Below are 72089 nucleotides of genomic sequence, written 5' to 3'. Positions count from 1 at the left end.
GGGGGGGGGGGGGGGAGGGTGTTCCCTTTGTCCTTCCCTTCAATTCTTAAACTTGATAAATATTATATGGTTCTTCCTACTAACTTAACTTTTTAACAGGGGTCCAAGGTCATTTGCATTTTTTTTACTTTCTTTACTCTTGATTTGTATAGCTCAATAAATAACTCCGCAAATTGCGGCGAAGAGGACTGGACACTCTCCATTACCCCCCCCCCCCCCCCCCCCCCCCGAGATCCACGCATGTGGACGTGGAGTAAATAAGAAATGGAGTTTTCGAGCACGATAAAGTTTTTAAAAAGCCTACTTGGTTTTACGATGAGTTAAAAAAAATATTTTTTTTTGAATATAGATATTAACCAAACCTAAAGAAGATAACTGTGCTTCCTTTTTAAAAAAAATGTTAGGGAAAATAGTTTTTTTTCAAAATAAACATTTTAATAGGTTTCTTTTCAGTGAATGACACAAAATGTATAAACAATACCTCGTACTCAAAATACAACAATCAAATGTGTATAAATGCAGGATTATCAAAACTTAAGACATGGTGTAAAAATGAATCCCTAATAAGACAATCTTTTATGAAGAAATTTTTTAAAGTTATGTAAATACTGCATGTCAACTACTTCCCTAAATGGGTGTAACCCCCCCCCCCCAATTTCCGCTCCCCCAAATATTCATAGTTTGTGAAGTTAAATAATGCATCGTTTGTATTAAAAAGACTTAAATTCTTAGAATTTACTGTAATTCTTCTTAAGGAATGGCTAAATTGTTTTCAGATCAGTAAAGTCGCTTTATTTTATGTACACGCCCGAACTTCCACCTACCCATGAGTAGACGTAAAAATTTGGCCTAACTTTAGTCCGGTGTTAGGATACGCTGTTTAATGAAATGCAAATCTTTGTGCTAGTCCCGACTTTACGCCGGCGTGGCGCTACGACTTGGCGTCGACCTTGATGAAACGGGCCCCGGAGACATAAATAACTGATTGAAGAAGTTTGAATGATTACTCCAGAAAGATGTTCAGGTAGTTTTGCAAAATGGTGAAAACTGAAACGAAATAATCTCCTGTTTACAAGTCATAACATGCTAGTCAATAAACATTACTCTCTAGCTATGTTTACTTCCGTGAATAATTTATCTAATCGACTTATTTAATCTATCTAATTGGTAGTCTTGTTGTAGTCTTGCCAGAGTGACATATACTGATGATTCCTCGTGTATTATAATTTACTGAACACCGAAATATAGAAGATTCCAAGCACGTTTGCAGGGATGAAATATGGAGCTCATTGAAGATATTGTACATGTTGTAACCAGGGGCGTAGCTTCCATTGTGGCAATGAGGCAACTGCCTCACTAGATTTTTCAGCACCACCCCCTTTCTATAATTTAATTTTGATTTGTTTTTTCTTTAGGCTCCTCTGTTAAATCCTTTTGAATTTATAGTATTATATGCACGATGAAGTCTTCAATAACGAAACCGATAAAATTTAATATGAACTGAATTTCTGTCCAGGACAGGTATGAATTTTGCATTCTAAAACCCCAAAATTCATTTTCCATCAGGGGGCTTCACCCCCTGAACCCCCACCCCACCCCACCCCACCAGGGTTCCGCCCTGAACTTGCTGGGAGCCTAAGGCAACATCCAGACCCCAAGCCACAATAGTTTTGCCTCACTAGAATTTTAAGTCAAGCTACGCCCCTGGTAACAAAACGATTTGTGCCTCCACTTGGGATTGGACCCAGAATTAATCTCTAACATGCCAGTCCAATACTCTATCAATCGAGCCAAGGAATTAAGCCACTAACCCAAGGAATCAGTGTATCACACAATATAAAACTGTACCCCTCCAGAGATAGATGTGACCTCATTTCTTAAGGAGTGTTAAAACATGTAGGGTAGTTCAGGAGCCGGGGGTTGGGTGGGGTGGGGTGGGGGGTTAATCACATTTACCCGATAAAGAATACCCAATCACAACATTGGACATCAAATGTAACAGAAATCCGTTTGTGCTTGGGATTGAACCTGGGATGTCTTGTCTGTCCAGGCCTCTACTAATCGAGCTAATGCGTTAACCGTACAAACCCTTATAACCGTCTCTGTCGCAATATTGCATAAATATTGCATGTAGTTGAGGGCAACAGGCACGTAGCATGCATCGGGGGGGGGGGGGGGGTGCCCTATTTTTAACTGCTAATATAGTATATAGTAAAAGTTCATCGACTTAGCGGCCCACTCCCCACATTTTGTTGCAAATCCTCCGATGCGAATGTTATTTAAAAGAAAATTCTTGGAAACTTTCCCCTAACCCCCCCCCCCCCCCCCCACACCACCACCACACCACCATCAGCATGAAAGATGATATCGAGTTTGGACAAGTTTCCTTTTTTTGGTCAAAGATTTTCAGGTAAGTTGTCACTTTTTCTCCGCCTGTCCCTCAGTTTCAGAGACGATGCTACGTGCATAACTAATGGTGACTGTTGCTGTTCTACACCATGCTGGGGGCGTGGTTTCATGATTCAGATGGTAATAAAGTTTATCAACAAATGTAACCCGACAAATCAAATTCAACTAATTAACCTAATTTACATGAAAATATGATACATAAGAATTATTTCAAGATATCAATTTAAATATTGCGAAAATAATTTCATTTTTGCAATCGAAAATCAAATTTAATTAACTTTTGCTCTCATTAACTTATTTGATGCTTACATCAGTTGAACAGTTCAATGGTTGATCTCAACAATGTACATGTTGGAATTATTGTTCAAAAAAAAAAAAAAAAAAAAAAATCACAAAAATAAAATCAGAATTTGTAATTAATATTATTTTTAATTCAGACAATTCTGCCCCAGAAAAAAACCCATTCCAAACTCAAACCAGTTACCAACTTGCGTAATCTCCGTCGAGGCCTTATATCCATAAAGAGCTCTATCAGAACATGTATACCTACCTTTTTTGGACACTCACATTTAGTGTTTTCATTAGACGTTATTCCTCATTTGATTAGAAATATATTAGGGTTATTAGAAACGTTTGCAGACAGGTTCTATTGTGAGCTCGCTATTTGCATGAAACCAGTAAAACTCTGCAGATAAAAACTATTTCGTATATTCCAATAAATATGCAAAAATTATATGTTTTCGGATGATCCTTAAAAATATACAGCTATAATATTTAGATAAAACATACTTCTTGGAGAATGTCACTTTTTCGCCATCTTCGCTAGCCAAGGGTTTCCGATCCAAAATCTACTCGGGTGGAGCGAATCGTAAACCCTTGGCTAGCGAAGATGGTTTTTCACACGTTTACAGTACATAGTCATTTTTTTAAATTAAAAATTGCACTGTTGTACATTTGTAGCGCATAAAGATTTATATTTCACCTGTCGATACATGAAACGTCATTTGGCGAAATTTTAAATTAAATTGGAGGAGTTATGACTGTTTTATAGGTAATTATAATTATTATGAGAAAATGATCCCTTTTGCCCTCTTCTTGTGTGTATGCTATTCTATGCATGGGCAAATGATTTCACTCTTTGTTAGATTTTTGCAAATTGTTGAGATTTTATATCAAGTATACTTTTATGTCAGATGAAATATCAAAGAAAATTTTGTTATAATTGAGGTTTAATTTTTCACCTTCATATTTGTTGCACTAAAGGAATATCGCTCGCCCTATTAGCACATCTTCTTTAAAACTTACAATTAATGGTTGATTAGTAATTCCGTCACATCCTTTCATAAGAGAGATAAATACGCATTTAGGCATTAATTGTATCAGGCGCATTTCAAAGTTTGCAACTTTGATAAAACTATTAAACAGGTAGTTTTACACCTCCGCTTGAAAGGCAGAGTTTATAATGATTGGGGTGTATTATTTTATGTCAGCATCACTTGAAGACTCCCATATCTTTTCTGCAACTCCTCATATACCACTGAATAAAATTTATGAGACTTTCACAGAATCTTTTTTATTACACTGTACCATTGTGCACCTCCTATTTTATATTCTGATTGACAGATATCTGGAGTTTCCCTCAGCTAAAAAAGGACTTTACTATTATATGTGTGAGACTTGGTCGCGAGGGAGGGGGGGGGGTTATAATTTTGTGAGCTCAGTGCCCACAATACCTCTAGGATACCTCTGGGATAGAAGATTTTGGACATAACTCACATGGTCCATTGACAAAATAGGCGAGCTTCAAATATTACTAGTAGGTGACTTGAATGTACATGTAGATCTTCTTAATGCTCCACAAACAAACATAATTCATGAAATTGTTTCAACACACAAACTTGTTAATAATATCATTGAATTCGAACCGACTAGAACATCTAAAACAAAGGTTGTTTTTTAACACGAAATCTATTTCTGTCCTGCCTTAATTATTCTTTAAAGGAGGTAGGTTGGAGTGCGTTACAGTCCATAGACACTTGGGTTTAATATTGTCACAGAATCTTAGCTAGTCTGCATATATTGATGGTATTGTAAACAATGCTTATAAAAAAACTTGGGCTTTTGAAAAAAACAAAAGTTTAAATTGAGTAGAAATAACTTTTTAAAATTGTACACTACATTTGTTAGACCAATGCTTGAATACGCTTCTGTTGTTTGGGATGGTTGCTCTAAACATGATTCTGAAAAAGCTTGAAAAAGTCCAACTAGCTGCGGCTAGAATTTTCACAGGACTTCCTATTTTTGCGTCTACAGGAACAGTTTATTTAGAAACTGGTTGGGAAACTTTAAAATTTAGGCGCTATACTGCAAAAATGACTACTATGTTCAAAATTCACAAAGGAACTGTTCCTGAATATTTAAAGTGACAGTACGGCGCATCTCATCAAAAAACTGACTTGATAAAATTTTCCGACAAAATTTGGATTTTTTTTTGCAACTCATAAATGTATAACTTTTCAGAAAATTACAACTTTTACAATGAAATAATTTTGATTATTTCATTAAAATTAATAATTATTTATGGGACGTTAATATATACACATCAAAATGTCAAGGTCAAACATGGAGTAGACCTTTTTTCAGCTCTAGTGTAATATTATGGTTATTGGTTAATTGAGTAATTTTGAGGAGGGGATTTGTGATCCTACAACTGTATAAATGATCTGTGGACACTAATTTACCAGTATAGAGTGATATACAAAGTGAGTTAAAAAGTTTTCTTTGTGTGATTCATTCATAATCTTTGTACCTCCATATTGACATCTACTCAGTTTATCTAAAGTATTGAAGTTATACTGGAGATACCTGACCCTCCATAGCAAAACAGGTCTGCAAGAGTAAATCAACTTTTATTGATTACAAAACTTTGAAATACTCTTTAAATCCAATATTCAGGATATATGTCAAAATGTCTCTAAATACTGGTAAGCCTAAGAATAACAAGAACTTTGCTACAAGCAAAACCATGGGTCAGGGCTCAGGAGCCAGAAAAGGTAGTGGTCTAAATTCTGCTGTATCCTCTAGTGGACAATCAAGACAGCCTAGTAATAAGAGATTCAGAGAAGGGAGTGAGTCAGGGACATCCTCAGGAAATATTACCTCAATAGATGACACTAATCAGGATCTATCCCAACTTAATTCTCTGCTAGATCAACTCACCAAAGATGAGGAAAGCACCAAGAAAGTGATAAACATTATTCTTGGAAAACCTACAATAAAGTCGTGTATTAGTGAGCACTTCATGTCAGAAATATCTGACATACACAATGAAATGAAGGAACTGAAGAACAGGGTGGATAGTATGGAGCAGTATTCACGGCGCACATGCCTAAAATTTTCTGGAATACCTGAGGAACAAGGGGAACAAACTGACAACATTATTCTAAAGATTACAAATCAGCTCATTCTTCCCTCAGACAAACCCATGGAAATACATCAAATCAGCAGATCTCATAGAGTAGGCCCACCCAGGGATGATAATGTTCCAAGAGATATTATAGTGCAATTCGTAAGTTACCGTGACAAAGCCAGAGTGTTTGGAAACAAGCGGAATCTGAAGAACTTTAATCAAAATCCATCCAACAGATACAAAATATTTATCAATGAGGCACTCACGAAGAAAAGAGCCAAACTCCTATTTGAAGTCAGGAAACTTGTAAAGAACAATCAGCTGGATAGTGCATGGACCTACGATGGGAAAATAATTGTCAAGACATTAAAGAAGAAAAAAATCACCATAGAGACCGATGAAGGCTTCCAAAAACTACAAACTTTTCTTGAGTCACCAAGTGATCCCTTGTCTCCTGAACTGCATCAAGATTTTGTGCCACTTACCTCAACTCCTGCTAATGCTGCCTATAGGGACTAGACGTCTTACGTATTGACTTTTGCCGATACGAATCAACCATTCGACGGCCGTAAACGTTGAAATTCCTTGCAGCATATTTGGTGCAAATCTGTCACTATTCCACGTGTGAAAACACTCCGGGTTACTGGAGCGCTTGTACACGGTTACTTGTATGTTTCACGCAGAGCAGACTAATTAACGAAATACATAACCAGGCCATGTATTTAACACACTGAATAGCTATTGTTATTCGCCATATACTACATCGATATGGTTTTCAACTTTACTGTATATACATGTATTTATATTTTATACTTTTTATTTGTTATGTTCTACCTTTTTTCACCAATTTTTTTCAACTCGGTTCTAACTACTTCCCAAGGCTCAGTAGACTGCACTTTCTGTGTTTACATTTGTTCTATTGCACGCAAAGTGAAAGTTGTTAATTTTATAATGGTTGTGGCATTTCTTGACCATACCTATTTCATTTTTGACACAAATGACTGAGATTTACCTATATTATTTCCCACAACCATGCGGAAAACTATGTGTAAGGGATGGCATTTTTAAAGGTATGTCCCTATATTATAATTTTGTAATATATTATTTACTTATTATAGGAGGCATTGAAACCAATCCAGGTCCTAAATTGAACTCCAATATAAGAATTATACATAACAATGTTTGTAGCCTTCTCCCTAAAATTGACATTATATATAATGAGTTATGTGATTATGATATTGTTGCCATTACTGAAAGCCATTTAGATCATTCTATTACTGATAACGATATTGAACTTGATGGATTTCAGGAACCTGTTAGACTTGACCGTAACAGGCACGGTGGTGGTGTCATGCTTTATGTAAAAAATAACCTTAGTTTTAAGAAACGTGATGATATATTTACCTCCAATATTGAAATTATATGGGTTGAGATTGAAAATGGCAATCATAAATTTTTAGTTGGTGTTATATATAGACCACCAAGTGCAAAAGCAGATTTTGTGAATCAGCTTGCACTATCCATAGAAAGTGCTTTGAATATTGAAATACCAATATTTTTATTAGGTGATTTTAACTTTGATATGTTAGCTGATGGTAACAATGCATTTAAACACATGTTAAAAAATTTTTCTCTGTCAAATGTCGTTACAAAACCAACAAATTTCTCAACATCAAAAGGTACATGTATTGATCTTATTATCACCAATGCTGTTGAAAGAATAGAAACTGTAAATGTCTTAACACCTTTTTGTAGCACACATAGTCCAGTTGGTGTTGATCTGCATTTTAAAACTTTCAAGCAACATTCATATAAAAGATACATAAGAAATTATGCAAATGCTAACTATACACAACTATGCACAGATTTGTCAAATGTTGATTGGAACAGGGAGGTATTTAATACTCATAATATTAATGACATATATGACAACTTTATGAAAGTATATAACTATTATGTTGACAAAAATATACCCAAAAAAGTAGTGACCATTCGACCTTCAGATAAACCATTTATGACAAGTGCTATCAGATGTAAGATGCGACAAAGAAATAGAGTACATTACAAGGCAAAACAAAATAATAACGAATACCAGTGGAGTAAATACCGTCATTTAAGAAATGAAGTAATAAGTATGGTACGTAAATCAAAACAGGTCTATAAAGAAAAAATTACTTCACAAATATTAGATAGAACAATTCCACCTGGGAAATGGTGGCGAATTGTAAAGTCTATTACTAAATTCTCTAAAAAACATATTAAACCCCCTCCAATAAAATCCAGTGGTAGAATTTTTATACACCCTATTGATAAAGCTAATATACTCAATAAACACTTTGCAGAAATATCACATATTGATGTTAGCACAGAACCCCAATTACCTCCACAAGGGCCAGGTCCACCATATTCAATAAACACAATTCATATCACACCCCAAGATGTGGAGGATCAATTAAAAAATATCAACCCATCTAAACCCCCTGGACCTGATGAAATTTCTCCACATATACTAAAAAATATAATTCCTTCAATTACTGCACCCTTAGCAAAATTGTTTAATGCATCATTAAGCAATAAACAGCTTCCTCATATATGGAAACTCTCAAATATTACACCAGTCTATAAAAATAAAGGGAGTCCTGAAGAGCCAGGAAACTACAGGCCAATTGCTTTAACAAGCATTCTTTGCAAGATTATGGAAAAAATTATATTTAAATATCTTTACAACTATATGCTAGAGCATAATCTTCTATCTAAAAATCAGTCTGGATTCCAACCTGGAGACTCCACTGTAAATCAACTTCTAGAGATATACAATACTATTATAAGCAGTTTAGACCAGGGTAAAGATGTAAGATTTGTATTCTGTGATATATCAAAGGCATTTGACAGGGTCTGGCATAAGGGATTATTATATAAGCTTAAGCAAAATGGTATTGCAGGAAATTTATTGGACTGGATTGAAAATTATCTTACTGATCGTGAACAAAAAGTTTTATTAGAAGGGTACTCCTCAGTTAGAGAAAGTATAAATGCAGGTGTTCCACAAGGCTCTGTATTAGGACCATTTCTCTTCTTAGTATATATCAATGACATAACTGTAAATTTAGAAAATCAAATTAGGTTATTTGCAGATGATACTTCTTTGTTTGTTATTGTAGACTCTGATACATTAGCCCCTACCATCTCTTTAATAGATGACTTGGAAAAAATTAAACAATGGTCCAGACAATGGATGGTGGATTTTAACCCTAATAAAACTGTAAATGTTAATTTTACACGGTCAAATAAATCACATCCACAAATTTCATTTGGTCACACACATAACTACATAGAACAGAAACAAAGTCATTGTCACCTTGGACTTATAATGCAATCCAATGGCGGTTGGTCCGAACATATCTCCAAAATATATGACAAAGCATGCCAACGTTTAAATGTTCTTCGCACACTCAAATATAAACTAAACAGGGATTCCCTTATTAAAATTTATATTGCATTCATTAGACCTATTTTAGAATATGGTAATGTAGTGTGGGATAATTGTACACAGGAGCAGAGTAATCTATTAGAAAGTGTACAAGTAGAGGCTGGGCGTATCATTACTGGACTAAGGCGCAATTCTTCGAAACAAAATTTATATACAGAATTAGGATGGGAAACACTGAGTGAAAGAAGAACTAAACACAAGCTTACACTTATGTACAAAATACTTAATAATTATACACCTGAATATTTGCATGATATGGTTAAACAGTGTCTACCTGTTTCACACAATTATGCTTTACGCAATAGTAATTTGTATCACATACCAATCACTAGAACAGTTGCATATTATAATAGTTTTTTACCATCTACAATTAAGTTATGGAATGATTTGCCAGATAGCACGAAATCTGCAACAAGTGTAGCTAAATTCAAACAAAGTATTCAAAATAAAAATCTTGATGATAAAATAAAATCAAAATTATACAGTTACGGACAAAGGAAATTAAATATATTCCACTGTCAGTTGAGAAACTTGTCAAGTAATCTTAATGCAGATTTGTTTAATCATAACTTAGTTGGTTCACCTAAATGCTTAAAATGTGGTTATTCTTTTGAAGATTCTGTTCATTTTTTCTTTCAATGCCCATGTTATGATCTTGCCAGGAACTCTTTGATCACATATATGATTGATCATGACATACCAAGAGATATCAATATTGTATTGTCTGGTTATGATTGTCTATCTCTTAAAGAAAATTTGTTATTATTTGATCAAGTTCATAATTTTATAAAAAATACTAAAAGATTTTAGAATGTGAAAATGTAATAAGCATTAATGTGCAGCATGTACACTGAAAGTACATACACATATATGGCTCTGAGCCTCTTCCCCTTTTCCGTTATCCCCACCCTCTTTTTTTTTCTCTCTCTCTCTCTCTTTCCTTTCATTATTCCACCTTATTGTTCAATTTCCCTCTTTTTTCAATTTTGTACATTGTATCCTCCTTAAAAATTAGTCTAAAATACATGTCTTTGCAAAAGTTATGATATATATTATTGTAACATTTCATGATTTGTACCTTGATCTTTAATGGAGAGAACTTATATAGGCCATTTTGCCTGCTGTTCAATCCATATTCATTGTATATACATTTATGTATATCATGAATAAAATACTTCTTAAACTAATATATACACATCGCAACGTGTTCGGGGTTCCACATTCCATGCTATGCACGCATGCGTAGTTTTCATAAACAAAACAGCATGGTAAGAGAAGGAAGCCCTAAGAGCCTGCTACATTGATAAAGTCGACCAAAAAGAAAAAGAAACTGAAAATAAAGCTTGAAAAAGCAACTTTCCTGACTAAAATTCAGTTTGGAGATTAATATAATTGTTGGATGAGGAAGAAACGGAAACTCGGTGTCACTCACGCAGGGCTCGCGAAGGTTCTACTCAACAGGTTTGTTGATAGTTGTTATCATTTTTCATTTTTCCATCGCTTTCAAAGAAAAAAAATTCGTGTAAACTCAACATAAAAATACACTTATGACTTATAAACATTGTTACCATTTGAAGTGCTATTTTTTTTAATGTGCAGAAAAATATTTTGATTGACATTTGCCGCGATAACGTTTGATTTGGTGGTTTTTCCTTTCTCGGACCCCAATACACAAACGTCAACATCTGTTAAATTCGTCTGAAAGCAGACTAAAATCTTAACGATTATTATTTTGGATTACTTTTTTATCAGAAAGTTATGATAATTTGCTTTTTAAAATGACTTTTACCTCATATTCATTATAATTTGTAAACGCTACAGTGTAGGCACGTGCCGTTTTAGAATTCACGTGGTACAAATAAACATATCTAAGATTGCTCCAGTTTGTACGACCCTTGATTTTCCGGCAGATTCTAATTACGTTAATTTTGTATGAGGAGAGAATATTTCTGTTTCTCAAACTGCTTACATCAACTTTATACCTTATTTCTTAATGATATATTGGGTAAATTTGAATGAAAAAGCACACGTTTTGCAGCCGCACTGCCGCTTTAAGTAATATTATACCAAACAAGCATGAAAATGTATCAAAATACAATACCCGCAATAAAGAGCAGTTTATTATTCCAAGATGTAGATTAGAACTATTCAAAAGGCCATTTGTACCAGAAGCTGTGAAACAATTGAACTTATTAAAATGAGAAACAAGAGAAGCCATTCCAATTAATTGATTCCGTAAAAACTTGAGAGCTTGTACAAAAATCAGCAATCCGCCAACGTATTTTTCTTTTGGCAAACGCTACACAAACATAATTCATACTAAACTAAGACACAACTGTTTACTTAATTATGATCTATATAAACGCAATATCATCAACAATCCCCTTTGTTCATGCGGAAAGTATTGAAATGCTTATTATTTTTTTGCTTGTAGAAATTATGCAAATACTAGGAACAATCTTTTCAACCACCTGTTTTTGCTTGATGAATTGGTTACAATTGAAAAAAACCTGTTATTATGGGGTGATAAAGATTTGCCTGTGCTTACAAATACACTAACAATATTTTTGCTGCTGTCCATTAATCTATTGATGAAACATGTAGATTTTAAATTGACGTCTTATTCACTTATATCACTTGAAAATATATTTTAATGTATTATTTGCATGACATATTGTTATATTTAAGGAGAGGAACCAGTAAGTTGCAAGAACCTGTTTCCAATCCTTTTGATTAATTCAATAAAATATGTTTAAAACAACCGACAAGAACTTCACACACGTCGAGCACGCTTCTTGACCCAATTCTTACATCTGTTGACATTCAAGTATGCGAATCGGACACTCCAACAATAGGCGCTTCTATCAGTGATTATAGAGCAACTTATATTTCGCTTTCTTTCAGTATAAATTATAATCGTTCGTACAAGCATAAAGTGTGGGCTTATAACAATTGAGATTTCAAAAAGTAAATTCTCTTATTAATCGGAAATTGTGATTGGACAAAAAGTAGCAAAGAAAATGAAACAATAAACCTTGCAGCTGAACATTTTACATCGGAATACCTTTCCTGTGTTCATGAATGTATACATGAACAAACTGTAACCATTCGTCCTCGTGAAAAACCATGGTTAAATTCAGTGCTACGTGAAACAATAAGGAATAAGAATTGGAAACCGTCTTCGTAACAAAGCACTATAAACTAAAAAAAAGATTCCTATTGGTTCGCATATAGAAAGGTCCGAAATTTAGTCAACAATATGAAAAAGAATACGATATCAAATTGTTACGACAAAATAGAAACCTACTTGGAAGATTCAAGTAATATAACAATAAGTTATATTGGAAGTTTCACTTATATCAATTGTTTTATTTTTCTTAAGGAGTTGTCCACTTAAGTATAGTAGCATGGTCCCTTTTTTCACCCTTAGTTTACCGGTTAAATATTAGCACATGGTATTTTATAAGTTTTCATTGTGTATAACTGAGTGTTTCTAATTAAAATATCGTGTATATATGATGAATAATTTAACATATCCCAAAAATAAGCCAATTTTTAACACCTATCACACTTAAAAATTCCGAAACATTTTCCCCCGAACAGACTACGGTTTCTCAATTACGGTACATGAAAATGGGCGGAGACATTTAAATTAGATACTATAGAAAGAAGATAATTGAAACTGTGAAAGTACACATTGCAGACAAAAATTAAGTAATTTTACAAATAATTGTAAAAAAAAAAATTACAAACAAATAATAGAACATTGTTTATAACTTTGGTTTATAACAAAGGTTTTCACATCTTTCATATCTTTATTTTTTCTTTTACATCATATATGATTTATTTACGTTCTTTATTAGGATGGGGGTGTTGCGGTGTTATTTATAAGTATTTTCGTACAAATTATACGTTTTATTGTGTTTTGGCAAGGTGCATTAAGAGTTAGGAAATAAACAATATTCACGAGAACGAAAAATGCAAGGTTCAATGAATTACATGATAAAAACAAACAACGGACCTTTCGAGTGAAAAAAAAAAATGGTTCAAAGAGGAGACAGAAAGAAACATTGTTGAAATTTTTCTTGCAAAAAATTAAATGTTCAAGCTTTACAATCAACTACAAATATTTTTTTTTCTATTTACGAATTGTTTGCAATAAACGCTATACAATAAGATGAACGAAACAACTCAAAGCTGACCGATATAAAACTGAGCACGTTTCAACTGCGAATGAGCACATTTACTGGAGGCATTTACCCGTGACGATACAAATCCACGTGGCTTGTTATGATTCTCAGCAGGTCACAATGAGGCTAATCGCAAGTAAATGAAGATATTCAAAATCACAATACTTTTAATTAGAAAACAAAGAGCACAAGGTTGTTCAACAAAGATATTTTCACTGGACCTTTATACATACATGTATAATATACACATTATATTTCGAACTCGACTCTGAACAAACCTGTGCTCGGTGTTCACGAAAGCTTTGAAGTGTGCACCTGTAACTGATTTCTTTTGTTATTCATGAAAATCAAGGGACCCAACCTTCAAAACGCAGCTTCTTATGTTGTCTATACCTATTGTTTGACATTTTCAAATGTTGACTCAAATAATAAAAACATCACTTAATAATATAATTTAGTTCTTAAGGTGATAACAAAAAATTAAAAATCCACCATCCTACTTTTCTTTCGGTAAAGCGAGATATCAATATCATTCATACTAAGCTACGACATTACTGTATACTAAACTATGATCTATATAAAGGAAATTATTAATAGTCCTTTATGTTCAAAAACATGAAGATGTGTAACATTTCTTTTTAGCATGCAAAAATTATTCTAATGCAAAAAGTAATCTTTTCAATCGCTTGTTCATGCTTGAACTGGTCACTATTGATATAAATCTACTATTAATGATGTTAATTTGCCTTTACAGATAAATAGCAGTATATTTGCTGCTGTTAACGTTCATATATTTATTGATGAAACATGTAGATTCTCTAGTTGATATGTTATTTAATAGCATTTTCACTTGTATCAATTGTATTATTTTTCTTTAATTTGCATGAAATATTGTAATATATAAGGAAAATAACTAGTTAGTTTTAAGAACTTGTTTCCTATCCTTTTGTGTACTCAATAAAATATATTTAAAACAATGCTTTGTGAACAGTTAACGCAAGCGGTTGGTGAACGCTGAACGCAAAACTGTGAAATGAGCGCATTATGAGCTCATGGTGAACAGACGTTGAACGCACGATGAATGAAAGTTGTGCAAACGGAAAAATTGGAAAGTAGAACGTCTCCTAATATATCTATATAGTTACTTAAAATATTTCAAAATATGTTTATTTACATTTCTTGGCTGTGCTAAAATTCAGAATAAAATAAATTAATGGACTTTTTCAAAGTAAATTAAAAAAAAATTCATTTCTATTGATATCATTGTGCTTCAACTGACAAAATTAAACGTTTTCCAATGTAAGTGTTCTCACCATGAAAAACCAAAACACATGAGTGGGTACTTTTTGTACGATTCGGTTGATCGGTGATCATGAATTCCGGGATGTGCTAAATTTTGTCTATAAAGAATATGTATACCTGACTATGTTTACGGGGCAGATCGACGTAATATTTCTATCTTGTTAATTTTTTCTTTATCTGGAGATGGTTTGTTTGTTTGTTTGTATGTTGTTTAACGTCTCTCCCGAGATTTGTTCACTTATATGGAAACGTCACCACTTGTCGGTGGAGAGCTGCAAATTCTGTCCTGTACTCGACACTTACGGTAATTTAGCAGTGAGGAATCTTTTCGTGCCAGCATCTACTGCGACACGGGACCTCGGTTTATACGGTCTCATCCGAAGGACCGCTCTCTAGGTCCCACAGTGGGATTCTAACCCGCGACGTAAGGATCAACTCCTTACTTCGCGACTCTAGAGAAGACGCTCTAACCTGCACTGCGCCACACGGGTGACTCTGGAGATGGTATTGCTAATCGTATACTTAAGATGATTTTAATTAGTTGACTGCGTGTATCAGATATGGTTATTTGATTGTGTGTGTCACATGTGGTTAGTTGACTGTGTGTTGGAGGTGCACAGGTAACCATGCATGTCTTTAAGAAGTGATTATAGTTGGCTGTGTGTGTTGAACATGCTTAGTTGACTGTGTGCATTATATGTGTTTAGATGACAGTGTGTGTCAGACGTGCTCAGTTGATCGTGTGTATCAGTGGTGTTAAGTTGACTGTGTGTTGCTAAATGTGCTTAGTTGGCTGTGTGTATTATACGTGTTTAGATGACAGTGTGTGTCAGACGTGCTCAGTTGACTGTGTGCTTTAGAAGTGTTCAGTTGATAGTGTGTAAATGAAAGTGTTCAATTGGTTGTGTATCAGTTAAGTGTTCATTTGGTATGTGAAAAATCAAGGAATGAAATAAACCTTTTTCGATACATATTAAGTCTGATTCTATGTTTAGTTGTTATTTTTAGTCAAACAGATAACATTTCTTCCCTCTAACTCCCTTTTACAAGAAGTGTCCATTTGCATGTGGGAAGTTAAGGTGTTCAGTCGGCACGTCATACACGTACACACACACACACACACACACACACACACAAAACCCCACACAACCCCCCCTCCCCCCACAAAAAACAGAGAGAAAAACAAAGAAAAAAAAACAAACAAACAAACAAACAAAAAAGACACACAAAACAACCCCCCCCCCCAAAAAAAACCCCAAAACAAAACAAAACAAAAAAAAAACCTCACCTAATTTACTTTCCAAATCCTGGAATTTGCAAGTCCTCGACCTTACAACAATAACAAGTTGGGGGGGGGGATCAGCATCTGAAGGAAAATTTACTTTAGCAAAATACTATATTCAGAAAAAAAGTGGAACAACCCCCCCCCCCCTGCGTTCTACTGGCCTGTATCTGCGGTTTAGATATAAAGAGGGCGGTGGCCGGCCGGGGACACCACCTTAATCTAGCTGATGTAATTTTATAAAAATGTTTGTTAGGTAAGACCTTTTTAACTTGTCTGAACATAAAAACCAGGCATACATCGAATGTCCACATATATAAGATTAAATGAGTTATACATCTCTACATCACATGTGTTTGTGAACAGGACATCCCACCCAACCCCCACCCCGAATATACATACCGGGTCCAAGGATATTTTTATCTATCCTCTTTCATAAATTAATTTTCTGACTTACATTTATAATGTATTTCATATGGGAAATCCAAAAAAACAACGTAGAATAAACGTTTTATTCAAAAATCGTATATTTTTTTTCAAACAGCTGTGTTTAAAACTAGTTCTTTTATCCCACTCTGCGTTTATTGGTATTTCCTTCCTTTCACCACTAAAGGCAGAGGGAAATGTCAGATTTAATTTTGTTGAAATTGTATTCATCAGGGAGCAACAAACCCCAGCAACACTGTTAGTGCATGTTAACCCAATACTTCAATGTAGGTCTAGACCTAATACTAGTATGTTACTTCAATTTACTACGAACAGTAATAAGTATATTTAAGCTTTGTTGTAAGAATATATACATAAAAATAATGTTTACCATGTATGTATTTCATAATACAAACAGAGCAATATTCTAACCTGTTGGTGTCGGAACCACATACTGTAGGGTCATTCCAGTTTCACAATCAAGATAATACCTATAATAAAGCTGGAGGAAGGTCTACAGTATCCAGTGTAAGTGAAATCACTACTAAAATCGATTTAGTTCACAAATAAATACATGTTATAAACGTTCCCATAAAATAGAGATCGTTTTTGAAATATGCCATATGTTGCACCAATGAGACCGAAATCAATAAAAGACGCGACCTTTACATTTATACGTATACATGTATACGTAAAGCAACATGCTTCAAAAGTCGTCTTCACTGAATTTAATTTAACTGTGTGTAACATCGCCTATCCCTTCATGGTTGATTTTGTTTCTATAAAGAAATGAATTTAACCGTGGGTATCCGTTGAAGTGTGTCAGAATTTAACTTTCGATTTCATGATGATATTAGACTAAGAAACTCTAAATATGCTGACAAGGAGATAAATAACTATCAGTTTCTTTTATTTCCTTACGCCAACTGGCTCACCAGAATGGCAAATACAAAATATTATTAATGAAAACAGACACATACTCTCACAATCACACCCACCCACACTCTCACCCCCCCCCTCCCACACACACACACACACACAGAGAGAGAGAGAGAGAGAGAGAGAGAGAGAGAGAGAGCATAAAAATACATGCATGAAAATATCTTAAGAAATATAATTAGTTCTGAACAATGTGACAGCATTCAAAAATTTCCCCGTTTAAAAGAGTTTTAACATTGTTAGTACTTAATAACTGGACTAATTTGATTTGAAGATACTCATTTTGGTTTGATAAGACTTTTTTTTCAAAATTTCTTTTTTAGAGCATTAAACAAAGGATATATTAATATGAACTGGAAGTCATCTTCAAGTTCAAGTGACGAACTTGAAAAAAACCCCTGGATAATTAGATATCCAAAATTTAGGTAATAAGCGTCTGTATTTTTGTCCAAAGGTGCTATACTGTAACCCTTTGATGAATCTGAAATATTTTCTAACATATTATATATCATATTATAAATATGACGCCTATCGAAAATGGTACCTTAACCAAAGCTACGAGAGTTCTTAGGGTCTCCCGAGAGGGAGGATGAAGACCCAACCGAGGTGACCAACCGGAAAAGACAAGGCTAGTACAAAGAACGTTGAGAGAGACAATGGATACAACTACTGTGTACAAACCATCTGCAAATGCAAGAATGTCAGTGGACTCAGTTAAGATAATCCAAGTGTGGATCTCGTGAGAGACAGGTAGAACACAAAGCAACAGCTGGTGACCGCAGCCAGGACCAACACAATAGAACAGAGAACCCCCAACCAATTGTTTAATGGAGACAGGAGGGAATCAAATGATGGACCAGGAGCCACCCAAAAGAATCTTCAAGACGATGTGAAGAGAGAATTAACGGCAGTGAATGGAACAAGTTTTTGATGAAGAGATGGACGGGCTTTTAGAAAGGACGCTTACAGGACCAGAAGAGAAGTGTGAGAGCATGACAAGAATGATATAAATCTTAGTCAAGGAACGGCTCGGAGTGGAAAGGAAACAACAAGACAGAAGAGTCTAAATAGAAAAATAGGTAAATAATGAACATCTGCAGGGAGCTAGGCGAAGCAGTGACTGACGAAAAAAGAGATGGGCTTGGTCAATTTAGAAATGACCTCCGGAAGAGACTAAAAGAACTCAGGAGTGCAAAGAGATTCAAGAACAACAAGCGAAAGAAGAACAGAAAGAGAACAGCTTTCACCAGAAATCCATTAAGTTGGCTTCAAGTGTGTCAGAGAGGAAGAGATCCGGAAAGCTACATGTATCTAAACTTAGAGATGAGGTTGAAGCATACTAGTATTTGAAGGAAACACACTAAGATGAGGCTAAAGATGAACTGCTGGGATAGAATAATAAAATAGAGGATGTTTTACCACCCAGAAACTATAGCCACCGAAGAACTAACAATGAAAGAAATAAGAGAAGTAGCAAGGAAAGCATGGGCGGGATCAATCGGCATGACATACAGGGTCAACAAGAAGTGTCTCAAACTTCTCAATAGGCTGTGGAGACTAATGAGAGTCATTTGTAGGAAAAGTCACTTACCACTCTGATGGTAAGTAGCAGATGGTTGTTTTGTGCCAAGGGATTACTAGTATAGCTCGGCAGAGATTAAGCATTTCAGAATCCTATCACCCCTCAGCTTGAAAGGCAAGATATTCTTCACAGTGCCTGCAAGAAAGATCGATCCTCCATAGTGGAGAAAAGATACGTGGATACAATAGTACAGAAAGGAGTACATACCAGGGTTCCCAGGATGCGTGGGCATCTCGCAACTGATTACAGGCAAAAGAAACAAAATAGAACAACAAAGTGTCTGGTTGGATCTGGCAAACGCCTATTGTACAGTTCCACATTAAGCTCATCGAAACAGCACTTGAGCACTGACATAGAGAAATCACCACAATCTTAAAGCACTATCTAGAAAGGATCCATCTAAGATTTAGAGCGGGAGACTGCATAATGTCATAACGACATAATGCAAAGAGATACCATCAATCATTGACATTCTCATCAAATGCCGAGGCAAACGATGATACCCTGAAGCATGCCAACAATATCAGGAGACAAAAATTGGGCTGGTTAACATCGACAAGACAGGCTTGCCTGGAAAATTTTAAAACGTGGATTTTCCAAGATGCACTTCTAAACACATTAATTTGACCACTCATGCTTTAAACATCGCCATTACAACTGTAGAGGGCATTGAGAGGAAAGTCAACCGGTATCTCCGACGATGGAAGGGATTACCACAGCGCGCATTTCATCAATCGGATTTTACCTCAAAACAACCAAGCTGCGTTTACTCACAGGTGCTTGCGGACAGGACCCCCCGATTATTTACATTCCACTCATAGGGATTTTGGTTTGTTTCGACTTAAATCATTCTTCCTTCACATATTAACAATATGCTTAATACGAAAAATCCCCCTAAATAACGTCAAATAAACGTTTTTAAAAAATAAAGCTTGCGGTATTATGATGGTACAAGCACCTATGCGTTTACTAGTATCTCTCGCATCAGTGGTAGAGAAATTCAAAACTGGAAAGGCTGGTCTCATACTGACCCTCAACGACTCCAGAAACCCAAAAGTAAGAGAAGCTGGAGCCTATATAAATACAGTCAGGACACAAGTGAAAAGCATTGATACAATGTCAGAAGCAGAATTATGACTTCGCCGTAGACCATCTGTAAAGGAAGACTGGCAATGAGTCTTCAATAAGATGAGTGAGGACATCAGCAAGAGATAGACGTAAACTATCCAGCAGGAGATACGACAACAGGAAGAAGATGCGAGATACACAAGGTATTGTAGATAGGAAGCCAGGGAAATTTGTACTAGATGGGCGGAGGGTGTTTGCATGGAGAGATATCTTCGCAAACTACATTTACTATTAAGGTTCATTGATACTCTGATAAAAGAGATAACTCTTAATGGAATGTCTATAATTCTCCTTTATAAATTTGTCAAGTTAAAATGTCTTTTTTGACCAATTTTGTCCCGCTCCCGCAAGCTACTAAAATTGTGTGCATTTAATTAACGTATATACATGTAAAATACATTTCTTTTTGAATATCATAAGCATTAAAGCAACATTTTATATGAGAGAACAGAGGATTATCAACCTTAAGAGCTGTGTATGACGCATCGCCAACACCAACAAACCTGAAGTCCCGATGTGCCCACTACGCCAGAAACGAGCCAAACTTATGCAGGTCTTAAGCATGCAAAGTATAATGATCTGTTGACAGGAAAGCAGGAGGGCAGTCGTGGAATTTTTCAGTAGCAATGGGGGTACGCGGTTCCCAGCAGCATTATGCTGGAGGATGGTGGCAGCGCAAGGAATGAATGGAATGACAAAGATGAGAGCAGTTAGCGCCATGGTCATGGCAGACAAGAGGGCATGAAGGTGCTCGTGGCTAAGAAGAGAGGACAGTAGCTGGAAGTCACGCCGTCCGAGATAGAGACTGATCACCTTCTGTTGTTCCACCATCCCGAAGACGTTCCGGGCTAGGGGATGAAACGCATGGAGACGGATGGACCTAACTGATGTCTCACAGTCCAGCAGCAGAAACGACAAAGCTGTCTGAGGTAAACTGGTTAGTTTTATCTAAAATCTTTATTTTATGTAAGTTCTATCATCTATATGGCTTCTTTCAAAATCTGATTTAGTCACAGAGAAGAGGACCCAAATTTAATTTTGCAAAATCTGTCATTTCGGAGCACTATATTTTCCTAGCAAGACATTAGAATTCCGTGGATTTTAATGTGTTCCAGTATTTAGATTTTCAAAGTTCCATTGTAACAGCTAAAGGGAATCCCCAAGAACAGAATAAATTAAATTGTTTGAAGTTTTCTTGCCAACGCCAAGAATATTTAATGCACTTTTTCTACATCAGAAAATTTGTGGAAACCCCATAACTCAGATCTGTAGAGTAATTAATACTCTACATACATAAGTATCAAAAAGGGAAACAAAGTTCTACGTGACATTCACATTTCTTTTAGTCTATTAGCACTTGAAATAGCAAAGTAAACAGTGTTTTTCTACCTTGTTCTACAGCATGTTTCTGCAATTTTGAAAAATTGCAATAATTAAACAAAAGATTTACATATTTGAATTTATTAACAATTTCTAATTCTACTTTATTGTAAAGCCAGAATTCGTTGCTACATAATTTATTACGTTTTTGTTACATTAATTAACTGAAAGGCCCCATTCTGCAGTATAATCACTTAATGATCTTACCAGCAAATATTTGATCAACAGAGGAATTGCATGCACTAATGACAAAATTTGATCCCTACCTTTATTTGAGTAACAACCTATAAATGTCAAAAATTATTTAAGAGATGTACAGGTTTTATGAATTCATCAATGACTTGACAGTGAAATAGTAAGTTCAGGATGGTACAGTGCATGTCAGTTTAGGGTCATTCATCACACATCAGCGAATTGTGTCATTTATTGTATTTAAAAACATAACTGACACAGAATTAAATTACAAATTAAAATTAAAATTAGCTTTAATTCCATCGAAAACGGAACCGACTTCACGTTTTATTTGCTTATGTGTCGGGGTTTTTAGACATTGCTCTGGACGCTCTATGTTACTTGTCAAAGAAATTTATGAGTATTAAATGGTTGGGTTAAAATTTTTCCATGTTACCCTCAGCTACATGTAATATTTATATATTAAATCTAAAGAAATAAAAAAGTCTTTCTATTACTACTGTAATGTTAGATGTTTTATTTCTGAAACGTCATTTTACATCAATGCATACATGTTGATGATCTTGACATATTGTAATAAAATTATATAATCATAATTGTTGTTTTAAATTTTACAAAAGCATTGTTTTTACACAGGAAAATAAATAAGCTGCGATGTGCGTGTGTGTGTGTGATCCTTAGTTAAGAAAGAAATACGTTGATTTTAGCCAGGAAGAGTTTAATTATATATTTGGTACATATAACTCCATTGAAATATAGCCTCTGTAGGCAAATGGGATAGTTTAGGAGATATTGTTAGATAACTCTGGCGGCGAGAGATAGATTTTGAGGTTTGTCCCCATATTAATTTGTAGATGTTAAATTTATTTTTACTTATGTATGCAGATAATATGGTAATTTTTGCTAAATTCCCAAATGTTCTTTGTCGTTGGTAGTAGCCACACTTCCCTGTTATATTGTGATAGCTAAATTACCACAGCCATCAACATCTTATGTTGCCTCCAGGTAATAATTTACTTTCATCTCAAAACAAAGAAGATACCAAGTTCATGGACGAAAAAAAATATGCACGAAATAATAATAAACACAATGATATCATGCATAAATTATCATACTTCCACAAAGTAAATGAATGAAATATAATTTATGGATAAGTCATATCATTGGCTTGTAAATAACTTTGACAGTGTTTAAGTGCAGGGGTGACAGATTTCACTCCAAAGTTTTCTACAGACAATATTGTGGTTCGCAAAGACTTTTCAATTTTTGCATCTACAGTTAGCCAAGTGAATTAAAAAATCATAACATCATATCGGCATTACCAGCTAAGGATGAAAGAAGGAGCTGCATGAAAAAGGTTATGATAACAAACAGTAATCTATCTAAAAAAAAAACTTACAAACAATACAAATCTGGGAACAGGGCATGAAACATGGACCCCCGAAAATTCCAAAGGTGGGATCAGGTCCTAAGAGGAGTAAGCATCCCTTGTCGACCGCTCACACCCGCCTTGAACCCGTGTATTGATCAGGTAGAAGGAATATTCCGTATTAAAATTCAGTCTAAAAACAAAGTCCTAACAATTGATATGAAATATGTCAGTCAAAATACGACCCAGTGATAGGTTATATTTGTTAATAAGGTCATTATAACGACCATAGACTTTACGAAATGCTGCCTTTAAAAGTTGTTGAAATCCCTGTAACATCAATTTATATGCCAGTAGCATGCCTCGGTTTAAGAATTGATCGTACTCAGAGCATACTCTTGAGTATCGAATAAGTTGGGAGACATAAACACCATAGGCATTACTACATTTGTTTTAAAAATAAGGAAAGTTGCCGATGGAAAAGCTGAAATCATGTCGTTTGTCATACAATTTATTTGTGAGTTGGCCTATAGTCAGTAAACATGCACCTGACTTTATGATACGGTTTTAAAACTATGATGTTCTTTCTGTCCTTTTAACAGAGTTAATTTTAATGAACCCAATACAAAGTAATAATTTTTAGGTAAGCTCAAAGAAAAATCATTTTTTGAATTGTCATTTTCAATGAAAAATGAAGAAAATCAGTTAAAAATATGGGAGTTTTTTTTCCATCTCAGAGAAAGGAAATGTATCGAGATATCCTACAGTCTCTTGGAAATCGGTATTTCATATCTTCTTGACCTCTTCTTTAAAATAATACAAGTATTCAATTTAATATAGGTATCGGGTATACTTTTGGCACGATTTCAAATTGAAAGAATGGTTACAGAAAGGTAGAATTTTGAATATCAGAGAAAGTTTACAATCTCTTAACATTTTAGAAATTTATTATTTGCATCATTTACAACCAAAATAGGTCCAAAAATGTATACCAATCCAGGCATCCATTTTTTGGTTGTATCATCTGTCCATAATTCTATAAGAAAAAGAAACATCACAAACTGTAGTAATTGCTGTTTTAAATTTACGCCGACAGTAATGGTAATATAATTTAACTACATGTAAATGTATGCATTTGAATAACGTTCTTTTTTTGTTTTTTAATTTCACACGTAAAATATGCTGAAGTGGTTTGATTTTTAAATTCAAAATAAAAAAACCATATTATTTTGATAATAATATGTCGTTAAACAATGTTCTTCGAAGTATACTGCATCAATCTAATGAGTTGTCTCTATTACCCATTTCTCTATACAGCTTCGCACACTTTTTAAACTCACATGGTTTTTCGCCCAAATTAAAGTCAAAATATATTTTTTAAAAGTGATTGTTTATCATATTTTACTTTAATTTCACTAACTTAAAACATAATTCACAGATAATTTTAGGTAGGACTTGGATTGACTCTTAACTTATATAGTATAACAATACCCAAATGGTTTTTGTGGTTTCTTGCCTGTAGCTGCTGTCTTTGTCCTTTTGAAAGCAGTAACTTTTTGCAGAAACGTGGTTCTTTATTTTACTCTTTCTTATAACTTCTGTGAAATAGCTGTTTCACTTGACGATGTCATGTTTCATTTTACAGTGCTTTTTTCCTCAACTCTAGCGATGAATTGCCTTTCCTGAAATGCTAAACTCTTGAAGATTCTATCTTGACTATGGGTGACTTTTTTTCCTCTCACCTAGACACATACAAGGTACTGCTCCTAAAACTTGTATTTTCTGTACATTAACATGATTCATTAGAGCAAGATGATAACAGTATTTCTCATCTATTCGACTGCTTTCCATGTTAAAAAATTGGCATTTTTCACATTTACTTTCTGAAATCTTGCATCATGAGAGATCCTTCCCACTACAAAATTACAAAGTTTCAAACTGTAAATGTAAAAATTTTCCTTTCAATAGTAACAATTTATCATTTTGAAAGATAAGCAATGCTTCATTATCCTACCTTCTGGCATGGTTTCTATCCGCAGCGTTGTCCCTTTTCGGTGCTACCTATCGACAAGACCAAGAACGATATGGTAAATGAACAAAGTACTTAGAACCTTTAAGAAGTCAATTTAAAAATTATAACTAAATAGTATTAAAGAAGCTCGATTAATCCAATTTGTAAATACCTATAAATGTTGAATCATATAGTTGTTACATCGTACCATTTATTGATAAACTCCTCTTTAAAACATCGACTTTGAAAACATGACATAATAATTGTAAAAGGCACGTACACTTAAAATGAGATATAAAATAAATCTCAGGGTTATTTTGTCATACTTAAGTTTGATAATGTTGATTTTTTTTATTATAAGAAGAATGTGACCTTAATTTGTGCGAAAAACCATGTGAGCTTAAAAAAGTACTCGGAGCTGTACATGTTGACGTAAATTGCAAATGTGTATGCTTGAATAGCTAATTTAGACTATCAGACTGATGGAATTTCCAGATTTTGACAAGAACAAAACAGCATCTACATTAATATATAAAAACACAACACAGAAATAATAAACGTGTACATAGTTCCAGTTTGCTATCATGAAATCTATTTTAATTTTGTGTCATTAATGTTTTAAACGACTATAAATGACATAATTCACATTTAATTACCTGTAACATACCTTAATTGACATGCACAGTACCAGTGTGCACTTACTGTCCATTAACAAGCTGTGAATGATTTTATAAAACCTTCTCTACTTTTATATGTATTTTGTCATTGTAGGTTGTTACTCAGTTGAAGGTTAGCACAGTTTTCACCTGAACTTATACAGTCCCATAATCTACGAATGACTTTATATTCTGATATATCCTTAATTAACAAAAGACCCATGTGAAAATAAAATAATTCTTTTTTTGTTGTTGTAATTTTCATATTCTGCTCATATTTTTGATGAAGCTCATAATTCTAAAAATATGTTATTCATTATGTAAAGAGTTTGATTGAAAATAAACATAAATGTCTAAGCAATTGTTGTTTCTACAACAAAATACATGTTACAATATGCATTTATAAATATAATTTAATTTAACCACATGACATATAACTGAAATACCGTTTAACATATATAGATAGAAGTGATAATACTATTTAATAAAGGGAACATATTTAATTGGTTCTTTCTAGTTATGGTATATTAATTGACTAAAATGCAATTAGGCAACTCAGAGGATATCAGCAAGCACGGACAGCAATGTGTGAACATGAAGACAAAACCGTTAAGGAATTATTTAATTTCGCATAAAAAACAGTGTTTTAGTGGCAAAACTACTTGCAATTATACATTTGTTAAGCACACACTAACCCCTTGTTGAAAGATCTCATTCTAATGATGTGCATTGTGGCATTAGTCTTGGCAAAAATGTAATGACAACTGATCAGTGAATGTTGATTTCTCTTCAATGTTTGGTAAAGATCAGATTAGTGCATGCAATTTCAACCACTGATGATTTTTTTATCATAGGTACTCATAAAATTGTATTATTGCTTGAGTTCTCCAAAATAGTCTCTATAATATTTTGATAGGCAACTTTTAGGAGCCTCCGGATAATGATTACCTCTTACATTTGCAAAGTCGTGGGCAAAACATATTCATATTGAACAGTTATAAACAAGCAGTGATGTCATTGACTATTCTACATTAATATATAAAAAATAGTCAATGAATTTAAAAGAGTGTGCAATGTTTAAATTGAACATGAATGACTAGTTCCTTACTGATGTTAGAATAATGAAGCAAGTTTATATATGTTTATTTTTTGATTCGTAAAAGCTTAATTCATTAGCCCTAAATTACATTGTATTTGAGAAAACAAGTAGTGTTCATTTTCTAAGCAATGGACAGCGGAAACATTACCCTGGTTGTACAGGATTCATTACCCTTAAACATCATCCAATACGTTAGCCAATTTTTCAAACAAAGAATTCTTATTCACTCTAAAGAACTTCGCAACTAGAAAAATATGTATGCTGAATACAAAATACATGTACATATGTGTATCAAAACATTTTTTCATAACAATATTATCAAAAGCAGATTTCTGGGACAAGAGAATAAGTTCACGTTCACCATTACTTCAAGGGAATTAGTTACCTTATCTTAATTGGATCAAAATATTTTTTGTTTTAAATTCTTATCAAAATTCTTTTGATGGATATATTTGCACGTTTGCGTAATCGTATGTCATTGCTGCGTAATAAATCTCACACACACCCTATTTCGCAACTTTTGAATAAATGTCGCCAATCAACGTCTAAGTTTAAGACAACACAAAATGGGCTTTAAATTTTAATGGACAATTTTTTTTACAATGAAACGCTTAGAAGACACTTTTGACAATTTACCTTTTATCATATATATATAAATAGAAGTAGGTAAGCTGAATTAGGATCAGTGACTAATACGAACATGTTGGATAATGATGTGTCGCAGCGTTTACCTGTCGAACTGAGAGGGGCCGGAGAGATCACCTGTCTTTGAACCTCTGTCCATGATAAAGGTGTCATTTATTACAGGACAAAGACCATAAAAACTACTTTGCAGTTGTCGCTGATGCTTGAACTTTTTTCTATTGTTCATAAAGTGCAGGACCATGGCTTTTCCTAAAGAAGCGATATGACAACAGCTGTTTAAAATTCACACAACGCTGTGTCCGAAATGGATTTCCAGAAGCAGAGTAGTTTGTTATTCTTTTGCTTTTTATGGAACATAAATATCGCTTCTGGATTTCATATTTCTCCACAGACTAATTTGAGGCAGGGTAAGAATGACTTTGGCAGTTTTACTTATGCAATGCTTGGTCCTTTCACTTTTGTTTAGTAATATATGAAAAATGTTTTCGTATATATATATATATATATATATATATATATATATATATATATATATATATATATATATATATATATATGCTTGCTTATTAATAAATCATTTAAAAAAATTGCTTGTTAAATTGTTAGAAAAAATTAAAAAGTACTTTTGAAATCATTAGTATACCTTTTCCTCCAAACACATCAAAATCATGTTACTTAATTGTCTCTTTTGTGTCTTAAATTAACACAAACATCAAAAATTAATTTTTAAACGACGCTTTTGAACTTTGTTAACAAAATATTTATCTTTCAGCAAATCGCCGCCTAATTTCACCCAGGTCTTCGCAACTAAGAATAATACCAAACCAGTCGTCTTCACGGAGGACATATGACAGTTCTAAGTCAGTTCTTCAGCCATCTTCCAGACAATGGAATTCCCGGAAAACTCCTGTCACAGGACCATCTGCGAACACAAGAGCACGATACGGTAAGGCATTACTGTCCAAAATACTTCCAATGAGAAGGGCGGTGCAAAAACCGGTGATCAGAAGAAAAATTGGAAAACTAGTTGACAGAATTGACACTTCAAAAAAGACACAAGGTGTCAAAAGCACAGACCAAGGCATAAAAAAGCCCCCAGTGAAGGACAGGGACTACACATTTCATGCCGTGTTTCTTGCAGACCTTTTCTGTCGACTTTGTGACAATTTGCAGGGAGAGTGGCGAACTAACTGCAGGGAGCAAAGGTGTGCCCGTGCGGACAACAGCTGATTTTTAAAAAAAAATGATATAGGGCAACAACTAGATAAGGTGTTACCTTCCAAGCAAACAGCCCCCTTTTGTTCTGGGGGGAATGTCAGAGGGTCTACGTAAAATGTATCAAGCTATGTTCCAGAGCTGTGGAAGGTCATACATACCAAAAGAAGTGAGTTACACTGCCTGTTTCTTTTTCACTCCATTATCAGAATTCTGTCAGTCTTTTTGTTTGCAAAGTCAGCGAGAAAGCAATTAAGTTAATTGTCATTTGTTCTGAAAGAAAGATAATGCCACTTTTTTGTATATAATAATTTTAATTTATGTTGTTATTATTTATTATATTGTTGATTATGCCAGCTTATGAATATATATTCTGTAATACATATTTGAATAAATTATAATATATGGTTTGACTTTTTTAAAATGTGTACAAATATAATAATTTTGCTAGTAACATATGAATGATAAATTATTTTAATTCACAACTTCATAATCCGTCTAAAGGAATTGCATTATAAATGATGCATTATTTCATCATTACCTTGAATTCGACAATTTTTTGGGGGGATTTATTAAAACACTTTTTACATAAACATCTGAAACAAATTACAAGGAAAATCATTAAGGAATATTAGTAATAAAAACAACGTTTATCGTCACCAAATGCGTCATATTATTTTTTACGACAAAACAATGAATTTTTTTGCAGATTATCGACTGTACAAATATTTCTTCCCATGTAAGGCACACGGTTTCAGTACATGTTTACAGGTGCAATACTTCAGCCCTGACTGTAAAAGTAGGAAGAAAATGAATCAAACATGGTATGAAGCTTTGGTAATTATGCCTATATGTGAACTGAAAGGAAATGGAATAGTTTTTCCTTCCCTTTCGTGAATATAAACGAATGAAGGTCAATATTAAACAGAGAACATTAAGTAAATACACCAACTTTTTAAAATGTTTCCCGTTTTGACGCAATTTTTATTAGTTGGTTAAGTCTAATTGATCTGTATTATTATGCATTTAAATATTCTGTACATGATGTAGATTTCAAGGAGCATTACAAGTGTTATTAAAAAAATCCGTGCTTATACATCTATTTTTTTTAATTTATGACTGCATGTATGAACGTTAATTTGAGAATCGTGTTTTATCTAAAATAAATTTCTATAATTAAGTAAGCCTCAGTATAGAAATATTTTCCTGGACTCTCAAAAATCTCTCTGTTGTCATGATCAGTCGGTTCAGAGTTCGATATGTTATTAATTTTCGTTAAGTGTTTAACTTAATCATTTTTCTAAAAGATAAGCTTGAGAAGAGTAACTAAACATATCAGAAACACATGATGGTGAAATTTAGATTGTGTTTAATTTTGTTAGCTTCTACATGAATCTAAACGTTTTTTTTTTTGTCGTCAAAGGTCTAAATTACATCTAAATAAGCTACTATTACTCCAGAAATATTAAACTCTACAGAATCTTATGTGTTACTGAGAGTAAGACTCTCTGACACATTTCAATGTTTGACTGTCTTAAAGTTTACATATACTTTTAAGTCAGCAAGGTATTTTTTCTTACTGCTCTACAAAGAATATAAGCTTTCTTTGGTTCTGTTTTATCATTGGGGTAAAAAAAATGATTACAAGTAGGCCCCATCTAATGTGAAAAAAACAACAACTTTGTTTTCCACTGATAATTTTGTTGTTGTTGACTTTTTCGAATAAAACTGAAATGCGCGAGTGCATGTAGTTATACATTTTAAAGTAGTTAATGATTAATTAAAAAGTAACAGAAAGTTGAAAATTCGAACTGTTTAATCCACTAAAAGCAATTGTTTTGTCTAAGAAATCCAGGCCCCGATAACATGAAACATCTTAAACTTACCTCAAAATATGTACATACTGCTGATATGATGTAGAAGTTAAATAGTACAAAATAAATCACTAATGAATATTGCATTATCAAGATGTTATTATCTACACATTTATAATTCAAGTTGACAATAAGTATCTTAAAATTAATTTAAAATTTGACTTAAATCTAAATCTGCTTCTTAATCATGGGACCAGAATTCTCTAAAGAAAATATTCATTTAGTTGGGACCTTAGATACTAATTCTGAGGTGTTATGGCATTTTTCTTTCGAATTTCTTGTCGCATGAAAAAGTGCAAGCCTTATTTCGGTGAAATAAAAAATATTTCCAATAACTTAAAGTAACAAAGTACAACAGTAACAGATATTTAGATAAACTATACATGTATATATCTATTAACAAAGGTTGTAAGTAAGCCATAAGCGATATTTTTGGGGTTTTTATGTAGTGCAAAGCGTATGATTTTGCTAAAATTGCTAAAAAGTAAATTATTCTTCAATAAATGAAATCATCCAACCCATAATGTGAAAAAAAATATTTTAACTCCCTGCTGACCTTTAGTCTTTTTTTATATTTTGCCTTAAGCGATTTATTATTTTTTCTTTACATAAGTCAAAACGGATTCATTATTTTATTCTTAATGTAGAAAGTACTTTTTAATTGGAGAATTTTATCTATATGCTTTTTTACGGTAATGGTCATAACACAGATGTACAACTTAAACAAACTTAAATGTGTGATCTGTCTGAGGTACTGACATATAACCATTACAAACTTTAGATGTAATTATAATCATTAAAAACTAGAGATGTAATCAAATGAAAAACTGGAATAGAGCAGGGCTGATTCGCTGATATTGTTTTTAAAAATTTCTTTGTAAAGTCTATTTAAAAAAATCGGTCTGAAGAATAGCTTAAATAAACTAGAATGATCGAAATTAATTTTTTTTCCCAGAAGTATAATGATTTTACAGTGATTGTGAGGTCAAAACCTCATTACCTCAATTATAAGGGCGTTAAAACCGCTTGTCAAAATAATTAGATTACAGATGACGAGTGGATCACCTGTACACTTTACACTATGTAGTATACATGATAACGGAGTTGGGACGACTTAATACTGGTAAAATACACAGCGTTAACGTATATATGTGCCTAAAGTACAATGCTTAATATTTGTTTTATCTTATACATAGAACTTTGACTAGTCATTAGTGTCAGCAATTCTTAATATAGATTGATTTTTTAAAAACATTAACACCCCCATTACTAGATACTTGAAAATCTAGGTATAAAAATTGAATAAAAATGTTTTATGATATATAACCCCCCCCCCCCCCCATTTGATAATAGAATGCATATTTTACTTGCAGAAACAATTTGAAAACAGCGCTCGATATTTTATTTAAAAATTTCATAAAAATTGCGTAGGTTTAAGGTCAGACGATACGTTCCTCAAATATCTGTTTTGTATATCTTCGTATTGTATGGAAAATATTGAAAATTTTAAATGCTTTCTGATTTCTAAACTGGTTTCTAATTGTCTTTAAAAAATTGAAACACTAATAAATGTGATATTGGCAAATCAAGTTTTTTTCTAAAAGGATTTTCTAGGAAACAACATCCTCCGGTATCTTGCACAAATGCCTGGTGAGGTACCTCAATTTTTTGCGAGTAAACATATTAAAGTAGAAATACTTCAATGGCAAAATCTTAGAAAAAATAATATATTATTGAGGAACGTATCGTCTGTCCTTAACAGGAATGAATCACTTTGGGGAAATAAAGGAAAAGTTCACATCGTTTGTGAATGTCTCTTGCACTCGTGACGAGATAAAACATAACGTGCCTTACGCAACAGCATGACTCTTAATTATATATAAGGTGCAATAATTTAACAAGGGCTAATTGTAATAGTCACAAATCAGTCAGAGAAGTCTGTTAACCAAATGCCTTCAGGATGTTTTTTGAACATGAATGCGGACATATAGATTTGCAGTATTCCCGGTCAAATGTTATGACCATTTTGACCCCAGAGCAAGTCTCACGTGGTGTCGACTTTCTGTTATTATATATCATACACAGAATCTATGGCTAAGGTTGACATAATTGATATGGAATGGATTACGCTTTTGCGAAACCTTTTTTTGATTTTCTGTTTCTGGTTTAAAGAAACTGTGATTTGCTGAAAGAAGAATTTTCAAGATTAATACTTTAGCCTCTGTTATACCTCTTTTTGCATTGTTTGGTACATTTCCTAGTGAGAGGCAGATGGATATGATATTGACATCATTATCATTTATGTTCAATAGGAATATTTGCAAATTAAATCCAAAATCCCATTTCAGCAATACAAGTACATGAAAAATAAATGAATGGAAAAGGTGATGAAAACGAACAGTGATCGATCTCATAATCCTTTAAACAATACAAATTTTGACCCGGACAAAAAAACCCGGACCCCTCGAAATAACAGAGGTGGGATCAGATGCTTAGGAGTAGAAAGCATCCCATGTCGGCCGATCATACCATTCGTGAGCCCTCTGAATTGATTAGGAAAAACGGAGTTATCCGTAGCTAAAATCAGTGTAAAACAGTGGCCTAACAATTGGTATATATGAAATGTGTTATTCAAAATACAACCCAACGATGGGTTGTATTTGTAAACGAACTCATAATAATGCATAGATTTGCGTAATGCTGACTTAAACGAGATTGTTGAAAATCCTGTAACATCCACTTATTTTTCAGTAGCAAATCTCTTTTTAAAAATTGTTGGTACTCAGAGCATGCTCCTGCTTATCGAATCAACTGGGAGACGTAAACACCAAATGGAGGCGATAGTAGTATGTAACTTTATAAATAAGGGAATTTGTTGATGGAAAAGCTGAAGTCCTCCCGTTTGTTATATAGTGTAGTTTTTAGTTGGCCATCAATATTTATAGTCAGTAAAACATAAACTATATAAGAATAAACTTACTGATCATACTTATGGAGAAAAACCATAGGTTTTCTTTTAATCCTTTTCCAATTCTGGGTTTAGAAATCTTAAATGATATTTATTGCAAAGAAGTAGGATAAAAACTTTAAATATCTTAACCATTGGTTTATCAAATGCAAGTAAAATAAGAAACTGTAAAACATTAATCTGCAAGAGAAAATGTCAGAAGAAAATATACTTAATATGTATGTTAAAGCGTACAATGTCCGTAATATTCTTTTTTAATTCACGCAACATTTTGTATAGTATTGAAAATATTACTCAAGTTTTACTGTTGTTACAAAATGGCCTAGGACTTTCATTCCATAATTTACATATCTATATAACAATGATGGAATATATGGAGATAACGAACAGTATTCAAGCTCAAAAGTCCATTAAACAATACAATTATGGAGCAGAGCAAACACGGACCTCTAAAACATCAGAGGTGGGATCAGGTGCCATGATCTGAAGACATAAAAATCATATTAACTTATTCTATTGGAAAAAAAAAGAAATGAAATGTAGACAATATTAGCGCTGATTCATATATAACATTGTTCACTAATCAGTTCTGTGTTCCCTGGAGGCACAATGGCCATCCGAAAAATAACAAGTTTAACTGTGAAAGGAAGAGAAAAATACGAACAAATCTTTTTGAGGATAACTTAAAAGATAGGACTGTATCAAATCTTTGCCAAAATTTATTGTTAAAAGTTTTGGTCTAGGAGATTCTTGCATTACTCAAGAAGACAATTTTTTTCTACAGTATGCAAATATCGTCATACAGCGTGAAATATAAGTTTTGTACAAACCATTGTACTAATTCTTGAATGGGTAAACAATTTAGGCCCATGAATTCCTCATGCCAAAAATTGTAAATTAGAAAGACAAAAAGTATATAGGATGTCTGTAATATATTGGGAAATATAATTCGAAAGTAAATACGCAAAATGGATGTCGTAAACCTATCGTAAAGTGAGTTTTTCCAATAACATAATTGAGTGTTTAAATTATCTCCTTTGGGTTTGGGTATTATCTTGCATTTTTGTTCCTTTTGTAAGGAATATTAGCATTCCCAGTGGAATGTATTTTATAAATAAATTTTCATGTTCCGATGTTATTTCAATATTTCTAATGTCATTCATTTTCAGGAAAATGTAATTAAAAAGTAAGATCATTTCCTGCTTTAAACTTCCCGTTTTCCAACATTAGCGCGCTTTTGTTTATAGGATCAACTTGGCTCTTAATATTTATCTCCCGGAAGAAGATAACTCGTTTTGAAAATGGAAATAAGAATATTCATATCTTTCATTAGAGGTACGTATACGAAATACATCTCTTATTTAATATCGCTAAATTAAAAAAAAAAAGAGAGAGAAATGATATATCGAACTTTTTAAAAAGTTTTTAAATTATTCAATATTGTACATTACGCGAATATCATAAGGTATTTTCTAACCATGAAGTCGTTATTAAAATACTTTATGAAGAACTCTCTTAATTTTTTTTATTCAAACAAAATGATTAAAATGTCTTATGGAGATAAAATATCGCGAACCTTTTCTTCAATCACATTTGGTAATGGAAATAGAAATTGATATCAGTATCTAATAAAATTCATTTTCTTTTTTTTTTTCCCAGAGAAGTTTGGAGAATAATCATTTGTCTTGTGAGGGAAGATTGTGCTATATTTTAAGCAACATAGACCATATACACTTGATAGTAAATCTCGATAGCAAAGTTGTACTCTTGAAGGCGAATGTTCACGAGGAAATTATTATTATGAAGAATTAATATGGGAGATGGTATGTATGGTGTATATGACCAGTCATTCATTATCAGTGGAAGGATAAAAAGCTACACAATAATGTTATTTCTACTGTTACTGAAGTAAAAGTCATTCTTTCACAAAGTTCATATTTTAAATATTCAAAATTCGATACAACGTGGCAAAGACACTAAATTCATAAATTTATCGAGATTAAAAAAGTAGAGAAGTTGCGTGATGTTAATGAAAGGGTTGTACAGGACCCTGAAGGAAATATATACTAGTAAGAGATAACAGGAATAATTACGATACCTTCACTTTACAATAAATAATTCTTTTCTATTACAGCTGATATTTATGAAAATGTTCAACAAGACAAAAGGTAGAGTTGTATGTTTGTGTGTATGTATGTTTGTATGGATGGAAGTATATATGCCTCGATGCAAGTTTGTGTCTATATCCGTGTCCATTTTCTATACAAATGTGTGACAAAATACACAAAGCTGATCTTTATTTTCAGTGACTCAGATGTCACCGAGAGAGGATATATTCTAATGACTGACAAGAAATGTATTAAATGTCAATTAAAAGGTAAACTTTTTCGAATAACACGTATAATAATCTTTGCAAGGACTGTTTAAAAACTACATACCTTTCTTTAATCAAGATAAACAAGATACCAAAAATTATCAAATTACCTTTTAATGCCTTTTAAATGAGCATTTAGCGACATTTTCCAAAAATATCTTTGATTTACTTACAGGTAATCCAAATATCAAATGCAAATGTCAAGTTCAGCAAGCCAAACAGGGAAACAACACAGAGTGAGTGGCAAGACAAAATCTATCAATACTTTAATTCTTTTGTGTTCTTTAGTCTTTGGTTATGGAAAAGTAAATTTACTTGTTTTTTATGATCTTGGACTTCCTGCTTTCCTCTTTTTAGTGATTTACTTTCAAATGATTTTTCAGTATCGGTGTTAGTAAGTTACCCCAAAGTGAAGACTATGAGAATATGAAAGTCACAAGAATTAAAAATATGGGTATACTTCCTATTTATAATAAGAATGAGTAACAGATCTTATCTTCGTTAAGCGTTTTAAAAATGTAACAGTCTTCCGAAATCCCTTAAATTGTAAGCGGGGTAAATGAATGAAGAAATAAATTGAATACATGTAGGTATTTTATATTTGCTTAAACTTAATTTACGAAGTGCCGTTTGTTAATCGCCAGAGCATTGATATACAGACAACATGCTAAAATAAAACATTATTGATACACGAATATTGAAGAAGTTTAGCATCAAAACAATTTTATTTTTTTCCAGAAAAGATAGAAACATTGAGGAAACAGACTTTACAGTATGTATAATTTAAAACTTCAATGCTTGACGAAAGAGAAATGATTGACATAAAGCTTTCAACACAATCAACACAAAGTCGTCCAGTTCTCTCTTTCAAATCAAGAATGTTCATTAAAAATCACTTTACTAGGAGTTAAGTAATAAGTACATTTTTTAATACATGTAATAACCTATTCAATAAATTACGTGGGGTGATCAAAAAGTTCGCGAACTTATTGATTTACTTCCTTAAAAGAAATAAAGTGAGGTTTCAGTGTATATTATTTTTTAAAGTGATCCTCTCCGATTTTAATGTATATCTGCCATTGTTGTGCCCATGCGCGAATCACGTGATCAAGGCGGTCACGTGACATGCTCCGTAGCGGTCTGTTCACAGAAGCTAAAAGATTTTTCCGAGTCTTATATTTCTTACCATGCAAGTTATTTTTTTTTATAATAAGTACAGTCCATCTTGTCAGAAATGGCCAAATCTCGGCAATAAGATAGGTGGATAAGGATATCCCTTCCCAGAATTAACATGGTGACCATCACAACCCCAGTCCTTTGTCTCGGGAGCGTCGTTTATCCAATGTGGATAGAGTATGGGCGCCTTGTTTTTATCATATCTCATATGTTTAAAGTCTAAAGTAAACGATATTTTAGGGATTTAATAATTATGATATGTTTTACGGCGTGACCGTTGGGGCGAGCTCAGTTGCACCATTAAAAAAAAAAACAAAACAAAAACCAAAAAAAAAAAAAAAAACCTTTACACAGCTTACACTTGTAAACTTTGATCTCTTCAAACTTCCAAACTGCACGAGACACAGTCTAGACTGTGACGTCACATCACGTCGGAATTTACGGAGACAACCGATCGTCTGGTTGAACGAGACTACAGGCCTAGTGCAATTTTTAACGAAATACGTGTAGAGTAAATGCAATTATTTTTTGTTATAATTTTAAGTTCTCAGCAAACTGCAGGCCTTTTATATTTTATAATCGCCATTATCGCATGGAATCCTGATAGTGAGGGAATTCTGGGAAGGTTTCACACCAAAATTTGCCTGACGTATTTGTCATTCCAAATTTCCTCTGTTCTTACACGTTAGTCTATTGAGCTCGCTTCGCTCGCTATTATAGTTTTCTTATCGTAACTTGGCGAGGTTTCATAACAAATCGCTCAACTGCTTTCGCTGGGCAATAGAACAAACATTATTTTTAACCTTCTCCCTGCCTTCACTAAAACAATCAATCCAATTAATGATTGAACTTCTGGTAAGTCTTTTGTCTTCATAAACCTTGTACAAATTCAATTTTTATATTCTACTGCAAAGGAATCTCCAAGATATACTTTAAACTTACAACCGTTCGTTTCTCGAGTACGACTGAGTCAACCATTTTTTTTTATCACAAATCACCTATACATTGACGTAATTTTCACTTTGTGACGTCTCAAACACGGAGCAAAACATTGTAAAACATCTGTTATTTATAGAACATGTGTATGACTATTTGCGTGCCAAATTTCATTCTGATCTGAATTGTGGTTTTGTAAATGTGGAGATAGTTTGCGAACTTTTTGATCACCCCTTTACATTAAGTTTGTTAAGAGTTCATGTAATTTGGAAAAAAAAAACATAAGACCGCGGAAGATTAACTGGCAAAATTGGAAATATACAGCTTACGTCTTTTCCATCTGTTACAGTCAAAACATTTAATGATAGACAATGAAATGGGCGGGTACAATTCGGCACGGACGTCCGAGAAAACAATGGATTGAAATTCTAATTTGAAATTCATTTTCAATCCACCTGAGCTGTTTTCAAACGCAGAGTGTGAATGTATGATCCAAAAGACAAATAATTTCTATTCCCAAATACATGTTGTTTGAAATTCATATTTATCATTGTTTGTATGAGTTTTTAGCCTATAGTTTTAAGGACAAGTAAAAGTCATAGAAGACAGATTATTTTTTTCAGGGGATGGCTATTTGATTCTTGAAAGGGGGGGGGGTTGTCGAGTCAGGTCATGCTTTCATATGCCAAAATATATTTATTTCTAGAATGACAAGAGGTACATATGTATTTTCTTTAGTTTTGTCTTCACTGTAAAATATTTGACAATCAAAAAAAGGGAAGAGTTGTCCAAACTGAAAAAAAAACTTTCTTTTTAATATCGTTCAGCCCCTCCACCCCCACCCACCAACACATGCATGCACATACCTAACAGTAATCAATATTTGTCCCTTTATATTTCTTTAAAAACACTGGTCAGAAAATCTGATTTATATATTTAAATTTTAATATATTCAGAAATTGAAATTATTTGTCTCCTGGGTCAATCAGTAACTCATTGCCTTTTAGAGTAGCTGAGGTGGATTGAAAATGATTTTCAAACTAGCCCATTCCCTTGTTTTGACTGTAACAGGTGGAAATGACGTAAGCTGCATATTTCCAATTTTGCCAGTTAATGTTCCGCGGTCTTACATAGCAAGAAGAGCCTAGAAAGGTTATTTGGGTAATACAGATAACACTGTTTTTATGTCAATGTTCATGTGAAAAAAAAAAGAAAATTGACACATAACTGTATACGTATAATTTTTTTTATAAGTGTAAAAATTTTGCTGAATAGTTTTCGCTTTCCAATTCCAGGAAAGAAGCCAACATGTCCGATAAGGCGGAACAACGTTTATATGACAATCCCATGGAGGAAAATGCACGGAATTGCGAATGTTGTTCCGTATCGTAAATCATGTTTGTGCAAAATGTCAACGGTTGTGTTCAGAAGCCATTTAAAGTAATACCTGAAAGACGTAAATTGAAAAAAAGTCATTAATCAATGTACAGTACAAATGACCTGGGTAAGTTAAGAGATTTGACATCCTCAACGAAACATTCAAATTACACCTTATCACCGTATCCTTCTGGTAGCTCAGTGGCTTAATGCATTTAATGACCAGTTACCTTTGTTTTAATGACTTTTTTTTTTATTTAACTTGGTTAGGTACTAAGTTTTATATGTTTCCATTAGACAGTGTGACATTTCAACGAATAAAGTAACAAAGGATAAAAACACAGTAATGAATGTTAAAGTGATGAAAAGTTGTAAAGATTTATAAGGGTGACAACAAACAGGTAGAATTTTGAACATCATAGAAAGTTTACATCTCTTAATATTTTAGAAATTTGATATTTGCATCACTTACAGCCAAATTATGTTCAAAAATCTATATCAATCCTTTTTTGTATCATTTGCTCTTAAGTTTAAATTGCTCTACATTGTTGGTATATGTAACGATGATTCCAATGACATTTTCTGTTTTCTGATTTTTTCAGTTTGACAAAATTAATTTTGATTGAATCTAGGAATGAAATAAACTAAAGACAGCAAATGAAATACATTTTTTTCTCGTTTTTCTATAATTCAAAGTTAGTGATTCATTATTTTGCATATTTTCGATGAAGTGATTAGTAAGAATACGTAGTTGAAATATGTTGAAAGGATTTTCTCCCAAAAATGTAAATTTTGACAAAATCTTGTTTTTCATGCATTAAAAACATGAATATGTTTTATCGAATGATCACACTTGACTCTCTTTTGATAAACTGAGAAACACAACTGATAGCCAACTACTCATTTTTGCCCCGTTAGATCTGTCTTTAATGCGATTGTTACCAGAAACGTGTTTTTTCCATACTCACAAATCTGTTTGAGATGATGGACTCGCTAAATTGAATTTTGTCTGGATAATTTTTTTTTCTTTTCCCCATCCCCGATGTCTCATATTTTTCAAATTTGAAATTGTAATTCTCACAAATACCATAACTAAAAAGAAAAAAAAGCAATGCAGGAATTTCTTCATCACATTATGATAAAGTTATAGACAATTCTGATATAGAACAATTATTTCGAAAAAAAAAAGAAGAAAATGTTGGGTTCGCAACAAGGAACCCCATAATTAAAGCTATGAATTATAGAAAGCAATAAATATAAACCAATAAAACAAAAAAGAGCATTTTGACGATTCAATTATGTCTTGAGATTTGGATGAAGTGATCAATGCAACATAAATATAAACAGGTGTTCACATCACTTCATATAAGTTTAATTGGTTGTAATTCGAAGTGCATTTGATAGATGCACATGGAAACCTACACACATTTTTAAACCCAACTTTATGTTAAATTATTCTACCTATTGAGTACATTCATACATTAAAATCCATTATGATAAAATTTAAATTGTGTATTTAAAACAGAAAACACTGCCAGCAAATAATGTTTAATTGTGATACGAAATAAAGAAATGTCATGAAATATTCATCAACACAGGAAGAGTCGCCTTCATTAGATCAGCTCCGGGTATATATATATATATATATATATATATATATATATATATATATATATATATATATATATATATATATATATATATATATATATATATATATATATGGAATCAGGACAACTCGCCCCCAAGATAAGTCGCCCCCAACACTATTAAAGGCAGCTCGCCCCCAATTTAGGACAACTCGCCCCCAGTCAAGACAGCTCGCCCCCATTATAGAGACAACTCGCCCCCATTATTTTTTCTTGTGAATTGCAAGGGAAAAAAATAACTGTTATTCAATTATGTATATTCTATATGAAAATTTAAAATATAATCAATATTTACGATTGTAATATAGCTGTTTTTTTTTTAAATTATGCATTTACATCATATTTTTGTGCAAAAACACAATATATGCATAAAGGATTTATCATAATATCCATGCCTTCTTACATTTGATTCTTATGAAATAGAGTGAATAAATGCATTTTGATTTATCATTTTTTAAATTCATATTTATAAAAGATGTCTATTTTAAAAGAGCACATTGTCCTCAGTGTTAAAACAACTTAATTAATTAAAGACGATATTAACGTTTAACTGACTGCTTTAAGAAACTTATGATAATGATTATTACTAATTAAATGAAAACATCAGACAAAAAATTTAATGACACCCCCAAGCTAACAATTAATTTAGATACTTCAAAGTGACGACTAATTAGAACATGCAAGCTCCGAAAATTATACGCATATTGAGTTGTTTAAAAAAAATTGGCATGCCGTATCCAAGCTCCGAAGCAGCTTCAACGTTATGAAGAATTAAAGCATGAAAGCTCTGAAAATTACATATATTTAGTTTTATTTGTGATGAAAATGTAAACAAATATGGAATTTAGTGAAGATAAAAAAAAGTAGCAGTACCCACAATAGATATTAGTGTTAAATTATTTGTGTTGTGTTTTATTTTCAATAAAATGGAGAAATTTTATTTTCAGTTGTTTGTTTTAACTTTCTAGGAACATTTTCAAATTCAAATATCTATATAATATATTTAATATTTCTTGGTTTGTTAAATTGGAGGCGAGTTGTCTTGAATTGGGGGCGAGTTGTCCTAAATAGAGGGCGAGTTGTCTTAGGGGCGACCTGTCTTGGGGGCGAGTTGTCCAGTATTTATATATATATATATATATATATATATATATATATATATATATATATATATATATATATATATATATATATATATATATATATATATATATTTCAGAGAAGCAGAGAAGATTTTCAACTGAGTTTATTAATAATATTTTATAAAGGGATTGTACAGTTTCCTTCCAATTGTTAGACTTTTGTTTTTATACTAAATTTGACTACGGAATGTTCCGTCTACCTGATCTATGCAAAGGCCTCACGGCGGGTGTGACCGGTCAACAGGGGATGTTTACTCCTCCTAAGAACCTAATCTCACCTCTGGAATTTCCAGGGGTCCGTGTTAATGTCCTGTTCACAGATTTGTATTGTTTGAAGTATTTATGAGATTGATTACTGTTTGTTAACTTCACCCTTTTTCATTGTATATTATGTACATATATTTAGTCATATACATGTATATAATTGTTATGATGGTTATGTATTTATGATAAAACGGTATGAGAGTACGTATGATTTTATAGAAAAAAAATCCCCCCTTAAAAATACGGAATGACAATTTGAAAAGTAGAGTCATACTTAGAAATGAACTTAAATAGTTCACTAAAATCACAATGATTTAATGTGTTTATGTATTGGTTTGTAACGATAAAACACTTGTTGCATTGTTAAAACTGTCATCTTTGATTATGCCTATTTGTCTGTCACATGTTTAGGTCGACAGGACTTATTGTTTGAATTCTATCTAAATACCTTTAATCTCATTTTGTGAACAAAAGCGAATATTTATTTAGTGAATGTTCAATCGTTTAGAAATATTTAAATTTTAATTCAGTCTTAAGCACTTGATTAAATCTCCTCAACTTAATAACCAGAGATACTCCCTGGTGTAAAGAATGAATGAAACACAGATTTCAGTGCACCTAGATTGATTAGTTTCTTCACAAAGAAAGTAAACGATTTTTAGCCAGGACAAAACGTTTCTTCCATTTCAGTTCACCTGAAAATATCTTTGATATGCAAAAGTGCTGTTTCTTTTGAGTTCATATCGACACTCAAACATGCTGTTATCGTAATCGGGAAAAAGTATTTTAACTGAAGGTAGTGGACGGATTTAAAATATAAGTAACAACGTTTTGTTGATAGATTCAAAATGACAAGCTCTATAGTGTATAACAGCGTATCTGCAGACTTGAAACCAGGAAAGAGGAACACTCCGGAGGCCGTGTTTGTGAGATATCCCAATAATACCGATTTTCCGGTCGACACGGTCGTCAGGTACACTCCAAGAGTTTCCCCTGTGAAAATTTCGTTCGCTCCAGATACGAACTTTGACTACAGGAATAAATCAAAGGTTGCAGAAAAAGTGAAACGATCCAATTATAATTTTAGACCAGTTTCGGAGAAAAGAAGAAACTCTCTTAAGTTTCAAGCACCTGCCTCAACACTTCCGTCTTCTACTTTTGTGACCACAAACAAGCAGGATTATGGAGATACAACAGAACATCTGAAACGATCTCTAAGACCGACCCCAAAATGGTTCTACAAAAGTCAAACAAGTCTTCATGAAATGCGACCTAATGTATCGGAAGGACAAGGTCTGGAATCAAAGGACGTGTCCACGAATTCCCTCTCCGACTGTGGAAGTAAGAATTATGCGCGATCCCTTGTGTTGTTTCCATCTCAAGCACGTGCCAAAACTCTGGATACCTTAGTTACGAATCCCTCATCGTATGAATACAAGCCATTAGTGGGTGACAGAATCATTCTGAAAGCTCAGCTGTTGAGAGAAGTTCCAAACGACACAGCAGAAAAAGACTCCTGCGCAGAGGGGGTCGGGAAAGTAGACAATCGAAGAAACACAAGATTCTCAGATTCTTTAAACAGATATAGTGTTTGTAACTCAGACACCGAATATCAAAAGAAAACAAGTAAATTGTTTTCGAAAACATCAAATAAGCCTAACAATCGCCAGAAAGCCACATCTGTACAAAAGGTGACCACTGATATGGAAAGGACATACACTAAACAAGCAACATTAAGAGATATGATTAAGAAGTAAAGCTATGGTTTGTTTATATAAACATTGTGCCATTTTTACTTAATATATGTCATTTCTACATATTTACTTGCTTACATTACTGAACCTTTTCAAGTCTTCACTTTGAGCATCTGTTTTGGATGTATATTGATTATTATTTTTTGTGATAGTAATTTCTTAATCGGATGTACATGTATTTGGTTTCCTTTTATGGGAGTACTAGTATTTTGACCATGTTTACACCTTGGAGACATTTTTGGAATTTTGAGTTCTGCTGATTTGCACAATCATTGTTACATCTATTGCATTGCTTTTTACGTTATTTTTTAAATATGTTCCTGGATGTTTTAATAGAGGAATTATGTGTTTTCAACCTTGTTACATCTATTAAACTTGTGTGTTAAACACTTCACAAAGTTTAAACTTCTCTTTTAATTAATATTTTTAACAAAAATTCCAAAATTAAATTCCCTTCTATTGAGAAAAAATTACGAAAGAATGAAAAAAGAGGCGTAATTGATCCTTGCTTCTGTCTGGCTATCAGTTAGGCTAGACTAAAGATTCGGAGACCTTTATTGGATGTATATTTAGTGCATTAAGACTCTAGTCAAAAGATAATCAGGCGAACCTTAAGGAATACCTTATCGATTAAGTTCTTCGTATACAAAATAAAACTTCACCTGACAAATGCACCTTCTATATGTAGAAGTATGGCATCGTGAAAACCAAACATTATCAGGTACTTTTAAAACCAAAATGATTGCATATAAAAATGATCCGTCAATTCCCTGTTACTTTATAATGGTTAAATCATAAATGTATGACTCCATCGATAATCATATCGATAATTTAGCATACAAAGGGAACAAAATCGTAATTTCTTAAACTTATATTTACAAGGACGGCATAAACCTGTTTCTAATTGACTAAATGTACTGTATTATGTAAGCAGATCCAGATTAACATACTAAATCTGTCATTGGTCAATTCTAAGCTTCTTATTCTTCTTTGTCTTCGCTGACCAGTCACAAACAACAAGAACAGAACATTCCTTTTATATATTAAAAACGCAATGAAACCAGTTTAATTTAGGAGCATTCTTGAGAAGTAAAACTTCAGAGTGGATAGATATTTGGAACCCTTTTTGAGATCACTGTGTTGATTTATTGAAGCATGAAGCCATCATCAAATTCTATCTGGGATTGTTTTAGTGACCATGAAGTGTATCAGAGATCTCTGGTTTTATTCCCGTATCCCAAACTTCCCAGCATTCCCAAATCTCCCACAATGCCAGGCGATTACGCATCGTTTGCTCCGATTGGAGACAAGCCTCTGGTGGGAGATACCTGTAACAGGCCTTTTCTGAAGGCAAAAGTTCTGAGAGATCTTCCAAAGGCCTCAACCACAAGGAGTTTAGATATTCCAGTGAAAAGAAACAATCGCATTGACAGTCATTTTACAGAGTCACAAAAAATCAGGTTTCTTACAAGTATTAAAGAGAAAAGCAACAGTGCTGGCATAAGCATTACTGACAAGGGAAAATACCTTCAATCTCAAAGAACCACTACATCAGCAATGGAGATTGTGGATACCGATATGAAAAGAACTTATGGTAAACAAGCACAGCTTAAAGAACAGTTACTGAATAAAAAATAATTCATTGGAGTCTGAATTTTTCATATGGAGTTATCAATCTGTGTTGAATACACTGACAAATAACAGAAATTCATTTTTAATTTTTTGACATTGCTTATATGTCAACAGTGAAAGGAAAACGTAGCTTAAAGTGATACACGAACATGTCAGTGGAAAACCTATTCATTAATATTATATTAAAGAATATTTTTCAGTATCATTTTGTTATCGTTCGCGTCACCTATCGTAAAATCATACTTACGGAGAAATTTTGAAACAAGATTAAGATTGATATTTAAGATTTAATGCACATTCAAATTTAGTTCCGACAAGAATTACAAAAAGTAAAATGATGGCTTATGGTTCAGTTGGAATTTATAAATACTTTTTCTGCTAGAGATACTGAGTTATTAAGTATTGAAGCTTTTATTTTTAAAAAGAAGTATAGAGTCTAATATGTTAATGTATTTCACAATGAGCCCCACTCTTCACATGTCAAACATGGGGCCCATTGAAAGAAATTTAATAATTTAAAAAGACAGCTCATTGAATGTAAAAAAGAAAACTAATTATTATATTGCACAACAAATTAACTGATAGATCTCAAGTGCAAGAGAACATGCTTCAAGATAGTACTTTTATTAAAACTCGATCAATTAAACTCCACCCCATAGATTAGTTGACATGAAAAAACGTGATTTTGGTAGGGTTATTTTCTTTTATAATCTCAAAAGGATTCCACTCATAACACTGAAAGCACTACATGAGATTTGTCTTCATGTACAATGCATATCTATTGGAAGGTTTGAAGATTTAAAAAAAAAAAATTGGGTTTTCAACGTATGAATAATTTAATCGCACTTTGGCCCTGGACCGAGAGACACCTTTGGTTAAGAGCTTTTTACTCCTGCCAGTAATAGAAACAGTGTCTGATTGACAGACCATAAGCGTAAAGAATTTCAAAGACAACCTACGCATCTTCAGTGACAAACTGAGACCCAGTATTTTCAGAGAAAGAAACGAATACAATTAAAAAATCTTAAGATACTGCACGAGAAAAAAAAGGATAGAAAAAGACCACATCTTGAGTCAGATGAACTTTAAAAACACTGACAAATATTATCCAAAACTTATCCAATGAAATATGGAGATAACGAACAGTATCCAAGCTCAAAGTCAATTTAAACAATACAAGTCGGGAGCAGAGCAAATACGGACCTCCAGAAACATCAAAGGTGGGATCAGGTGCCATGGAGGAGTGAGCATCCCCTGCCGATCGGTCACATCCGCCGTGTGTTCCTTTTCATGATCGGGAAAAACGGGAAAATCCGTAGACAATTCAGTGTGTAAATATTGGCCTAACAATTAGTATGAAAAACGTCGATCAGCATTTGACTTAATGATAGGTTGTATTTGCTGACAAGGTCATTATATCGACCATAAAACTTGCGGAATGATGACTTCAAACGAGACTGTTGATATCCGTGTTTCATCAACTTGTTTGTCATAGCTTGCCAAACTCTTCTTTAAGAGCTTCATTTGTTAGAAAATTTTAAATATAAAACTTAAAGATGAATATTTTCAGTTTATTGAATTAAACAAATACATTAAAGCTGTATCATCCGATCTATTTGATCTCTGATAATTATGATTTACCACCATCATTCATTTACAGTGTAAAGTTTCTCACTTTCAGAAAACTGCAAAATCTAGTTTGCATATGTTATTGGGAAAGAGAAATTGGAAGATGAAAAAATAATAATTGTCCACAATAAACACAAGACGGCTGATACATATGTAACACACATGCGCACTAAATAATTTCGCTTCAATTGTAAATATTATATTTCACAAGTGCATATCAGGAGTTGTGGAAAGCTGCTGAATTTGACGGAATCGCGACACTAGAAAAGAAGAGCAGAGGTCAGAAAGTCTACTTAACTGAATAAACAAAATTCTTGAACATGGCATGAGGTAAATGGGTGGTTAAACTATGGAATTCTACCCAGTAAACAAAACACGTGGTTTACCCTTCGAAAGGTCAAGCGATCTTTACGCTGTAACGCTGAATATTTATGAGGTTTTGTTTGTAAGCAAAGAATTATTTCTTGAATTGCATTTTAGGCATAAGATGTACGATAATAGAAAAGGATATTTTTCATTATTTGAACATATGATAAAAAAGACCTAGACAATAATATCCGTGGGTAAAAAAAAGACACAACGTTCATACATTTTTAAAAATATATACCAACTTAATCAAGAGGAAGATAACATTAGGATCTTTAAATATTTCATGTCATTCACTGATAGTACATGTATTCTCACTTTCCTTGAGTCAGCATGCTTATCTGATTTGTAAGGCATTCAATTTTTGTCACCAATTTGAAGATGAACATCTATCATACCAGTACCAAGGGATCTCTGTTACTTTCTTCCGAAGGAATAATCTACCAGTATAATACTTTGACTCATTCAGATCTCAGAAACATTTTAACAAAACCAAGTTTTTCAAAAGTTAGTATGTTGTCGTTTCGATAAGTATTCCTTAATACGGGGCATGTTGGCCACTTTCGCACGGCATTTCATAATTCCCAAACATTTGTCCAGCGCATTGCTGTTTGTTGCTAAAATGTTTTCAAATGCTTCAAAGATCATGATGTCGGCAAAAGTCAACTGAAATGCAGTAAGTTCAAAAATAATAATTTGTTTTCATTTCTATTGAGGTAAATGGCTGTTAATCGATAATAAAGATAGGTATATGTTACTAAAGATACTTATATAGTACTACCCGATTTCCAACAGCAAATCCTTTTCCCTCTTTCATGTTCTTTTGTATCTGTGCTTCAATGAAGGTACATGCTTTTACCATTAACTCTTGGAAGGATTTCAAAATTTGCCTTGCCCATTCCTGTTTCCTCTGAAAAATATAAAATGTGCAATTGAAATGAGTGACCATTTTCCAGTATATATGTATAATACAAAGAATACTGCAAAGAAATATAAACGAATGAGTATACAAATGTACTACTAGTAGTACTTAACTATTTCAGATTAAGGACCTATCTTAACCTGAAGCTTATTTGATCTGGAAACCTTCACGCTCGATATTAATTGATGCAACATTTTAAGTTTTATTTGAGCTGTCCTTGATTCTTCATATTAATTTTTTTCGCTGATCGGATAGATGTTACTATATCTACCACAAAGCCTGTGAGGACAGACGTACTGGATCTTCACTCAGCATCGGTAGTTCGGCCATTTTATTTTTCATCTCTACCAGACATTCTACTATTTCATCAACTTTTACTTTCTGAGACAATGTTTCTCCGTCCAGACCTTCAAATCAGTTAATAGACATATGAAAAAAAAAAATCTAAAATATTTGTATTTCTTCATATGAATTTATCATCATTCTTAAAAAAGAGTCCCTTTTTTCATTTTGTACGCTTGAAATGTGTTCGATTCACGATTTATGAAACGTACTCACCAAACGTTCGTGCCAGATGTCTGTTTATTGCCATACTTTGTGAAATGAGAAAGCCGTCAACAGACAGTACAGGCAAGGAATTTCCGGGTGTTTCTGAAAGACAAATGCACAAATGTATGATTCGTTTACTTTATGATTTCTTTTTGAAAATAAGCTGTACTTTGATAAGTGTATTCAGGTATGGTATGAAACATGCACAAAAACCCGACTTCATGCAAAATGCTTTTCCTAGAATATTTATTATAATTTTATCATAAACCCCTGTATACGTGTTGAAAGTCTAATTCTACAAAAGATAGGAATAACTCATATAAGTTCTTTTTGGACACATAGAATATGATCTTACTGTCTTTAATGGCTGTCCATTGTTCCTTTCTGATCCTTTCATCTTCAAATGAGACACCCGCTACGGTAAACAAAAGCCTGGTGGGCTCTGCTCGTCCTCTTAGATCAAAATATGTCAGCTTGTACTTTGGCATTCTGCCTTTGTCCAATGTTAAAAAGTCAATTTAGGAAATATTTCTAAACTGGAGACCAAATTAGATATTTGAATATGTTCGACACATTTAAAATTTTTAACTAACGGGACCTAAAGAAATATATTGACTAATCATTCACTGTGATTGACGAAAACAATGCATAGGGATTATTCGTCGTGTACCTTTAAAGATCAAATGAGGATTAACAATTATGGACAAAATATATAGGTTCACTTTTCACTGCTTTTAGTTTAACAATTAAATTTACCCCTACGGGACTTTAGATAAAAGGCAAAAGTAAATTCATTCAAACGTTTACTTATATCGCGATATATATATATGCAACCAGAAATTATCTGATATCATTATCAAAAGCCAAGCCATGGATTGTTAAAAATACAATATAAAAAGCATATCAGACATATAAAATTTCGAAGATAATTGTTTAACTTTATTTTTAGAAGTTCTTTAGTGTTTTACACGAATATAAGACCTGTATTCCAATAAAAACACGAGATTATCTGTGACGTCAATATGCGAGGAAAGTTATCAGCATGCAAGATTGCTATGATTACATCGATGATAAATGATAATGTTCATCTGCAAGTTACATTTTTTGTAGAGAGAATTTGATTTTTAAGTCGGGCAAATTTATGTTTACTTGACATTTTACTTGCACGATGCAACATACTCATTTAACTTGACATGCGACTTATTTGTCATGAAGTGTAATAAAGCATGTGATTTATATGCGACATATACTTATGGTAACATGCGATTTGCGTGTTAACGAAGTCGACATGCAATGTTATATTGTCATGCATAGTTAACTCGCATGTGGTGAAAAATAAATTGCATGACAATATAAATATCTCGCATGTTAACATTCATAAGTCACATGTCAAAATAATTACCTAGTTGTTGACATAAATTAGTCTCATGAAAGCAAAATCATATTGCATGTGGAACAAAATAGGTCTCATGTCAACAATTATGTTGCATGTCGACATAACAACTCGCATGATAACATAAATAAATCGTATGACAACATAAATATGGTGCATGTCGACAAATAAGTCGAATACTAACACAAATATGCTTAACTAGCATTTATGGTATCAGATACTGGAGTTAGTTGTTAAATTTACCCATATATTAGAATTGCATTCTCAATATAAAGATTGTTTACTTGCATGCTTACTTATTTTCTTAACTACTAATATACTGTTGACATTTATTATGCATGTAAAGGCCAGAAATATGCCACCATATCCTGAAAAGTGAACATAATCATCAACCTTCTGATTGATTAAATCAAGTGTTTTTCTTTTTCATCAATTTCTTTGACTTGGGCCTCGTGATTATTAGCAATACATATAATAGTTACCAAATGAATAATAAATATGCTGAATGATAATTTTATATGCAAAACCTGTACGTAAAAAAGAATTTGTTAAATAATATATTGACAACCCTGCAACACATGAAATAAGCACAGCTAAAGACAAGAATGAATAATCATGTACTTGACTGGTAAATATTGGTTACCTGAGTCCATTGTTTACATGGTCAAAATGACCACGATGGACATAGATAAGCCTTTATCCAATGAAAATACGTATCTCAGGGGTACAAGATGAAGTTATTTTATGTGTGTACGTTAATTGTTTTAGCTTTCTGTGTTCTGTTTTCTTCCTATCTGGATGTAAGGGTTCCAGAACCTATTGAGGAGAAGCTTAGTCTCAGGGTTATGGAGGGATGTTTGAAAGGCACCGGCCATTTTGTAAGTTAAATTCAACCTTTATTTATCTTTTTGGTCAAGTGTCCGTTTGCTTGACTTGAATTTTGGCTATTCTTTTGTTGAACTGTCCCACCCATTTGGCCTAGTTCGTATAATTTGTTTGAAAATTTTGTCAGTTAATTGAATTATGTACTTATTCCAAAAGGGAAGTAAAAACTTATATACAAACAAAAGTTGACCATCTGAGGGGGGGGGGGGGGGGGGGGAGAGGAAGTTATCAGTCAACTTCGTGATCAACAACCCATGTTTTGTTATCTTTGGAAACTGTTTCCATAAATCATAAAAAACAGTATTTACCAATATATTTAAATACTATGTAGGGATTCAGAAAACAATATACATGTATGTGCATCTTAAAGATTTTCTTGAGCCCTTATGGAAGTATTTTGTATATTTATACAAAGGTCATGAATTGTTTGGCCCGATCATAATTTAGCACTATCAGTATATCTACAGTTTGTATTTATACAAGATCATATAATGTTTTTGTCAATAAAAGTGCAAAAACAAAAGCACCAAACACTTTTAGCCTTTAAATAAAAATCTCGTAAAAACAAGTCCCTACACAGTTGCTACAAGCAGACGTGATAAACGCTGTTGGGAAAAATCTAAAAAAAAAATATATATCGTTTATCTCTTATAATTATAATTAAAATATGTTAGTCTTCTTTTGTATTTTTGCTTTTAAACAATAACACTTTCTACACAATTAAACTCGCAGACATAAGCAATGGTCCAACATATACTTTGCACTCTTTGCGCGATGAACAAAGAAGAAAGAACCATACAGAAATACTATTTGACATATGAATATAGATAAACAGACCTGTTTTACGAGGGCGAGCTGTCTCCCTCTCTATTTCTCAACAGCAAGGTGTCTTTTGCTGTTAATTTTGTATGGATGTGGTTCAACAACTATTAAAATAAACCACAGTCAATTAAAATAATTATTTCAATCGTGGTTGAGAATGCATTTTAATCTCAAAACCACGTTACAAACACTATCGAAATAACACTTACTATTAAAATTAATGTTACAATAGTGTTTGAAAATGCATTTCCAACCCAAAACCACGTTGGAACCACTACTATTAAAATTATGTTTTAATAGTGGTTGAGAACGTATGTCAAACTAAACTACTATTACTAGTATGAATTTGTTTTAATTTTTTTTTTTTACAATAGCAGGCGCGAAATCCCGAGCAAATCAACCTCTATAATAGTAATTACATGTATTTATTTTAAAAAATGAGTGAAACTAGATATCAAATCCATATCTGTTAACGTTGTAACAGATCTTGTCCATACTTATTAATTCCCACGGTAGAGTCAGCAAGCAGGTCAGAACTCTTAAATAATATTTGCGTTTTCCATGTTTTAATTTTTTCAAGCTAACTGGTCAGCCTCGTATCTTTCTAACACGAAGATAATTTAACATAACTAGATGTTTTAGCTACCGAAGATTTTCAGTTTAGTTTGGGTGAATGTAAAGTCATGAAATTTAGCTTATATAATTAAGATACCCATTACTGTGCTGACAGACAATTTAAATTGTTTGCGTTTATCAGATGTATCATTTTTAAAAAAAAAAAAAAATTAAGCATGCAGAAATGTTGAAATCTCTATCCAAGTAACACTCTCCACTGAAATTATTATTTCATTAGTCGGCTTATTTTAGTAGTGATTGCAACTTAATGTTGGGTTTGACACACGGTCTCACCATATATATATTTATTTATTTATATATATATACATATATATATATACTTCACATTTTATATATATTATCTGACCAAGTAAACGAGTGGGGAATAAAGATAAAATTATCTTATCAAAGGACAAGTCCTTTGAAACCTATTCGGACACCTTCAGACCTAGGTCAAAAATGAATATATATTTCTGTACCTTAATTATCATAGTCTTCTGTGTTATATTATCCTTTTATCTGGATGTAAGGGTACCGGAACCTATTGAGGAAAAGCTTAGTCTCCGAGTCATGGAGGGGTGTTTAAAAGGCCTTGGTCATTTTGTGAGTTACAATTTTCTTGTGATAAAATCGATTTGAATTGATTGGAGCATAATAGACAGGGTAGTTTTGATAGTATTGGTACACTATCACGTTATTGCAAAGAACAAAGAAATGCCGCGGTAATCATTCAAGAAATTTTTCCCTTGTCGTTGGAGGAATTCTTGGAGAAATACCTTGATATAATCCAGAGATTAAGTTGGGAAATAAAAACCGAGTCGGAAGGGCAAGGTTTTTCTTTTCCAACAAAATCTCGCGACCATTGGGTATGTTCTCCAATAATTCCGACTACAAGAGAATATTTCTCCTCTGCCAAGGCGATTTTTAAGGGAAAAAATTACTTTATAGAGAAACAGAATCTAGACTTCAATGTCAACAGAAATGTTATATGAGGTCACGATGCTACTCCTCGTTCTTTTTCACTTCACGCATTAGAAAAAGTGCGATGTGGTCCGAATCAAAACTTTTTACTCATCGGTTTGACTCACAGTCAAAAGATGCCAATAGTCTTTTCTTCGTGAAAGCAGTCAAAATTTACTGATAATTTATTGCAATCTCCTATGCAGAGTTGTCGTTCGTTCCTCTCTCAGATGAAAGAGTGAATTTGTTGATGACGTTTGTGATTTATTGGAGTAAAATGGCCGCGGCATTTCTTTGATATTTGCTATAACCGAAGGGGCATCTATTTCTTAACTTGAAAACTGTGAGTGCACTTGTTGTTTTATAAGGATCATATTTATGTGCCTTTTATGCAATCAGAAGTGCGCTAATTCCTGGTCACAGAAAAAATAAGATTTAACAAAATAATGTATTGTAAACCACAAATCCAAGATTACACCATCTAGTCCATGGCCAGCATTTGCGCTAAATTTTCAACAGGCGAAAATAAGTACACGTAATAACTAATAAAACTTTGGTTGGTTGGTTGGTTGTTTAACGTCTCTTTGAGAATTTTCCCCTCATCTTGAAACGCCACTACTTGCCGGTGGAGGCTGCAAATTTAGACCTGTACTTGGCACTTATGAAATTTGAACAGTAAAGAATCTTTTTCCTGCAAGCACCTATTGCGATACAGGACCAAGGTTTATACAGTCTCACCCGGGGTCTCCACATCGCACAGTGGATTCGAATTTGCGACGCTAAAGCAAACACTCTAATCATTGTGCCATGCGGGCGATAATTAATGAAATAGAATTTGGCATAGGATACTTTTAATAATAATATTTACAGTGTGGCAACTCATTGGTGACAATTTTTTTTTAAATTTAAATTTATTAATTTATTATTTATTTTATTTTTATATATTTTTTAAGATAGGCGTTCTTATATCTCTTGGAATTTCAAAACCCTTCTCACCATTCTTAAAAAGTATTGGTAACAACGTTTACAGAGTATGTACTACTGGGAATCTATGGAATGCCAAGGACACAAATCTAAAGGTAAGGCAATATTCTTTCCATAATCGTAATTTACATACTCATGATTCACCAATTATTATTCAGATATTATAGTTTTCTGACAGGTTTTTAATTATTATTATTCAGATATTATAGTTAACTGACAGGTATTTAATTATCATTCAGATATTATAGTTACATATATCTGATAGGTTTTTAAGTATTATTCAGATATGATAGTTATCTGACAGGTTTTTAATTATTATTCGGATATTAAAGTTATCTGACAGGTTTTTTAATGGTATGTCACTCGTGATGTGAGTTATATCAAGGATTTTTTGAGAAGTATATATCTAAGATAACTATTCATATAACATGACTCAAAAATGCAAAGAAAAATGGGGGTCAGTGTGCATCTTACTGAGCAACGGTACGATTAACTTGATCTTTTTGCACTTAAATTGTAATTTTTATGTTAATCATTTTAACCTTAATCAGATTTAACTAAATGTAATCATGGAATAAATATAATTCTTTATAATTATGTAAAAAAGTTTAAATGAAATATATGGAGATAACGAACAGTATCCAAGCTCAAAATTCCATTAAACATTACAAAATAGGTGCAGAGCAAACACGAACCTCCAAAACATCAGAGGTGGGATCAGGTGCCATGGAGGAGTGAGTATCCCCTGCCGGCCGGTCACACCCGCCTTATGCTCCTTGTCATGATCGGGAAATAACGGAAAAATCCGTCGACAATTCAGTTTGTAAATAATTGCCTAACAATTAGTATGAAAAACGTCAGTCAGCATTTGACTCAATGATAAATTGTATTTGCTGACAAGGTCATTGTATCGACCATAGAACTTACGAAATGATGACTTTACACGAGACAGCTGATATCCTTGTTTCATCAACTTGTTTGTCAATAATTTACCTCGTTTTAGAAATTGTACATACGTAGAGCATGCTCTTGCGTATCGAATCAACTGAGAGATATAAACTCCGTATGCAGGTAATGAAGGTATATTCTGCATAAGTAAGGGAAGTTGACGATTGAAAAGTTAAAGTCATCACGTTTATCATAAAGCTTGGTTGTTAGATTACCATTAACGTCTTTTTCAAGTAAAATATCCAAACATGAAACAGATGTGTCAGACTCTGTGGTATATTCTATCTCAAGCTCACCGGAATATATCGTATCGACATAAGAATGGAAATAACAATTGTGAATTGACAATACGTCGTCGATATATCTAAATGTCGAGTTGAAGGCCACGGCAAGTGTTTTCTTCTTTTCACGTATAAGGTTTTGGACAAATTCTGCTTCATATGAATACAAAAAAGGTCTGCGAATAATGGGGCGCAATTGGTACCCATGGGAATTCCAATAGATTGTTGGAAGACCTGGTCTCCAAAAACCACATAGATATTGTCAATTAGAAACTCAAGCATCATTTTAATGTCAACTTCAGAGTACTTGTATGTACAGTCAGAATGTTTTTTAACAAAATAATTTTGCAAATGACCAATGACAAGGTAAGTAAATCTACGAGTTCCATTTTTATTGAAAAAGCAGCTGTCAGTGATATCAAAAAACCTGGATTTTAATTTATCGTGGGGAATGGTTGTGTATATAGTAGAAAAGTCGTAAGTTTTTAAGCTGTTGATTTTGGTAAAATCTTGTGATTTCAAATTTTCCAAAAGTTCCTTGAAATTTTTAAGTATCCATATTTGATTTACACCACTTCTCGAATATATTGTTGCACAGTGCTCTTGAAGTTTTCCCCTTCACTACTGTTAATATCTTAGTGAGGAGTAAAGAAAGAGGCTTGATTGAACATTTACTGGAACCCGCTATGTATCTTTGTTTGTAAGGATTTTTATGAAGTTTCGGAATCCAATATAAATATGGTAATTCAAATTCATTTTGGTTGTTTGGAATATTAAAAATATTCAAAACTGACATATGATTTTGAAGAATTTCTTCCTTAGAAAGAGAACTATGAGTATAAGTTGGATTACCACTTGTAGAATTAAATCCAAGTTCCTCTAAAATACATTTAATATAATGAGCCTTACAAACAAAGACAATGTTGTTACCTGCTTTGTCAGCAGGGACCAGTACGTACTGATCATGTAATCTATCTAACTCTTTTTTCACTTCTGGATTATTGAATACAGAAGGATGGATGGTTCTTATACTGTTGAATAACATTTATTATTGAAAAAATCCTGTAAATTAATTATTGTGTGACCTTTTTGCACTGAAAAAATGTCAAATTTGGGGTATTACAAATCTAAATAAGCAATAAAATGTTTTCTTGAATGAAGCGTTTTATGACTTAAGTGCTGATCGGTTGAATATATTGTGTAATTTAAAGTAATGTAAGAAAGCGTTGGAGTCAGTGATGCAAATTTTGATCAAAATAATATTTTCAGGCAAAAACCATGTAAATTTTAAAGTGACTTCATAAATATATCTTCATTTTATGGTAAAGAGTGAATGTGTTTGTTTAAAAATGTAAATTGAGACCTATAATTAATATTTCTTTAATAATAATAATGATTATAATAATAATAATAATAAAATCGACGAGTAAAAATATGAAGGGCTGAAGTTCCAAGATATCAAACAAATGAGTAGATTTGAAGAAATTTCTATTCTAAATATCCTTCCACCACAAGAAAAAGTCCCCCATAAATCTTGTTTCTTAACAATTTTGTGAGCAGTTTTTAAATTGAATATTGTATAATTCGCTTTGTTTAATTCAAATATGTCATGAATTGTAACAAATAATAATGAAGTAAGAGGTTCTGCCCAAACTATTTTCGAAAGCTGACGAAAGACATACCTCAAACACTAGACAGTACTCTCTATACTGTTTTCAACATACGCTCTGTGATGTCCTAAACATGAATAAAATGTTGTCTCTCATTTTAAAGAGTTAACAATTACTTGACTTTTATATTTAAAAAATCATCGTGTCAGTTTATAACCCCGATATCAATTCTCTTAATGTTGCAATATATTCTGTTCAAGAGCAAAGAAAGTTTTTTTAAATATATAATATAAAAAAAATCAGTAATAAGAACCATTTCCCAAAAAGGATATAACCTTAAACAAGAGGCCCATGGGCCACAACGCTCACCTGAGACAATATGGCCCTGCTGTTATTCATCAGCAGATTTCTTCTCCTATTTATTCATATGTAAAGCTTTCATCATCTGTTCTAGGCATACCCTACCCTGAGGTGCCATGTTTTGTATGAAATTGAATCTTAACTTTCTGAGGATGTTTCTATATTCATAAAACTAATCATGGCTTTGCTAGTCTTGTAAGCGGAATTTTAAAGATGTCTGTCACCCTTCCCGGGGGGGGGGGGGGGGGTCATGATTTGAACAAACTTGAATCTACACTACCTGAGGATGTTTCCATTTCAATATGACTAATCATGGCTTTGTGTTCTTGAGAAGAAGATTTTTAAAGATATTTCCTATATATGTTCTTTTGTAAAACTTTGATAACCCATTATGGCCCCACCCTACTACTGGAGGATGCCTTGAACAAACTTGAGTCTTCCATATCAATATGACTAATCATGGCTTTCCTGTTCTTGTAAAGATTTTTAAAGATTTTCCCTATATATTCCTATGTAAAACTTTGATTCCCCATTGTGGCCCCACCCTACCCCCGGGGGTCATGATTTGAACAAAATTGAATCTACACTACCTGAGGATGATTCAATATCAATATGACTGATTGCAGTTTTGTTGTTCTTTTGAAGAATATTTTTAAACATTTCTCCTATATATTCTTATATTCTTATGTAAAACTTTGATCCCCTATTGTGGCCTCACGCTACCCCCGGGGGTCATGATTTGAACAAATTTGAATCTACACTAACTGGGAATGATTCCATATCAATATAACTAATCGTGGCTTTGTTATTGTTGAGAAGAAGATTTTTCAAGATTTTTTCCTATATATTCCTATGTAAAACTTTGATCTCCCATTGTGACCCCACCATACCACCGGGGGTCATGATTTGTACAAATTTGAATCTACACTACCTGAGGATGATTCCATATCAATAAGACTAATTGTGGCTAATTTGTTCTTGAGAAGAAGATTTTTAAAGATTTTCCCTATATATTCCTATGTAAAACTGGGGGTCATGATTTGAACAAACTTAAATCTTCACTATGTGATGAAGGTTTCCCGGTGGTTATTGAGAAGAAGATTTTTAAAAGATACCACAAATTTTTCACTAATTCTTAATTATCTCCCCTTGAAAGAGGACGTGGCCCTTCATTTGAACAAACTTGAATCCCCCTTACCCAAGAATGCTTTGTGGCAAGTTTGTTTGAAATTGGCCCAGTGGTTCTGGAGAAGTCGAAAATGTGAAAAATTTACAGACGGACGGACAGACAGACGGACGACGGACAAAATGTGATCAGAAAAGCTCACTTGAGCTTTCATCTCAGATGAGCTAAAAACTAATTTTTATATCATCATTTTGATAACTTTTCTGATAAATATATTGGATGAATGAGGTATGAAAAGATTTGTTTACCTACTTTTTCTTTTTTTTCCAATGAAAAATTGTCCTGGTTGAATATACAGTGTTTAATATAGTTGTAGTTTACATATTATAGTGCCCTGTGTTACATGTAAATATAGTGAACAATCATTTGATCAGAATTATTTTGTATCATGAAAATGCCAACACCCGGCCCATTGGACCTACATGTATATGTTATCTAGAAAGACCAACTATAATGTACATCAAGTTTTTTCAGATTATTCTATCTATATGTACAATGGACTGTACAGTCATCATTACTAACGGCTAATATCTTATGTTTATAAGTTTGGTGAATGCAGGGCTCCCCAACCTTGGCGCCATCCATTGAATCATGTACCATAGGCCGCCATGTTTTCTATTGTTTTAACTATGGGTTATCTACACCATAACCCATGGGCGGTGCCTTCATAACCTATAGGCGGTGCATGCCTTTAATTGCATACAAAATCAATTAAATTTTATTCAAAATCTTTAATTTATTCTCGGTAGACTTTAGAAGGTTTTTCCATATCGTCGTCATCGTTAAACTTTCCAAATCGATCGTCAGAATGGTCCAACTGCTGTATAACATTTTCAGGTGTAACTGGCTCCCGGGTCAAATTAAAATCCGTCTGAGTAAGAGATAAATCCCCAATACCATCAAACACGTTTACTTCGTCCTCTATCAACTGGCCAGCCTATCTGTGAGAGAGCTTGATTATCGATAGAATTGTCCCATTCAAAATTTTGCGGAAGTTGAAGAAAATCCAGATCCATGCTCATTGCGCTGTGTTTGTCCATTTTCGCTTTTTGATTGCAAGTGCACAAAATGTGCAATAAAATGTAATATATATGCACAGTGTATAGCGCGTTAAATTATAATTATGTCAGGTGACAAACCATATTAGGAAATTTATTTGCAACTTATACATCATCTCTCTGTCATATATTAGGAAATCTGAGAGTGCTATGGTACATGTGACTTACCGTATAAGTTTTTTATTGGTTTTCTCTAGATACCCTATAGAGAGGTTGAAAGGTCACTCGAAGGCGCAGCCTTCGAGTGACCTTTCAACCTCTCTATAGGGTATCTAGAGAAAACCAATAAAAAACTTATACGGTAACTAATACTTATAAATTGCTGGGGTAATTTATGAAAATTATATCTCTCAACAGAGTGTTTTCTTTTTTGTTATATAATAAAACACTAAAGATAAGACATTATGACTGATTCTAACTCATATCCTCTATTTTTGTACAATTCGTCTGACAGATAACGGACAGGTTAATGAATGGAATACCAGTCCGTGTGTACGAACCACTGAAATCTTTACATCAATCCAACAGACCAGTCCTTATATACATCCATGGAGGAGGCTGGACCTTTCTCTCTACTGGTCAGTTTGAAATCGTCTTGTAAGTTTAAGTTCTAGACTATCAAGAACTCAAGATTATTGTTTATTATTCACACACACACATATATATATTAATATTTTAGATAACTATGACCTCCTGAATCAACAGATTTCTAAGGAAGCCAACATCGTGGTAATATCCGTGGAGTAAGATTCGCGTATTTTATTTGAAATTGAAGATTTTAAAGGAGAAGATTATTTGATAATTTTCTTCATTGTTTGAATTTATAATCATTATGATGATTGTTAATTGATAGAACATGTCCAAGACTTTTCAAGGTCCTGGTATAAGAATCCTTTATTCCGATTCCAGATACCGTCTAAGTCCACAAAATCCTTACCCAGCTGGATTGGATGATGTAGCAAATATTGTTTCATACGTATTCAACAACGCTAGAGATCTTGGGGTTAATCCAGGCCGTATTGCAGTGGGTGGAGACAGTGCTGGCGGGAACCTTGCTGCAGCAGTACAACTTCGCCCTGAAATGCGCGGGAAAATTGAAATGTTACTTTTACTAGTACCTGTGTTACAGGCGGTGAACATGAAAACAATAGGATTTACAGAAAATGTAGAGTATCTACACAAAAGTATGAACGATCCCGGGCAGGTTAACTTTTTCTTGAATTACCTTAATTTAGATCACTCATTGTATGATGCATTCCGGAACAATCTTCACACGTCTGCTGCTTTCAAACAAGGGGAATACAAATTTTTGTTTGATCAGCAGAAATATCTTCCTGTTGAATATATTCGCTCTAAAGAGCTTAAACTAAAGAAAACTGGGATTGAAGATATTGGCAATGAAACTTTATTTGGAGAATTGAAGGATAAATTAACGAACCCGACCATCTTTCCTTTAATGGCATCAGATGAGGAGCTATCTTATTTCCCGTTTACGTACGTTATGGCTGCGGGATATGATTTGATTCGTGACGATGCAATAATGTTTGCAGAGCGTCTCAGACACCTAAAAAAAGACGTAGAACTTTCACATATAGCTGATGGATTCCATAACGCTTTAGTGATGTTTAATGGACCTCTTGAGGTGAATGTTGGAGTGAGAACAGTCAATGATATCATAAGAGTACTGAAGAAACTGTAGCACCTCAAATAGAGCACTTTTTTTAATTGAAGGTATTACAGAGCAAAAGGAATATCATAATTAACTGTTATGGTTCTACTTTTAAAAAAATCTTGATATTGTTATTGTAGCTCAGAACAATACGATATTCAATCACAATTTTAAGCAATAAATGTTAAGCAGAGTACATTTATATTTATAAAAAATACTGTTCTTGAATTGTGAGTATTGCGATGTTTATTACATGTATTTCAATGATTAGGACAACATACTAAATGAATGGTTACAACAAGAACGAAACTTTTGCGCTTTTATTGATATGAAATACAAAAATAGAATAAAATATTGTAAATATTTTCATTTGAGTATTGTCCAGATTTAGAGCAGGAGTCTTAGCAATGATTATAATCAATTATAATATGCTTATGAGAATTAAGGAATGTTTTATTGTCGATTTAAAACAAGGTAAACAATACTTTTGTAGTGTATCAGAAACAAAGAAATAATTTAATTTTGTCTGTATTCTAGCCTCTGATTCATATCCAAAAAGGAACACAAATTATTTCTGTATAACCTGGTTAGGTATGGGGACCCCCCCCCCCCCCCCGACAACCAGCTGAATCATCTGTATCCATACAATCCTCTCATTTCCAGTCCTCGGGATTCATGGAAAATTCCAGATTTAATAATTTTTTTTAACTTCAAACAATAATTCAATCCTACCACACGTAAACAAACACAAGGCTGCTAGGCCTTTGTATCAGTTTTTACCTCCCCTCGCTTCCCATCACTTCCGTTACTTCCGTTAATACGGTTGTATTATTGAGCGGCAATTTGAACTAATAAAAAGCAACGACATATTACACCCATAGTTATTTAATGATTTTAAAATTAAATTATAAGAAATGACTCTAATTCCTGGCCAAATTATTCGAGCATAACCTGGTTTGGGTCAGTTTACGCTGTTTTATAATCCGCTTCGCGGATTATAAAGCGTAAACTGATTGATATTTTAATGCAATGTGACGTTTGATGACAATAAACTGACTTAAGCAACAAATGACGGATACACGGTTAGAGTAAATTGCATGTCTTTAAAATTGCAATTTTATTAAGTTTTAGGCGTCCAAAATATCCAGTTAAAGGATCAATTTTAAGAGAATAGCGGTTCAAATTTTTCTCCAATTTCTAGATCTTCAACACGATTAAATTCCAAAACCTTCATCCAACAGCAACTAAAAACATTTCTGTTCCTGTTCAAATATTAGTACAGCAAAACTCGGTTATAGCGAAGTTCTGTGGACCTGCAAATTTACTTCGCTATATCCGTAATTCGTTATATCCGTATAACGAATTCGTTAAAGTATACATAGCGAATTCGTTATATCATTTTTTCCCTTCAAGCATGACTACCATATATATTTAGGGAAGTTTAAAATATTAAATTCATCTTGGAATTCAAAAGTTTTTGAATGAATTGAGTTTCAAATATTTATACTCACAAAATTATTCTCAGTTCAATATTTTAAAAATTAAGATCGTTAAAACTTCGCTATAAAAGATGTCAATTTCGTTATATTTAACTTCTAGGGGACACAAAATCAGTTCGCTATAACCGTAAATTCGCTATATCCAAATTCGTTATATCCGTAAAATTTTCCAAGGAATTGTTAAGATTTTTTCCGGGGATTGCAAAAAACTTCGCTATATCCGTAAATTCGCTATATCCGTGTTCGTACTAGACGAGTTTTACTGTAAATACGTTTATTATTGTAGAAATGGTAATTCCACTGTTATATTCAATAAATTTATTCATTAAAGCCATTCTCATGCTCTTCACCTGGGAATTTCTCCTTTTAGAAAAAGTGAGGTTCATTCCTGCTCTAAAAATAGTGTTGGTTCTCAGGAAATGTATGTGTCACACTGGCAAATCAATTAACACTGTACTTCCTTATTCAAATAAACTATATTTCCCTTATGAACTTATGTTGTTTATTTTTGTTTTAAGTTAGTGTCTATACAGATAACAAAATGTAACTTTTTTTGGATTGAAATTACATTCCTACCCATTTATTCGAAAATTTTGTCAGTTAATTGAATTATGTACTTATTTCAAAAGGGGAGGAAAAAATAGATAAACAAAAGTTGACCATCAGGCGTGAAAAGAAAGTTGTCAGTCAACTTTGTAATCAATGACCCTAGATTTGTTATCTTTGGAAAATGTTTTGAAACCTCTAAATCATAAAAACAGTATTTACCTATATATTTATAAATACTATGTAGGGATTCAGAAAAAAATATATATGTGCATCTTAAAGATTTTATTGTTCTTGAACCCTCATGGAAGTATTTTGTATATTTATATACAGGTCATGAATTATTTGGCCCTATCATAATTAGCACTATCAACATATCTATAGTTTATATTTATACGAGATAATATAATGTTTTTGTCAATAAAAGTGCACAAACAATTAAACCAAACGCTTTTAAACTTTAAATAAAAATCTCGTAAAAACAAGTTCCTACACAGTTTGCTACGAGCAGACGTGATAAACGCTGCTGGGGAAAAAATCTCATCCAAAAAAATATCCTTTATCTCTTATAATTATAATCAAAATATGTAAGTCTGTCTTTTGTATTTTTGCTTTTAAACAATAACACTTTCTACACAAGTAAACTCACAGACATACACAATGGTCCAACATATATATTGCACTCTTTGCGCGATGAACAATGAAAAACGAACCACACAAAAATTACCATTTGACATATGAATATAGATAAACTGACCTGTAGTGGGAGGGCGAGCTGTCCCCCTCTCAATTCCTCTACAGCGAGGAGTCTTTTGTTGTTAATTTCGTATGGATGTGGTTCAACAATGATCAAAATAAACCACAGTCAATTTAAATTATTATTTCAATCGTGGTTGAGAATGCATTTAAAATACCTAAACACGTTACAAACACTATTGAAATAACACTTGCTATTAAAATAAATGTTACAATAGTGTTTGAAAATGCATTTCCAACCCAAAACCCCAGATTAGGGAAAAAAGAAGAGCATGCTCAGTTCTGGGGGGGGGGGGGGGGGCTCCCCCTGGATTTGTAGAATTATTAAATGTATACATATATATTGAAGCAAATAAAAAAATGCCAATATGGATATCAAGATTTGATTGCTTATTGTTTGATATGTGTATAGAAGATTCTTTTTATATAGAATATTTATCACACTGTAATAATGATTTTATGAGTTTGTACATGCCAGACGTCATAACTTTCTTTCATGAATAGTATCATTTAGTAAATCCAAAAAAATTAATACTATCATTTAGAAAATCAAAAAAAAAAAAAGAAAAGAAAAAAGATCGTCCAGGATTTGAACCATGGACCTCTCACTTGCTAAGCAAGAATCATGCCCCTAGACCACGGAGGCACTTGATTACACAGTAAGTTAAATGCAAACATTAGGTCACATATAATGTTTATATTCACGTTCGATATTGTCAAAATTTTACACAATACATGGTGTCTAATTTAGCCTTTACTAAACAGTTCTAATAGATGTAATTAGAATATAAAGTCCGTCGACAGCCTGTATTATACGTTATAACTCTTCACATGCCCCTGTGCTAAAAATAATACCAAGCGACTTTTAATACAATAAATTAAAAAAAACGTGACGGGACATTTTGAGAGGGTCGAGAGAGGCCATAGGGAGTTATGGTATAAAATTTCATTGCAAAAGCTCAAAAGCTTCTTGATATATCGTCCAGAAACGCAAGTGTTACACATAGATGGAATGTATGAATTTACGACCTTGAACTTTGACCTTTTGACTTAAAAATCAATAAGGGTCTTCCTTAGGCCACAGGGAGTTGTTATGTAAATTTGATTGCAAAAGCTCAAAGGATTCTCGAGATATCGCGCGGAAACGAAAGTGTTAAAACAGACAGAATTTATGTGAATTTATGACCTTGACCTTTGAACTTTTGACCTCAAAATCAATAGATTTCTTTTTTAGGCCATAGGGAGTTGCTATGCAAAGTTTCATTGCGAAAGCTCAAAGGGTTCTCGAGATATCGCGCGGAAACGAAAGTGTTACAGACAGACAGAAATACAGACAGGCGGACGGACGGATGGACAGACAGACCAAATTAATATCCCCCACTTTCAGTGAAAGCTGTGGACAATTAAATTTTAATAGTGGTTGAGAACGTAAGTCAAACTAAACTGTCATAGTTTATTAATTCCCATTAGTAAAGACATATCGGTTGCAAGCGGGTCAGAACTCTTATATAATATTTGCGTTTTGCATGTTCTAATTTTTTCAAGCTTATACTGATCAGCCTCCTATCTTTCTAACACACAACTAAAGATATATATATATAATATATATATATATATAAAATATGAAGATAATTTAACATTACTGGATATTTTAGCTATCGGAGACTTTCATTTTAGTTTGAGTGAATGTAAAAGTTATGAAATTTAGCTAAGATAAATCAGATACTATTTACTGTGCAGACAGGCAATTTAAATTGTTTGCGTTTCTCAGATGTATCATTTAAAAAAAAAAATAAATTTAAGCATGCAAAAATGCTGAAACATCTATCCTTAGGCGTCGGATGCAAATTGAAAGGGGGGGAACCAACCAAAAAAAAAAGTTGAGGGGGCTAAGCCCCAATTTTTAATGTCTATATTATGTCTATCTTTGCAAAAAAAGTGGGGGGGGGGCAAGGCCCCCCCCCCCCACCTCGTTCCGACGCCTAGCTATCGAAGTTACACTCTCATTGAAATTATTATTTCATTCGTTGGCTTATTTTAGTAGTGAATGCAACTTGATGTTGGGTTTGAAATGCACGCGAGGTCTCCTCAAATATATAGTTAATATGAGTAATATTCTTAATCACAAAAGGGTCCAGTCTTGTATTCCACCATATTTCAAGTTAAAGACTACACCTTGTATTTCCTACAAATATACATCGACTATTGCTTCCAAACTTTTTAATTACAAGAAAACTTTACAGGGCTTGGATATCGAATATCTGAAACATAATCCTCCATCGTGTTCATGTTCTTCTTCACCCTATAACTATAGTCCTGCTGGACACGTTATTACTGGTGACGTAAAAAAAGTTAATAATGAGGACCTTAGATCACTAATTTTAAAAGATCCTAAATATAGGGAACCCCGATCCTTCAACTGGCGTCGGAATTTCATAAATATTATGGATTCTGTAGAGGACTACGAAAAGTGATGGGCCAAACATGAAAAAGAACACCTTAACACTTTGTCAGAAAGGATTAAATGTATCAGATGTATGTTAAAATCGCGCATAAAAAGATTGAATGAGAACCATCTATCTTTCTGTATTCAATAATCCAGAAGTGAAAAAAGAATTAGATAGATTACATGATCAGTACGTACTGGTACCTGTTGACAAAGCAGGTAACAACATTGTCTTTGTTTGTAAGGCTCATTATATTAAATGTATTTTAGAGGAACTTGGATTTAATTCTTCAAGTGGTAATCCAACTTATACTCATAGTTCTCTTTCTAAGGAAGAAATTCTTCAAAATCATATGTCAGTTTTGAATATTTTTAATATTCCAAACAACCAAAATGAATTTGAATTACCATATTTATATTGGATTCCGAAACTTCATAAAAATCCTTACAAACAAAGATACATAGCGGGTTCCAGTAAATGTTCAACCAAGCCTCTTTCTTCACTCCTCACTAAGATATTAACAGTAGTGAAGGAGAAACTTCAAGAGTACTGTGCAACAATATATTCGAGAGGTGGTGTAAATCAGATGTGGATACTTAAAAATTCCAAGGAACTTTTGGAAAATTTGAAATCACAAGATTTTACCAAAATCAACAGCTTAAAAACTTACGACTTTTCAACTTTATACACAACCATTCCCCACGATAAATTAAAGTCCAGGCTTTTTGATATCACTGACAGCTGCTTTTTCAATAAAAATGGAACTCGTAGATTTACTTACCTTGTCACTGGTCATTTGCAAAACTATTTTGTTAAAAAACATTCTGATTGTACACACAAGTACTCTGAAGTTGACATTAAAAAGATGCTTGAGTTTCTAATTGACAATATCTATGTGGTTTTTGGAGACCAGGCCTTCCAACAATCTATTGGAATTCCCATGGGTATCAATTGCGCCCCGTTATTAGCAGACCTTTTTTTGTATTCATATGAAGCAGAATTTGTCCAAAATCTTGTACGTGAAAAGAAGAAAACACTTGCTGTGGCTTTCAACTCGACATTTAGATATATCGACGACGTATTGTCAATTCACAATGGTTATTTCCATTCTTATGTCGATACGATATATTCCGGTGAGCTTGAGATAAAAGATACTACAGAGTCTGACACATCTGTTTCATATTTGGATATTTTACTTGAAAATGACGTTAATGGTAATCTAACAACCAAGCTTTATGATAAACGTGATGACTTTAACTTTTCAATCGTCAACTTCCCTTACTTATGCAGCAATATACCTTCATTACCTGCATACGGGGTATATATCTCTCAGTTGATTCGATACGCAAGAGCATGCTCTACGTATGTACAATTTCTAAAACGAGGTAAATTATTGACAAACAAGTTGATGAAACAAGAATATCAGCAGTCTCGTTTAAAGTCATCATTTCGTAAGTTCTATGGTCGATACAATGACCTTGTCAGCAAATACAATTTATCATTGAGTCAAATGCTGACTGACGTTTTTCATACAAATTGTTAGGCCATTATTTACACACTGAATTGTCTACGGATTTTTCCGTTATTTCCCGATCATGACAAGGAGCACACGGCGGGTGTGACCGGTCGGTAGGGGATGCTCACTCCTCCATGGCACCTGATCCCACCTCTGATGTTTGGAGGTCCGTGTTTGCTCTGCACCTATTTTGTATTGTTTGCTGGACTTCTGAGCCTGAATGCTGTTCGTTATTTTCATATATTTCATACAAGTACATATATGTACTTAATATTTTACATTATCTGAGTAAACATATTCGTGCGTAATAAAGATAAAATTATCTTTTCAAAGTGCTAGTCCTTTAAAACCTTTTCGGAAACCTTCAAGCCTTGTTCAAAAATGAAAATATATTTCTGCACCTTAATAATCCTAGTCTTCTGTGTTTTATTGTCCTTTTATTTGGATGTAAAGGTACCGGAGCCTATCGAGGAAAAGCTCAGTTTACGGGTCATGGAGGGATGTTTAAAAGGCCTTGGTCATTTTGTGAGTTACAATTTTCTTGTGATAAAATCGATTTGAATTGATTGGAGCACAATAGACAAGGTACTTTTGTTAGTATTGGTACATTCTACTACGGTTATTGCAAAGAAGAAAGAAATGCCGCGCCATTATTTCCCTTGTTGTCGGAGGAATTGTTGGAGAAATACCCTCATAGTCGAGAGATTGAGTTGGGAAATAAAACCCGAGCCAGAAAGGCAACGTTTTAATTTCCGAACAAAATCTCAAGACTGATGCGTATATTCTCCAATAATTCCAACTACAAGTAAGCAACTCTACTGACTACTGAGGTCAGCAACTCCTCGCTCTTTTGTTCTTCACGCATTAGAAGAAGTGCGATGTGGTTCGAATCCAAACTTTTTTTCCACCAAGATGCCTCACAATCAAAATCTGCCTCCATCCTTTTCCTAGTGAGAGCAGTCAAAATTAAAGGAAACCGATTTAAATTTGCTGATAATTTGTTGCAATCTCCAATTCAGAGTTGTCGTTCCTTCTTCTCTCAGACATATAATTGATTGATTGATTGTATATTCTTTACGTCCCGTTCGAGAATTTTTCACTCATAGACACCACCATATGCCGGTGAAGGGCTTCAAATTTAGACCAGTGTTCGGCACTCAGGGCCATTGAGCAGTGAGGGATCTTTATCGTGCCAACGCCTACCGTGACACGGGACCTCGGTTTTTAAGGTTCCATCCGAAAGACCCGTGATTATCCTTCTAGTGGCTGGGGCTTAGCGATAGAACAGTCAATACCTATGTTTACGTCTTAGGTTTGACGCGGCGCGGCGAATGAGAATCGAACAGTATTTGCGCTAAATTTTCAACAGGCGAAAATATGTACATATTATAATGAAATTTTGATTGTTTGTTTAAGTCCCTTCGATAATTTTTCACTCATATTGAGAATCCATCACATGCCGGATGGAGGGCTGCAAATGTAGACCTGTACCTAGCACTTACTTTATTTTAGCAGTGAGAGATCTTTTTCGTGTCAGCTCCTATTGTGACACGGGACCTCGTTTATACAGTCTCGTCGGAAGGACCGGTCTCCATGTGGCATTGTAGATTCGAACCCGCTACGTAAGGATCTTACGTAAACCTTAGGCTTCGACTGCAAAGCAAACGCTTTAACCATTGCGCCACACGGGCGATTAACGAATTAATGAAATAGAATATGTAATATGATACTTTTAATAACATTTACAGTGTGGCGACTCATTAGTGATAATTTTTAAATTAATATTTTATTTTTTTTTATGTATATTTAATTTTTGTAGATGGGTGTTCTTATAACTCTTGGATTTACAAAACCCTTCTCACCATTCTTAAAAAGTATTGGTAGCAATGTTTACAGAGTATGTACCTCTGGGAAACTATGGAATCCCCGGGACAAAAGTCTTAAGGTAAAGTAATATTCTTTCCACAATCATAATTCACCAATCATTATTCAAATATTATAGAAATCTGAAAAATTTATTTTTAACACTAGACAGTACTGTCTACACTGCATTCAACGATTACGCGTTGTGATGTCCTAAACATGAATATAATTTTGTCTCTCATTTTAAAGAATTGACAATATTTTGATTATGATTTTTATATCAAAATAATTATCGTGTCAATTTATTACCCCGATACAATTCTCTTTATGCTTCAACAACATATTCTGTTCAAGAACAAAAAAGTACTTTTAAAAGCATGTAATTTTAGGGGGAAAAAAAACCCAGAATATGAACCATTGCCCAAAAAGGACATATCCCTAAAAACTATTAATTTTAGATCTCTAAAAAGAATGTTGTTTTTATATTGTCGGGAAATAAAAAAAATCCACCTAAATATAAGACATTATGACTGATTCCAACTCATATCATCAATTTTTGTACCAATGCGTGCATAGATAACGGACAGGTTAATGAATGGAGTACCAGTCCGTGTTTACGAGCCACTGAAATCTATACAGCAATCCAACAGACCAGTCCTTATATACATCCATGGAGGAGGCTGGACCTTTCTCTCTATTGGTCAGTTTGAAATCGTCTTTTAAGTTTAAATTCTACAGTATTATTAAGAACACAAGATTGCTCATAATTTACATATATTTTTTTTAAACATTTTAGATAACAATGACCTCCTGAACCAAAAGATTTCGAAGGAAGCCAACATCGTGGTAATATCTGTGGAGTAAGATTCGCGTATTTCATTTGTAATTGAAGATCTTGAAGGAATATATTATTTGATAATTTTCTTCAATGTTTGAATTTATAATCATTATTACTGTTAATAGAACTTGTCCAAAGACTTTACAGGATGCTTGTACAAGAATGCATTATTCCGATTCCAGATACCGTCTAAGTCCACAAAATCCTTACCCAGCCGGATTGAATGATGTAGCAAATATTGTTTCATACGTATTCAACAATGCTAGAGATCTTGGAGTTCATGCAGGCCGTATTGCAGTGGGTGGAGACAGTGCTGGCGGGAACCTTGCTGCAGCAGTAGAACTTCGCCCAAAAATGCGCGGGAAAATTGAAATGTTACTTTTACTAGTACCTGTGTTACAGGCGGTGAACACGAAAACAATAGGATTTACAGAAAATGTAGAGTATCTACACAAAAGTATGAACGATCCCGGGCAGGTTAACTTTTTCTTGAATTACCTTAATTTAGATCACTCAT

General features: G+C 33.3%; 6 protein-coding genes across 6 annotated transcripts in view; 5 read left to right on the top strand and 1 right to left on the bottom strand.

Annotated features, from left to right (window-relative positions):
* Nucleotides 1–27475: 27475 nt before the first annotated feature.
* LOC133206022 (uncharacterized) lies at nucleotides 27476–29132 on the top strand. Its single transcript, XM_061341927.1, has 2 exons — nucleotides 27476–27916; nucleotides 28282–29132. The coding sequence occupies exons 1-2, from the start codon at nucleotides 27814–27816 to the stop codon at nucleotides 28737–28739; spliced, it is 561 nt and encodes a 186-aa protein (XP_061197911.1). The 5' UTR covers nucleotides 27476–27813; the 3' UTR covers nucleotides 28740–29132.
* Nucleotides 29133–35312: 6180 nt separating this feature from the next.
* LOC133205984 (uncharacterized) lies at nucleotides 35313–39457 on the top strand. The gene is made up of 7 exons (XM_061341887.1): nucleotides 35313–35389; nucleotides 35701–35734; nucleotides 35873–35943; nucleotides 36116–36176; nucleotides 36336–36394; nucleotides 36679–36712; nucleotides 39348–39457. Exons 1-7 carry the CDS (start codon nucleotides 35380–35382, stop codon nucleotides 39442–39444), a joined length of 366 nt encoding a protein of 121 aa, XP_061197871.1. The 5' UTR covers nucleotides 35313–35379; the 3' UTR covers nucleotides 39445–39457.
* Nucleotides 39458–39505: 48 nt separating this feature from the next.
* On the top strand, nucleotides 39506–44241 carry LOC133172225 (uncharacterized). Its single transcript, XM_061307074.1, has 2 exons — nucleotides 39506–39556; nucleotides 43326–44241. Exon 2 carries the CDS (start codon nucleotides 43333–43335, stop codon nucleotides 44239–44241), a length of 909 nt encoding a protein of 302 aa, XP_061163058.1. The 5' UTR covers nucleotides 39506–39556; nucleotides 43326–43332.
* Nucleotides 44242–48344: 4103 nt separating this feature from the next.
* Nucleotides 48345–49886, bottom strand: LOC133206352 (glutathione S-transferase-like). Its single transcript, XM_061342304.1, has 5 exons — nucleotides 49692–49886; nucleotides 49346–49438; nucleotides 49085–49194; nucleotides 48647–48775; nucleotides 48345–48531 (listed from the first exon to the last, which is right to left on the bottom strand). Exons 1-5 carry the CDS (start codon nucleotides 49822–49824, stop codon nucleotides 48367–48369), a joined length of 630 nt encoding a protein of 209 aa, XP_061198288.1. The 5' UTR covers nucleotides 49825–49886; the 3' UTR covers nucleotides 48345–48366.
* Nucleotides 49887–51460: 1574 nt separating this feature from the next.
* Nucleotides 51461–62137, top strand: LOC133171688 (neutral cholesterol ester hydrolase 1-like). Its single transcript, XM_061306474.1, has 5 exons — nucleotides 51461–51607; nucleotides 54965–55090; nucleotides 60893–61016; nucleotides 61118–61181; nucleotides 61348–62137. Exons 1-5 carry the CDS (start codon nucleotides 51461–51463, stop codon nucleotides 62135–62137), a joined length of 1251 nt encoding a protein of 416 aa, XP_061162458.1.
* Nucleotides 62138–69252: 7115 nt separating this feature from the next.
* LOC133172222 (neutral cholesterol ester hydrolase 1-like) overlaps nucleotides 69253–72089 on the top strand; it is a 3292-nt gene continuing 455 nt past the window's right edge. Inside the window, exons 1-5 of the mRNA XM_061307069.1 lie at nucleotides 69253–69396; nucleotides 70691–70816; nucleotides 71311–71434; nucleotides 71531–71594; nucleotides 71755–72089. The exon at nucleotides 71755–72089 is cut by the window's right edge and continues 455 nt beyond it. Of these exons, the coding sequence (XP_061163053.1) occupies nucleotides 69253–69396; nucleotides 70691–70816; nucleotides 71311–71434; nucleotides 71531–71594; nucleotides 71755–72089 (793 nt within the window). The remainder of the gene's footprint in view (nucleotides 69397–70690; nucleotides 70817–71310; nucleotides 71435–71530; nucleotides 71595–71754) is intronic.

This window comes from Saccostrea echinata, unplaced genomic scaffold, assembly GCF_033153115.1.
Source record: "Saccostrea echinata isolate AGI-Se365-2 ecotype Australia unplaced genomic scaffold, CSIRO_AGI_Sech_v1 ptg000054l, whole genome shotgun sequence".
NCBI classification, from domain to species: Eukaryota; Metazoa; Mollusca; class Bivalvia; order Ostreida; family Ostreidae; genus Saccostrea; species Saccostrea echinata.
Note: the sequence above shows the minus strand (reverse complement) of the source record. Positions and strands in the feature narration are given on the sequence as shown.

What these genes read in the sequence shown, in the direction of transcription:
- LOC133206022 (XM_061341927.1), top strand. Translation starts at nt 27,814, where the DNA reads ATGGATTTCCAGAAGCAGAGTAGTTTGTTATTCTTTTGCTTTTTATGG. An exon ending in ACAGACTAATTTGAGGCAGG is followed by an intron (nt 27,917 to 28,281) that starts GTAAGAATGACT and finishes TTTATCTTTCAG; the next exon opens with CAAATCGCCGCCTAATTTCA.
- LOC133205984 (XM_061341887.1), top strand. An exon ending in AAACAGGGAAACAACACAGA is followed by an intron (nt 36,177 to 36,335) that starts GTGAGTGGCAAG and finishes TATCGGTGTTAG; the next exon opens with TAAGTTACCCCAAAGTGAAG. An exon ending in TTGAGGAAACAGACTTTACA is followed by an intron (nt 36,713 to 39,347) that starts GTATGTATAATT and finishes TTCCAATTCCAG; the next exon opens with GAAAGAAGCCAACATGTCCG.
- LOC133172225 (XM_061307074.1), top strand. Translation starts at nt 43,333, where the DNA reads ATGACAAGCTCTATAGTGTATAACAGCGTATCTGCAGACTTGAAACCA.
- LOC133206352 (XM_061342304.1), bottom strand. Translation starts at nt 49,824, where the DNA reads ATGCCAAAGTACAAGCTGACATATTTTGATCTAAGAGGACGAGCAGAG. An exon ending in ACATCTGGCACGAACGTTTG is followed by an intron (nt 49,195 to 49,345) that starts GTGAGTACGTTT and finishes ACTGATTTGAAG; the next exon opens with GTCTGGACGGAGAAACATTG. An exon ending in CGATGCTGAGTGAAGATCCA is followed by an intron (nt 48,776 to 49,084) that starts GTACGTCTGTCC and finishes TATATTTTTCAG; the next exon opens with AGGAAACAGGAATGGGCAAG.
- LOC133171688 (XM_061306474.1), top strand. Translation starts at nt 51,461, where the DNA reads ATGAAGTTATTTTATGTGTGTACGTTAATTGTTTTAGCTTTCTGTGTT. An exon ending in CCAAGGACACAAATCTAAAG is followed by an intron (nt 55,091 to 60,892) that starts GTAAGGCAATAT and finishes TTCGTCTGACAG; the next exon opens with ATAACGGACAGGTTAATGAA. An exon ending in ATCGTGGTAATATCCGTGGA is followed by an intron (nt 61,182 to 61,347) that starts GTAAGATTCGCG and finishes TTCCGATTCCAG; the next exon opens with ATACCGTCTAAGTCCACAAA.